Source organism: Pseudorasbora parva, chromosome 20, assembly GCF_024679245.1.
Source record: "Pseudorasbora parva isolate DD20220531a chromosome 20, ASM2467924v1, whole genome shotgun sequence".
Taxonomy (NCBI): Eukaryota; Metazoa; Chordata; class Actinopteri; order Cypriniformes; family Gobionidae; genus Pseudorasbora; species Pseudorasbora parva.
The window spans coordinates 36,613,138-36,680,637 of record NC_090191.1 but is presented as its reverse complement, the minus strand read 5'-3'; the positions used below and the strand labels follow the sequence as shown (position 1 = coordinate 36,680,637).

Sequence of the window (67,500 nt, the reverse complement as noted above, 5' to 3'; positions counted from 1 at the left end):
CCGTGGCATTTCAGGATGCGACATTGTGAACTCATATTCAGCTCTGGCTCCATTCTGGTAAGGAACACTTTTCACATTGAATATTCTGTTTCACTCTGAAATATGACACATAACGGAAGTAAAATGGGTTGCAAATGTCATTTCTGACTTTAACTGTGTTCCAAAACACAGTTTGACCACCTTAAGTTAGTGTAACTTAGTTATTCCAACAGGAAGTGCACACACAAAGAAACAGAGAAAAAATATGAAAAGAGCTTGGGGAGAAAAAAAGAAAGATCACCGAGCAGGTGACTAATAAAAATCAAACTGTACGCATGCAGGTGCGGGTGGCAGAGTATTTCATCCACTTTGGGACAGCTGTCTTTTGATGGCCCTGGGAATGGAGCCATTTTAGTAGTTGATGTGTCCATCCGTCGCCGATATCTAATACGCGGTTACGCCGCGTGCCGAACATGACAGAAAATCATTAGCCACCATTGGCTGCTAACTGTCACATGAATGATTGAAGAAGCAGCGAAGCGTTCAGTTTTGCGTGGCAGTTAAACGTCTGCCTGAAAGAGCGAGAGCCCAGCGAGACCCATGATGAAGCATCTTGGAGGAAGGCCACAGTCACCCTCCTACACGACGGCAGAGAGAACGCGAGCGGGAGGGGAAAGAGCACCTGTGTTACAGCCAGCTAAGATCTGACACCGGGGTCAGCCGAGCCATATGGAGCCTGTTCTATACCAAAGAACTCTAAATGCCACAGCTTTGCACAGCTAGCCGGACACAAAGAGGAAGTCAACACTTCGAGGGCACAGAGGGGAACTGTACCTTCATAAAATCTCAGTAATCCTAGTCCCACGATGGTTTGAAGGGAGAGGATTTGCCTAGCAGACCGGTGGACGGATGCGCTGCCCACAAACTCGAGGAAAGAATCGCTCTGACATAGTTCCCCCATGTCTGAGCCTCTATACTGTAATGAAAGGCTGTTTCCTGTCTTCTCCCCATACTGGGCCATGTAGAGATTCTCCAGAGTTCCCCTGAGCCCTATCAGCTCCTCCTGAGAGAGAGAGAGACACACACACACACACTGAGACGGAGAACTCCTCAAGGGATTGACCAGTCCTGTCTGTGCTCACTGACTACAGACGGTGTTATTCCGGCTCCCTCTCGTCTCAGCAATCCCTGTTCATTAAGGTCATTACTGTAAAATGTTTTTCCTTCATTTCAAAGTGGGAAACACATGAATTAAAATGGTAGAAAATCGTCAAATTACAAATTGAGCCAGCACCTCAATTATTTGCTTCATTTGATAATAACGTGTGGTTAATTATTCAAAGAGGTTAATTAAAACGAGGTTGATGAAACTGGAATAGTGCAATGGCTGCTAATATTTTCCCGTTTGTGTCCAACTTGCAGGTCTGAGCTAAATATTTTTGACAATTAAATCCTAATTAATATAAACATCAAGAAATATTAAATCAACGCTCATCCGTTCACTCAATCATGGGTTTACCATGAAATGTACAGGGATATTATTTTACGCTTATTCATTTTACTCTACCTCTGACTATATCAGGAATAGCTCAAGACCTTGTTCTTTCTATGCATTTTTTATATTTTAAAACATTACCATGCTCACCAACTAAACTCTACAATTGTTTTTTTTTTAGCAAAGACAGGCAGGGTATTGCAGTGATTTTGCCATGGTTAAAGGGTGTAGCCAAAACCCCTCTTAACCTGGTAAAATCACTGCAATAATGAGTGACAATGACAAAATGATAATAAATGATAAATGATATGATAAATAAATCTTTAATAAATGATAATGATAATATAATTATAATTATAAAATGTAATTAAATATGGGATCTTTTGGGGTCTTTTATTATTACAATTAGATTGCATAACAATAAATAATAATAATAATTCCAGAAAAAAAGTGAATCGGCGTAAATGTACTTTGTTTACTTGTTCATAGCTAATTGTATTGAATTAAATTAAAATAACTAATGGGCAGTCACTAGTGTGGTTCTATCGGTTATTAAAAAAAAATGGCTCATCCAATCCAGATGAATCCAGAATTATGCATTTTATAAATGTGTATTTTTTCTCATCCAAGCATGCAGTACTGAAGCACCATCAGTGCACTGAAGCACTGCAGTACTGTTAAAGTAAATACAATTTGATTGATGTGTGAAAATACTGGTTTAGTTGGTGAGTGCCAAACAAGGAGGTAAAAGCAGTTGCTCAGTCCCAATGGAGCATCTTGACGCGAGCCCTACGGGGCATTATTATGGGACCCGAAGCGATCCTTCAGCTCCCAGCCTAACCGCCTCGCCAGTCAGCTTGTTTTATTTACTCCGAGCGCTGTGTCCGTCTCGCTGATGTGTCTGCAAGGACTGGGGAAATAAAGCTGTTCGTCTTTTTATGGCTGCCGGTACTGTTTACGGCTGATGTGTCCTAACCGCCAGCCGACACTATTTATCTGCCTCCAGACGTCCAGCTCACTCGGTACGATTCCCTAGTGCAATATTTCACCTCGAAAGTCCATTCCTCAACTGGAGTGTGCACGCACGCGTATGTTAAGGGTTTTCAGGGTGAATATCTACACTTGTACATTTGGTTAATCACTGGTGTTACAAAGGTTAATAGCTTACAAAATGGTTGGTAAAAAAAAAGGGCTTGTACGGACCTTAAGTATAAAACTTTGACATGTAACTAATTCACGTTACCAAGATTAACAGTACCTTATGATTCACAAATTACCATTTTTGACTGGCAGACGATAAGTTTGGTCAAGATAAAAAAAAAAAATAAAGAAAAATTTGGTCTCTTATGGTCGCATCGAAAAAGAATCCGAGCCATATTTAGGGAGGAGAATGTCATAGAAAAGTCTTTTGACTTGGGGCATCTAACAACCACTTTTAAACCAACCTAGCAACGCCTTCATAATAATCTAGAACACCCTAGCAACGACATGGCAACACCCTCCCAGACAAGCCCATTTAAAAAACAAAAACAAATTCTAGTTACATTTATATTGTAAAATAATGCTATAAAATATTCTTCATAATAAAATAAAATAAACATTTCCCTATCATTTTTTTCATGATCTCTCACTATATGAAAATAAACTTGTTTCCAACAAGCGCATCATGAAAGAGTGTGCTGTTTTTCCATTTCCCCTCCCGTATGCAGTCAGTAGGAACTGACCGGGTTTTTAAAATATTTTCATCATGGGCTGGCAGCACCCTTTCATGCTTTCTCCTGCGGAGTTCATATAGACATGCTTGGTTTAAACCACCTTATTAAAGAAAATAAAAAATAAATAAAAAAAAGGATTGCAAGCGGAGGGTGTGCGTGCGGGAGAGAGAAAAGGAGGGGAAAAAAGAAAAAGATGCTGGGGCCTGTAGTAAATCCTGACACTTCCACGCACACTTGAATTTCGTTTCCAACACTTGTCTTTCCGTACCATAATAGATGTCAGCTCCTCTGATGTCGCACTAGCAGGAGGCAGAATAAGGTCTCACTCTTGTGCGTTTTGAAGCTATCAGTCGACGCGACTCTGTGTTGTGCCACATCAAAAAAGGGAGACACCGCGTCACCTGCCGCGCTCTGAGCAAAGTATCTTCAAATCAGTTGTCCAAGACATTTCCCCCTATTAGTGCTCCACTCCCACACAGGCTTAAAGACACAGACGGCCCCTTTTGGATGTGCTAAGCGGGCCTCTATGTTACAGCTGATAGATCATACAGCCTAGCTGCTTTTATTACGCCGTGTGATGACATGTCCGTCAAAGCTCTGCGTGAAGGAGCAAGAAAAGAGGCTGGGGATGTAACGCAGGGATGGAGACGCAAGCTGGTACGCAACTAATAAACAAAAGCGCACTTGTGTTCTCTCAGCCGCTGCTGAGTGTTTGAAAATGCTGTGTTTACTGCAGAGCTGCTAAAAGGGCAGAAGAACAAGAATTACAAAAGTAAAGAACAAGATAACAAAGCATTATCATTATTATGTTTATATATATACATATAGGGGAATCAAAGATAAAGGACCAAAAAGATTAAACGTTTCATAACCGTAACAAATGTAAAATAATATAAAAAATAGAGTTTTAGTCACAAAGTAGCACAACCTATTGAAACCTATTTGTTTTTTTCGTGTATTTAAATATGATGAATTTGTGGTTTCACTGTTCAGAAAGACAACATATGTCAGAGCCATGGCACAGGTAACATGAATGCTTATGAAATGTCTGGTACTCAAATGGGTGACACGGGTTCAAGAAGCCTAGGTTTTCTGATCCATTTCCTTACAGTATCCCTCCAAAATAGTATCAAAAAGGCCCCAAAAGAAATTGTATTAAATGTAATTAAAATGTAAAAAGACAAAAAAATAAACGAATAAATAAATTACAGAATTAAATAAAACTAAAAACTTATAATAAATAATAAATAACTTATTTTAAGAAAGTTAATAAAAAGAAATACAAATAATACTAATAATAATAATAATAAAACAAATACAATGATTATATATATATATATATATATATATATATATATATATATATATATATATATATATATATATATATATATATATATATATATATATATATATATTTATTTTTTTTTTAATTTTTTTTTTAATAAAATTAAATCGGTTTTAGCGCATGTTCTTGATTTCAGGAAAGCCTAACATTCATGAATAAATAAAAAATTAAACATTAGAAAAACATTATTATTATTGGGATTAAAAACAACAGTATTAATGCAATAATAATAATAATCCTTAAGTAAGTGTTTTTCTGCACTGGAAGTGGTGTGAGGCATCTACGGACATACACTACAGGTATGTATACAGATGCGAGACTCAGGGGTGTCTGTTTGCCTGTGTGCGCGCGCTTGTGTATTTCCTGAAAGCACGTGGGTACTGGAGCTGTGTGTTTTGGGGGTGAGTGTAATCTGAGTAGATCATGTTTTCCAGACCTCAGATGAAGAAAAACAGCTCTGGCAGTCTGCCGTTTCATCTCCTGCACTGGGGTCCAAAACAAAGAGAAGATGATTGATTGGATGATGAATAATTTAGGGGCAGAGAGCTGTGGGACGAGCAGCACAAGCGTGAGGCTGCCCCGTTCCTGGTCTCTCCTTAAAGATCGCATTACAAGAAAAAGTTGCCCCTGATTATGCTAATGCATGTCACTGTTCATTTGCTAAACTGATATATGGAAAGAGAAGGAAGCCAAAACAGAGTGGCACTCTGGGAGAAAAGGAAACGGAGGATCCCTGTGCAGCCCAACATGAACTTCCAGTTGATGTAGCGCAGAGAGGATTCAGCGTACCTGCTCATACTCAAACAGAATCCGCTCCTACAGATCTTTAGGCTGAGGTGGCCTGCTCATTACATTATCTCTGTAATGTTTGAACATATTTAATGAACATGCACTACAGCACACGGAAGGAGCACAGATGTAAATTAGCACTTCCTTAAAATACAGCAGCTCTCGGTTAGGAACAGTTACTGAGACTGGTTCAACACCATCCCCCATTGCAGCTACACCACTGACCACAGGGGGCGCTGATGTGATGCATTTGCAGCCACACAAAATGAAGAGGAGATACACACAGGGCTTTTTTTTCTTCAATATCAACTCTCATGAAATTTCATTTGGATTGTAAATGTACAGTAATTTACAGCCATAAATGTGTAATGGGCCCCTGAATCCACTGACATTGTGCTGGCTAATCAACTCATTTAAAAAATGAATAGAGATCTATTAAGAAAGAACTCAGCGTTTCGCATGGCTAAAAACTGACTTTTCGGTGAAGAGCAAGAAACTTTTTTGGGGAGCGTTTTTGGTGCTGTTCTCATTTCGTACAATTTCATCTAACAGCCTAAACTTAGATCATAATGATCACAGCCTTTTTTTAAATGTCATATTCTGATGTGATTTGAAGATTTAAATTGAACAAATTCTTACATGTAAAAAAAAACAAATTTGTTTGCAGTGTTATTTGAATAAGATACGATTTGTTTTTTAATTTGGTTTATATTTTTATACTTTTATTAATAACATATTTAGGTCTATATACATATTTCCAATCTGCACTTCTTTAATTTATATAAATAATTTAAAAACGAAAAAACATTTCTTAAAGTCTTAAACATTTTTTTTTTTTAAGGGGGAAACGATATAACTTCACAACACATTGATGAAAAACCACTATGCTAATATCCCAAGAGGCAATCCACTGTAAAAACATGTAATCAAATTGAATTTCAATTTTGTGACCAAGTGGTGTGTAATGGAAAGATTGCTGGATGCAAATCACCTGCGCTTCTAGTCAGAAATCAAGTGGCGTGTGCATGCGTGAGTGTGTGTGAGAGCGAGAGTATAATTCACCCCCCGGTAAGAGTAAATTCAGAACGATGAGGGTGAATCAGTGTCGAGGCGAATGATTGAGCCCCTCTTCCTCAGATCCCGCCATCAATGTACAAATGAACAGCTTGAAGGTGAGATACCCGGTGAGGAAGAGGCGCTATCACACCAGTCGTCATTATTCGTCTCCTGTAGTCCCTGAGAATACAGACAGCGAGGGTCCGGGAGGGGGTGGGTCCAGATGGTGTCCTGTTCGAGACTTATAATGGCCTCCAGGACAGAGAGAGATGGAGAACTGTCAGGCTGAGGCAGTGTGACAGGGCGCTGCTGCACTCTTTTAATTCTATCTCTGTCTCTACTCCATCGCTCCTGTGCGAGGTACGGCGGACGGCACTGGGAGGGCAGAGGTGTGTGTTATGAACTGGACGAGCATCCACACACACACACACATACATGCAAAAAAAAATGACTGAAGGCTCAACTATCACAAAAAAGTGCTTTTTCTGGTTGTGGGGCAGTAAGAGTTGTAAGGTCATGGTAATTAAGAAAAACCTGCCTTCAAGGTTAGGATATCTCTACACACCTTCAAAAGTCCTTTCAAACTACATTCTCTGTGCATTTTGCCCTAAAGTATACTTTAGCCATCTGCGTCCCGCTGCGGCCCGCGCATTGTCCATGTGCAGTACTTACACGTTCACGGCCAAGAAAACACACGATAATGAAAGGCTGAGCGGAACGCAGAAAGTGAAACAAACCCAGGGCTTTCTTTGAAAATAGGCTTTTTCATAGGCATTTTCCAAGTCCCTTAGAGTTAAGCAGTTGAGTTTTACCCTTTTTTTATCCATTCAGCAGATCTCTGTATCTGGTGGTAGCACTTTCAATAATTTTCCTATTTAAAACTTGACTCTTCATCACACACGTTCCGAAGCCTTGGCACAGAAAGTAACATCACTAGTATTTTGTACCATAGAAACTGTAGATAAACAATACAGACAATTCCACAAGTTTATTTTAATTAAACTATACACTACCTCACCAGAACACTACAACAAAACTACTGACGTTATATACTGTATAAACCAAAAATTAAATACTATAGAAATCTGATCGTTCAATCTAACTAAAATTTTTTTAAATAATAATGTTATACTGACAGCCATGGGTGATGATACACTTCCGTGATTATTACGCAGGAATGAGAGTATAGTTCCAAGCCATATCGGTCAAAGAAAATCTCAGCTTTTTATTTTCGGTTGGTCTTAGTACACGATGTAACTACAGAAGAGTCAAGTTTTAAATAGGAAAAATATTGAAAGTCTTTGGTCATTGTTGAGCACAATGCTAATGGTCTAATCCGATTCAATTATGTATGCTAAACAATGCTAAAAGTGCTACCACCGGATACAGAGATCGGCTAAATGGATTCAAAAACTGTAAAACTGTTTAACACTAAGGGTTTTGGAAAATAAGCCTATTTTCAAAAATAGTGGATGCAATTTTTCACTACTAGAGGTCGCTAAATTCAAAACAAAGACAGCTTAATGGGGGTGAAACACTCAGTTTCAGTCAATCTCATGTCAATCTTGAGTAACAATAGAATAGTATTGCATCCTTCACATCTCCAGTGTTGGGCATGCGCAGCTAGTCCGTTGAGAATGTCTGAAAGCTCTGACATCCTCAATCGTGGAGAAATAATCCTAAATAAACCATTGAGATCAATCAGATTTAGCCATACATATGACCCAGAATCAGATCTAGAGGCTGAAATGGAACCGGAGACGCAGCAACGGCGACTACAGCAGGACGTCTCAGTGGTATGTAACGTTACTGTAACATATGCTTAGGGGCTTGCCATGCTCATGAGTTTTACACCGCTCTACAGTCATTTAAAAGTGATTGCAGTACCAGTTTTGGCCACAATCTTACATACACTTCCTTTAAGCAGAACGGTTTTACACGTCAGACTAGTGGAATAGTAGCGCATTTGAATAAATGGGTCGATAACTAACAACACAAAGACATTTGAAACAGTTTTACTCACTGAGTTTTACTCAGTTTTACTTCCAACATATACAACCATGAACCTTAATCATTGGAACATCTCCATCTTTCAGTATTAGACGGGCTACGAATCCAGAGTTAAACTGTATCGTGTTTATAAACCATCGTCACCGAAATGCAGGGAACAAAAAAAAACACTTGCACAACTCCATTGCTGCTCCGGAAAAACAAACTCCATCCACTCTCCCATTTACGCTGGGTTATTTGGGGAGCCGTACAGAGTTGTTTTGCCCTGACAGTCAAAAACACACTTCTTTGGTGACATTGTTGATTTGGTGAAGTCCTGTGACTGCAGCGCAGCCGACGGCTGCTCTAAAGCCTTTTGCTCTCTCGCTCTAGTCGCTCTACCCCAGACAGTCAGACAGACCCATACTTGACAAAAACGATACGGAAATTATGAGAAACTGGAAGGAGTATTTTTGGCGCAGAAATGTTTAGGTCCATGTTTACGATGAGATTCCAAGTCTTTAACAGTGTAAAAAGCTCAGTATGCATCTTAATGTCAGATAAGTGAAACCTTGTCTAAAGTCAATAAGGCAATGTTGTTGTTTTTTGGTTATTTAAAGTGCCCGTTAGTAATATGCGCCTTTAGGCGGTGCTGTTTAACTTTGGAATTTGGAATTTAAAATTTGGATATTACACACACAGTGATGGACAGCAGCACAAAAACATTTTTAAATATGTATTAAAATTAAATTAAATAAAAATTAAAAGATTTCTATGGTGTACATAAATATAAAACTGCCTACATGTCATAATTGATTTTCATTACATGTATCAGAATTAGCCTACCTATTTGCAGTAATGATGAGCAAACAGGCGTCAATGGACGAGTAGATCTGTTTCCAGATCTGAATTCACAAATTCAGGATTTGGAATTCAAAGAATTCACAAATTTTGCCGTGTAAATAGCGTATCTGCCATGGCACGAGTGCAACTGGCTTTTAAAGGGAATGGGAGATGAGACTCTGATTGGTTCATTACACATTATGCCCAATACACACCCATGAATTATTTAGAGACTTGGTACAACCCTTTTAGACTTTTACGTCATTAAACTAGCAAAAGTGGATTCGGACATGCTCTAAGGCCTTGCACTTAGATTGTTCAAATAGGGCCCTAACTGTTTTGAGCTATATAACAATGATTCGTTTTCTGTCTATACATGTCTCCAGTTGCTAACCTGTCTAATAAAACCCATGTATTAAATGTATTAAAATGTCTTTTTTTTTTTTCGGAAATCGAAGATAATGCGATGCGGTATGATGTCATTGATAGGCAACACACTGTGTCCTGGTTAAAATTGCTTATTTCTCTAGATTTAAACATCCTTGGAAACATTTGGGATAATTCAAGTGCACAAGATAACTAAATATATAACATTGTTCTAGGGGTTTTTGGATATTTGAATCAAACATATTGTCCCTTTTAAGTGAGCTTGTATTCATTATTAAAATGTTTAGATTCTGTTGAATTTAGCTAATGAAGCTAAGAATTAAAAAAAAAAGTTCACCTATGAATTCAAATTTGTGAGCATTTACTCGCCTTCATGTCATTCCAAATTGTTCTGCAATACACAAAACAGAACGTTTCATTATTTGCTAAATTAAAATGTTGAACCTTTCTATGGATTGGCTATAAAACCCTTGAAAAAAAACCATTTAATTTACATCAAACCTGTCATTACGTCTCTACTCATGCATGATTTCCACAAACACAAGTGAGATTTGAATGGAAGAATTGAGGCGATAATTACTGTGAATAAAAAGGGTATGGCTTTAGAAGGCTCAGAATGTAGTGTACATAAATATGCACTTGGAAAGCCATGAAGCTCAGTACACGATGAAGAACTTTAATTTTTAGGTGATATAACACCTGTTTCTATTTCTTGTTTAGTATCTCACATCTCACTGTGCCATCAAACGCATGTTACCGTTAAAATGATGCCACACAGTTCAAGCCAACGAAATGAAGTTTCCAGCGCAGCACACTCTCAGCAATCCCAGCTGCTGCTCTGTGTCACTCAGGTAATTTTGAGGTGAGGTCATTTTAACCTCTGAACACACACAGGTTACAGCTGGAAAAGGAAAAGAGGATGATGTAGGCAGTAAATACCAGTGCCAGTGAGGTATAATATTCTCTTGACAGGAACGAGACTGACATCATTCAAAGAAAAGAATGAGAAGCACACTACACGCTGAAAACAGAGTAAAAAAAGACGTCATTAGTCCATTTACATCATAAATTGAGCATGCTAAAATTGGCTTAGATGTATTACCATATCTCATTTAATTAAAAATACAGGTTGTCTGTTGAATTAAGCATTCAATTTTGTGATAAAAACGGACAACTATTTTTTAGTAATTGATTCTATAATGAGATTTATTTGATGAAAGAACTGTCTGCATTTTATTATCTATGTGTTATTGTATTTTCATGCAGCTAGTGAGTTTACTCTAAATAAAAAAAGTAGTTATCTAAAAACAATTTCACACAATTCCTTGTAAACACATGTAATTCACTGCAATTATACTTTTCGAAACTGTGTATTTCAATAATTCTTCACCTCCAGACATTAATTGTGAATCTATCACTGTAAATAGAATGTTTTGCTTGTATTTTAAAACTTAGAATAGACAAGAATATTTTCCTAGGGAAATAATGACAGCATGCTACAGAAATAAAAAACTTCTCATCTTTCTTGCAGAATGTTTTTTTAAATAATTTTTTTAAATAATGCCCAGAAAGTAAAATCATAATGGAAAGAACTCAAACGTGCAGAGCATGCTGGGAAACCAAAGAGAGTATAGGAATCATGTAAGCCTTCTCTGTTCAGGACAAACCAAGGACTTGTTCACAATCAACACAAAAATACAGAGCAAGAGTTCGGAAAATGATGATTTTTCATCAGGACAGCATTGTTTTAGCTCTTAAAAAACACTTTAAAGTGTATAATCCCCAAAGTCACACCTATAATGTATGAAATCCCAAAAAATATTTAGAATAAAATAATGCAGACATAATATTAAGACACATAAATACATACTTCAAATGACTTGTGCACAACACACCCAGAGACTCCAAATGCCTTTAGAGCGGCGCGGCTGAAATACTTTAACTGTCTTCTCCTCAGTTCTTCACATGCCAGTCAAATCACCTCAGAGGCATGGGATACGTTTGGAGCCTGTTTAAAAGGCCAGACACATAACTGTGGTTTACAACAGTGTACGAGTAGGCAGAGAGAGAGAAAGAGACAAAAACACTGCCGATATTTTTGAAGCCGGCAGACGCTCCACATGGGGATTGCGAGCGCTCATCATCTTGTTTAGAGTGCATTAGCAGGCAGTGCCTCAGCCTCCTTTGCTCTAGTTTTCTTGTTGTCGGGGTGGAGTGTCCTGAGGCGATAACAGGAGCTATCCCTCCCTCTCTTTTCATTTGCCAATACGCAGGGGCCTAATTTTCCATCAGCAAAGCATGAAATCAGCAGAGAATGCCACACAACAAGAGTCGCTGCAGCTTCACCATGTGAATTTGGCCTCTAAATAAAGTTGAACTCCTGGGTGGAGGTAAAGTGGTCGTGTCTGCCGTTTGCACACTTGGTTCTGGGTGGGTAAACCATGGTGAGCAACATTATAACCGACACCACTGTTCTTGAAAAAGCCTTGCACATATTAGGGATTTGAACAAACCTCAAGCTATTGTATGAACATGACTGAAAAATCACGCTATTACCGTTCTAAGTGATCCCTACTCGCAACTTTCACCTGGCAGATAATAAACTTAATGATAAAAAGCTATATCTAGAGACCAAAATATTGCAAAGAGTTGCGAGCTCCACCTAAAAACACCTAGAACACCCTAGAAACCCTAATAGCACAGCAACATCTTGCAACCAACTCACAATAATCACTGAATGCTTGGGTCTGATTTTTTTTTAAACCTTTTTGAAATAAGTCACATATGCTCACCAAGACTGGATTAATTTGATCAAAAATACAGTAAAAACTGTTACTGTTAACTATTATTACAATTTAAAGGGGTCTTATTATGCTTTTTCACTTTAGTTAGTTTGTAATGTTGCTGTTTGAGCATAAAAAACATCTGCAAGCTTACAAAGCTCAAAGTCAGCTCCAAAGGGAGTTATTTTACTTAAGAGAATTCACTTTCCAAGAAATACAACAGTTTTTTTATGGACTTTGTGAAGTCACAATGTTACTCATTTAAATATATGCCCACTGAATACACAAAAAAGGGGGGCGAGGGCGAGCTAGCTATGTACCAAAATGCAGCAGTTTTCACTTTGTCGGGACAATCTGTTGTTTGTGGATCACAACTTGTAAGTATGTCTTATTATTTGTAGTTGTGTTCTTTATTAACAGTTCCAATTATACGTTTTATGTTGTTGCTATGATGTAAACAAAGGTTTTCGTTTGCTCGCCTGCTAGCCAACATTAGTGTTGATATAGTGTTTACTGTAGCTTTTGTAAGGCGGTACACCGCCATTTAAATAATCATAGTTTTGTGATTGATTACTGTTTGCATAACATTGTATCTAAAATGTCTAAAAAAATAAATAAATAAAAAACAAACAAACAAACATAAAACTCTGAAATGTCCGGTGAAATCAGTGCTAGCAAAATCTGTGCATGAAATCCGTTCTGCATGATCTTTACTGTTAACATTAAGTTTAAATCAGGCTTGAACTGGTTTGGAAATTGGTGCCATCCTTTATATTTACATCTGAGAGGAGCTTGCAGTTATGGTAAGGGGTGTGACAAGCGAACCAATCACAGCACATTTTGTATTTAAGAAGGAGGGGCTTTATCGAAACAGGAACTAATGATGCTGTAAAAACAAAATATTTGAACAATCAAGCAGGAAAGTATATTCTACACCATTATACATCCCAAAAACTAAATCAAGACTTTGTAAAGGGGCATAAAATCTCTTTAAAATATTGTTAGTTTCTATTTTCACATATTTTAAAATACATTTTTTTCCCATGACAGCAAAGATGAATTTTAAACAGTCATTACTCCAGTTTTTCAGTCACAAACATTTAATTTTAAGTGTTCTTGTGTTCATAGATGTTTCATAACAATAAAAGAATCATAAAAAAACATTTTGCCCATAGATGAGTTTGAGGAATGTTTAAGTTTCGAAGTTGCACAGAAAGTGAAAACTCAGAACAGAACTTTTCCAACTCAAAATCCAACTCATTTCTTTTCATTTAAACTTGCAGATGTGGTACTTGTGCCACTTTGCACTCCAGCATCCCAGACTCCAATCACAACTTCTTTCTCTCATTCTGTCACACAAAACAACTTCCTTCATCAGAGGACAGTTACTCTAACAAACACGCACCCTAAGAGAGCTAGAACACAAGAGCTATTTCTCTGTACTGATTGACAAAAAAAAACATGCAAAATAGATGACAAGAACACAAAAAAGGGCACATAACAAACCGAAGCTCAGCCACGATGGTTTTCCCTCTCAATAATGAATCGCCATCAGCATAGCATCAACATGCAGAGAAGAGGAAAATAAAGCTTGGCTCTCTAAGAGCACAAAACTTCTATATTTAATCTGTGCAGAGCGCGCCTTGTGTGCAAAGTACAAAAAAAACAAAATGGATCACAAGTTCTGTGGCATGCAAATTGCATCCCAGATACACTCTGAGCTTAGCTGGCCTTGTCTTTGTGATTGACAGGATTTTTTTTTTTTAAATGTGCAGATTATAAATATTTATAATTGGGTTGATATCAGCGCCGCTGAGTTGCCAACTGCATCTATTGAACTAAGGGAGGCAAGGAGACAGCGCTGTAAATCTTAGAGCACAATATGGCATGCAGATGGCATGGCACGCTGATAAATAAGCCTAGCTTTTGAGCGCTGCCACTTTTTTCCGCGAGTTAATGAGTGGAGCTATTTCAGTTTGGAGCTGTCAGCGTTGACGTGCGGTGCGGTCCTCTGCGGACTGTGCACGGATCCTTGGGTTCAGGGTGAAGTCAACAGGAGCTCTCCAGTTCTAGTGTAATGGGAGGTGACAGTGAATCGAAAGGAGAGATGGCAAGGGGAAAAATAGGAACCAAGCGCAAAAGAACCTGATCCAGAACCCGGGAACGTCCCCCCAAAAGCAATTGAGAGTGCAGGAAGCGGCACTGTGTCCGTTTCTGCACGGCTGTCGTGCACGTTTTAGCCCAGACTGCATCTGTCTTACATAAGATGTATGCTATATATATATTGCCTGACAGGGGCGGCTCCCTAATTTTCCCCGCCGTACACCCTCGACAGAGCCATCCAACATCAACATCCCCACTCCATATAGGAGCTCTGAGCCTCCTCTGGTCCTCAGAGTATTGCGGCGGAGTAAATCTCCACACACTGGGCACTATTCTTCTAGAAAGGGCTTCAGGGTGAGGAATTTGGACACAGCCACAATGGCTTCATTATTCTTCTGTTGCCTGGCCCGCTGAGAGTCTAAAACAGATCTCTCCGGACCGCTGTCAGCCTTCCCCGTCTGCCTCGACAGACAGAACGAGCGAGAGAGAGAAAAGGGAGGGAAAGAGCAAGCAAACTGATATGACGGCATGTCCGAGACAAACATTTTTCCTTGAGAAAAAAAAACGAGAATCAAACTAGGGCTAGTGTTTGACAACTAGGTCTTCTATAGGTTCGCTAGTATACCTCTGCTTAGTGTTTTCCAGTAATAAAACCACAGAATATTAAAGATTAGACTGAAAACTACAGCATGAACCATCTTGGAGTTTTTAGATGCTATGAGAATTGCTTCGGTTGAGGAGCTGCGATTGTGATTTCAGCGATACGGTCATGGCCTCTGTGGTCGTATTGAACTCGAATCTACTGAACCTCGGCGAATCTAAAATAGCCGTCCGTCTTTGATTGCTTTGTGGCGTGTGGGCTCATATCTCACCGTATCATGAGCTCCTTCAGCCTAGGATCAAACGTGAAACACAAGGCTAGGCCACAAACTGAGCACTGCATAAACTCGTCTTTGTTTAAGGTAGACATGCACACCTTTTCTTTTCTTGTGCAGTATTTCAGTGTGTAAACACTCAGAAAATGTAATACTTTTTAGTGGTACAACAGCTTATCACTGGGGAAGCACCCTTAAAAGGGGCATCTTTGAACCTTTTCACCCTTATAAGGTGCATATCAGTGCATTAGAGTCGCAACATGTATTTTGAGAACCTTACTTAAAGGGGGGGTGAAATGCTGTTTCATGCATACTGAGCTTTTTACACTGTTAAAGACTTGGATTCCCATCCTAAACATAGACAAAGATTCAAAAACTAATGTTGGATGTTTGATGGAGTATTTCTGTGTTAAAAATACTCCTTCCGGTTTCTCACAAGTTTCGGAGAGTTTTTTTTAGAGTATGACGTTAATAGATCGGAAGGTCCTTGTATGGGCCGTACGGGCTCTTCTCCCGGTAGGGTGCGTTACACTAGTCTGACGTGCAAAACCGTTTTGCTTGCTACTGCTAAGGTTTAGTCACATACAATAGTCCATAAACCGAATCATGTCCTCATAAAATGCGAGTAAAGACACACAAATGTTGACAGGCCACTAAATACAGTACATACCACAGAGGCGGACGTCCTGTGTTGCTGTTTCTCCTGTTCAATTTATTTCAGCCTCCGAATGATTCTGGATCATTATCTGTATTAGCTGAGCTCGATAGCCATGAGTTTCTCCACGCTTGAGGACGTCACAGCTTTGTTCGCGATCGTCATGCTTTAGCTCCGCCCACACGATACGCCTGCAGGCGCTCGTTTTTTTCCGGAAAGACTCGGTACAGCCCATATTTCTTTTATAAATATAATAAAACTAAAGACTTTTCGGAGATATGAAGGACGCAATACTACTCTATAGGTACTCAAGATTGACATGAGATTGACTGAAACTGAGTGTTTCACCCCCCCTTTAAGAACCTTTTAGGTGTAGAAAAGGTGCAAAGATGTCCTTTTAAAGATACTGCCCCAGTGACAACATGTTCTTGTACCCCTAAACTTTTTTTCTGAGAATGAAAAGGAGGAAAACAAAAATGGAGCTACTGCTGGCCAACTTTGACAATAAGCAAGTGATCCGATACATGAGCGCACAAGCTGCACATAAATGTAAATGTGCCACCAAATTGCAAACAAACAAAACTAATCACATTTTTTCCCCTCGTCCTCTCATTCTATGCTATATTAAGTCCCACAGGGTGTTTGAATTTAAAGCAAGCATGAAATCCAAACCCTTCAAGGAGATTAAATTCAGAATCAAGCAGCCCATGTAAATGCTGTGACAACAGGGGTCTCCGTGCAATTAGTATGCCGGCTACCGCTAGTGCAATTAGGCCAACCAGACAGCAAGAGCTGGGGGCCGGGGACATTGAGGAAGGGCCATATTTCCATTTTTATTCAAGATGACGAGGTTGTGTATCCGAACGAGTTGAATAAATGTTCCCATACTAACTTTACACAATTTCTGTGTGTTTGTGTGTTTGTGTGTGGGGGGGTGGGGGTCTTGGTTTATTTTCAGTTGCTATGAGGACAACATTTGTCAGTAAATAAGCCCAGAGCAGAGACTGTTGGGAGAAAGACCCATTTAGATGAATCTCTCAGGTGGATCCATCAAAGTGGCAAGCTGTTGCATGAGGAATACAATGGAAGGACCACCTAGAGGAATAAAACACTCATTTGAGGGTACATTACATAAGCATGACAGGCAAATTCTCAGAGTGTCCTCTTTGAAATGCATGCAAACACTTTAGACCTAAGCAAGAGGTAAAAAAACGCAAACTGAAAAACATTTAGAGTACTTGAAATACTAAGATACTAAGATTTTCAAATGTGACAGAATATAAACATTTAGTTATATATAATAATTCCATGCATGTTACACTGATGCTTTGCCATTTTCAGCTCAGCATTATATTATATTATATTATATTATATATATATATATATATATATATATATATATATATATATATATATATATGCAGACTTTGTGAGCATGAGACTTCTTTAAAAAACATTTAAAAATGATAGACCTTAAACTTCTGAAAGTTAGTGCACAACGTGATCATTCTGTTAAACATCTGCAGAATAAAAAAAAGAATGCTAAACAGGTTTGATGCGACATGAAGGTGAGGTGAAAAGTTTCCTTTTTAGGGTGAACGAACACTTTAAAAACACACTATTGCGTAGAGATTCGCATCTGGAACTGAAAACAAGACATTCCCACCCCCTGGGTTGTCGGCTGATTGATCCGATAGGTCAAAACTCTTGGCTCCATTTTGTTATCACATTCATGCATCTTGCCAGTGTGTTTACGTGTCATATTGATGTGGACAGCTGCCATGAGCGATAGTTCCAGTACGATGTGCCAAACCCAGACTGCTGATTTTGGAGAGCTGTGTGATCTCCCATTGGGTTGAGTGTCTTTAGCCCAAGGGCTTAAACTCATCTCACACTCCCAAAGCCCAACTCTGGACACATGACTACCTGTCAGGGGAGAGGCAATTGGGCTGCTCGACTGCAGCTGGGGTCCAGTACACACACACACACACACACACACACACACACACACACACACACACACACACACACACACACACACAGTCATTTAATGGAGCATGCCAAGGTGATGGCAGACTTCTCCTGCATGTCTAACCCTTGCTGCTCATTTTTTCCCTCAGTCAGTCTGGTGGGTCTTATTTGACATCTATTATAATGTGGTATAGGCTCCATAGTACTCACAGCATAGCGAGACCGGAGATTCAAGCTATTCAAGTGGTGAATATTCTTTATTCACAGACTTTAGTCAGAACAGATGCCATACTCAATTCAACAAATGAAAACGAGACTTTAGGATAAAAGTACAGCCTGTTCAATATGACGTACAGTTCACTGAAAACATCCTTCCACAAATTTCCAGTGGTTATAAACTCTGGAAAATAGGCTGTGAGAATTAAACAGGATCTAAGACCTTAAGGCAGTATGACATAATGAACAGACCATGCCATCAGTCCATCACAACCTTATTTTCATTCATAAATAGATATGACATCTACTTGAGCGAAAAGTATTTATATGTATAGTTTGATCCAGATAAAGGATGACAACTTTCAAGAAACTGAAATAAGTCTAATGTTTATGTCAAATATATTTACTACTATCCACTTTACTATTATTTCAAACATGGACAATAGAAACAGTGTGTAGAATAGATGATGTGATGGTGAAAGAGAGAATGTAAAATGGCTCAATTCCAATATTTTTCCAATTACAGTCAATTACAGCGCATTACTCATCCACAGTTCCTCTACAAACAGCCGTTACAGGGAGAAAAAGAAAAGCTGTTTTTTTTTTTTATGTAAGAGAAGCACAGAAAGAGGATGAGCGCAGGTTTTCTTTCCTGTTGCATGTGGTTCTCTCTTCCCCTTTGGGCTATTGGTACTTCCTCCAGTTTAAGAGCACATGGGCGGCAGAAGAGAAAAACTTCTGCTGACTGAAATAACCACAAAACGACATCTGGGCAGCAAACTGCAAGAACCTACTGTATATAGGCATGTAAATAACATGCTTTAGTAATGGTATCAGACACTTTTGCTTTTATGGTAATACCATGGTACATATTAGTCAGGGTAGTACATACATTAAACTACAATCATTTCGGCAATAACAGAGCTATTTTCTGTTCAAACTATGCTCAATGACTCATGTGTCTCATAATCATGTTTTTCTTGCCAGTTATTCTAGGTTTCTCCAAATGCACTGATCACAATAGGAAAAATACAGGAAGCGCTGGAATGAGTCCAATTTGCACATATGCGGTTGCAAAGAATGAATCACAGAGTCAGTCTATAGACGTTTTAAAGTGAAAAGTCACTGACCTTCACAGGACGTACTTCTGATTCCTGATCATACAGAGCTAAGTAAGGCGTTTAATGCAGCATGTGTCCTGAAGAGCTGAGTTATGCTATTGTTCTCATGTGGTGGTTTGACAGACATAGGGCTTCATTTCTGTATAATAATAATAATGCTTCACTTAAGAACAAGTGACATTAAAGACATGATTATTGTGAGGTGAATCATTCGCAGCGCAGATGGGAGCCACTGAAGCTGAAGACACGTTACAATCTAGAAATGTTTCAGAATAATAATGGACAATGGACCATATTCTGAAACTTTCACACAGATTAGCTTGAAAAATATACAAATAAATAATATAAAAAATGTATATTTCACAACAAAATCATAAAAATATACATTTAACAATACATTTTTTTATTTTAATTAATTTTAAATATTTATTGTTATACATACTTATCAATGATCATTTCTCAGTACTGTAATACAGTAATTGAATATATATATATATATATATATATATATATATATATATATATATATATATATATATATATATATATATATATATATATATATATATATATATATATATATATATATATACACACAACCACACAGACACACACACACAGTTCAGGCATAACATTATGACCACTGATAGCTTAAGTGATTAACACTGATTATCTCGTCATCAAAGCACCTGTTAGTGGGTGGGATATATTAGACAATAAGTGAACGTTTTGTCCTCAAAGTTGATGTGTTAGAAGGAGGAAAAATGGGCAAGTGTAAGGATTTGAGCGAGTTTGACAAGGGCCAAATTGTGATGGCTAGACATCTGGGTCAGAGCATCTCCAAAACTGCAGCTCTTGGGGTGTTCCCGGTCTGCAGTGGTCAGTATCTATCAAAAGTGCTCCAGAAGGAGCAGTGGTGGACCGACGACAGGGTCACGGGTGGCCAAGGCTCATTGATGTACATGGGGTATGTGTGGTCCGATCAAACAGATGAGCTATTGCAAGCTCAAATTGCTCAAGAAGTTAATGCTGGTTCTGATAGAAAGGTGTCAGAATACACAGTGCATCTCAGTTTGTTGTGTATGGGGCTGCATAGCCAAAGACCAGTCAGGGTGCCCATGCTGACCCCTGTCAACAGCTGAAAGCACCAACAGTGGAGCAATGGAAGAAGGTGGGCTGGTATGATGAATAACGTTTTCTTTTACATCACGTGGATGGCCGGGTGTGTGTGCGTCACTTACCTGAGGAACACATGGCACCAGGATGCACTATGAGAAGGAGGAAAGCTGGCAGAGGCAGTGTGATGCTTTGGGCAATGTTCTGCTGGGAAACCAAACGAACAAGTCAGATCCATGGAGGCCTTACCTCACAACTTAAGGGACTTAAAGGATCTGCTGCTAACATCTTGGTGACAAATACCACAGCACACCTTCAGGGGTATAGTGGAGTCTATGGCTCGATGGGTCAGGGCTGTTTTGGCAGCAAAAGGGTGACCAACACAATATTAGGAAGGTGGTTATAATATTATGCCTGATCGACATCACTGTACATAATATATGATATATATATAATATATATATTATATATATAATATTATATTATATTATATTTTATATACATATATATATATAATGTATATAATATAAAAATAATGACCTGGACATCTAAGAGAATCAATATTTGTTCAGTTCCTTGGACCTATATAATATTGCATTCATATAGACGGTTTCATCGAACGCACGCGCGTTGCTACGGTTACGCGCCTGGCCCGAAGTTAACTTCCGGTCTGTGTCTGTTTGTATGGCGCACTACTCAGTAGAAATACATTTTAAAGTACTATTCTTGGTTAACATGATATAAATATTAAAAATCAAGCAGAGAGCACATGACACAAGTTTCCCAACATTATTCTTATATTATGAAACAAAGAAACATGTTATGCCGACGCATTGCATAATTGAAAGGCGAGTGCGCATGCATTTATATAGGCTACTGTGAACCCACCGGTAAAATGATGTTCGTTCAAATCCAGCTCAGGCATGACATAAATCTGTAGCTTACTATACTTGTTGTAGCCATTAAACAATGTTTTTTTTTTTCTTCATATTTATGTTTAAATATTATAATATTATTTTTAGATCTCATCTGATTATGATAGGCTATAAGTGCAAAGATGCGAGTGGGTCAGAAATGATTTTGGTGGTTATATTTAGTTTAATATTAAGTTTTGTTTTGTAAAAAGCCTTTCTTTCGTTTTGTACAAATTGTCTCTTAATTTTAATAAAGGGTTCTTCGGTTAATTGCATGTATTTAATTAATAAGAAATAAATAAGTAGACTAGGTCGCGGAAGCCATCGCTTTCATCATGAACTGAAGCGCGTCTCAAACTGAAACTCGGCAGGCTTGCCTCACAGACATGAGGAATATGTAGCCTAATATGTGTAGAAACAAAAGATTTAAATAAGCACATGGTGCAGTGTTCAGAACTCACATGGTAAACAACCAGCGTTATACAGATGATCACGGCGATGGGCATGAGCGGGATGTTAAAGTTTAAGGGATTTTTTTTTTTTTTTTTACCTTCTACTGAATATGATCGGGTTTAAGCACATTTTAAACAGGTGGCACTTATTCACACACGTAATTTTGTGAATAAGTAATTTTGTCGTTTTCTCTAATGATTTCAAAAACATCTTGTAGTGCTTACCTGCTTGTAGTTATCAGTATACTGTTATATTCTATTATATGATTTTGTCATTTCACACTGTGGCCAATTTAAATGTTACCAACTAAATGAGACATACTGAGTTTATAATTAAATTTATTAATTGCGTTTAATTATTGCATCTAAAGATTTTTCACGTGAATAAAGGCAAATAGATTTGCACACTTTGCTTAATCACTAGTCTGTTAAACTTGTCAGAAGTTCTCGTTTCTAATCTGCCCTCGTGGTCTATTTTTTTCTCTCATCAAAACCGAATACCATCAGTGGTTGTACATCAAGAGCATGAACAGTTTTTGTGCATTTTGTTTCGCGATCTGACCGGAACAAACAGAAAGTCTCTGCAACGGCGTTAAGCGTTAGATTAAAGCGCTCGTCTGTGTTAAGACTGCATGAGCCGCGTTTGCTGCATTGAACTGCATTTTGTTTGTATTAGTTAGGTTAATCCGTGAAGCAAGATGTTTTAAAAAAGTGGTAGGGACATGTCCCACCTGTCCCACCCGCAAAATACGCCTATAAGTTAAAAAAATTGGTTGATTGACGCCAATCGGACGTTCATGTTTTTTTTCCCGTCTATTTGAAAGTTCGGCTAATAAACATGGTCATTTTTTTAATAAGTTACATAAACTGCTTTCAGGAGTTTTTGACCGGCATATATCATCAAAATGTCCGGAAAACGAAACCTCTGCCGGTCACTTTGACCGGCTCCATTTTTTTCTAGCGGAAACTCTGGGATCAACGTGACGGTGAGTAATGACAGGATTTTCAGTTTTGGGTGACCTACCCTTTAAGTGGGGCGTTTTCCCACTCTATATTAAAGACATAAATGGGAGATTATTTATAATAAACATGCTGAAACAAAAAAAAATCTATACATTAAGATAATGGTGCACAATCAAAATTAAAGATGCTAACGCATAAGAAAGATAACGCATCCTCTGGTGTTATTGATGTCTACCGGAAGTTAAGTTTGGGCCACAAAAGCGCGCATGCGCAGTAGCGTTTGTTTATGTTGTTACCGTTGAAACCGTCTATAATAATGCATTATATTAACATCTGATCATTGTTCAAACAACCGCTTAATTAAAAGTCACTGGACTACATAAAAACAAGTTAGCAAGACAAATATACACCTACTATAGTCACATGATTAGCCCACAAGCAGAAGTCCCATTTTATTAACTGGATGTTTTAGACGTCATGAATCTACATAAACATTTGACACCATTCACAGTACCTCTGTGACATCCTTCTCGACTGCAATTTTTCAGTTTCAAAAACTACATAACAGATCTAGAAAAAAAACCCAGATGAATGAAGAGAGCGAGAGAAAGAGAGAGGAAGGTAGAGATGGAGCTTAAGCCATGAAACTCTCATGTGGGTACATAAACATTAAGGCCATGGAATGGAAAAGAGCATATTTGAGTGTAAACTGATGATCAAATTAAAGCTCTGTGGGCTCACACTGCGGCCCGTTACTACTTTAAAACACGGACTTCCACGTTTTACGGAGGGTTTTTCTACTCAAGGTTTGGCTGCACACAGTGGTCTTTGGACAACAGCCCCTCACTGGCACGGACAGACACTCGGCACGGACCAGAATGTTTCAATTACAGTCCACGTGAGCGAGGGAATTCAGTTCCACTGCCAAAAATGACAGAACAGACGCAAAAGCTAGGCAAAGAACATGGCAAACTGCAAAACCGGTTGCCCGAAAAACATATTGCTCGAAAGCAATGAGGCAAAAACTATTTTCATCTGCAATATCACAGAAAGCAGTGAAACAAAAGGTTTCACTAACAAAGCTTTCCATAGAGACTTGACACTGGTGTTAGTATCTATTTACATACTGAGAATGCGCTTGCAGCAATTTGCATAATGTTTTTCTGTAGCCGCGTGCTCTGGGGAGCTGCATTGTAACATATTGCTGCTTAATGAACTCTGAAAAAATTGATTTTCCACAGAGTAAATTAAGAAATGCATTATAGCTGTTAAAGCAATCTTGGGGGAAATCTGAGACTTCCACGGCAAAAGTATGCTTAGAAAGTAATAAATTACACGTTACACTTATTTGCTTTAATTCATGCTAATTTCACCCAATTAATGTATCAGAGAAGCTTTGTGCGCTGTCACAGGAGATTTAATTATTTATCCAGGGATTTTGTTTTTCTTCTTGTATGTTTGGTGCATGTGTGTGAAAGCGTCTACCTCATAGCACGGATATTCGTTGGAGTGTTTATGCTAATAAACGTCTGATGTATTTGCCCTGCTGTCTTAATGACTGTGCCTGTTTACTTTATACCCTGATATATATTTATGTATCTATATATATATTTATTCCAGCTAATGAGCGTGGCTGTGTTCCAAATCACAGTGTAATTCTGAATACCTAGTAAGACAATGCACCAGTAGTAAGAGATAATGCCACACAAACTCCCTCGCCACATTACATTTTAGCTTATCCAAGTCATTTAAACTGTAGGCTTATAAGTCAACACTAAAGCAGCTTTCCTTAAAACAAAATAAAAATTAAAAATCGAATCTTTATCAGAAACCGTGGGTTTTTCTTCATTCATCTGAAAGAGTCAAAACAGAACAATTACGCTACAAACTCCTCTTTTATAGCTGTGGGTAAAGTATGAATCTGGTTATCTTTGACACAATGATTTTGAGATTATTTTGCGTATAATGGTTAGTGTGAACTGGGATGCATTGTGCAATACAGAAAATGTCTCTGTGCCATGAAAAAAATTTGAGTAGGGAAACCCCTTTTGCAAATTACACGAAACAGCGTGGTTGGCCAATGGATGGCTTCTGAATTTCACTGCGATTTTCAGAGTGCGAGACTAAAACAGAGGCCTTATTGTGTCTGTGTCCAGGCAACAGTGCACTTCCTGTAAACGACATGAACAGGAGATCTGCCTTCCTTCCTTTTCACTCTGGCGCATGCCGATGAGTCATTGTCTTTTCAGAACTGCTGCCCTCAAAGCAACCTTCCTGACAGGACTTTTCCATTCACTCACAATCCGTGCATGTCCAAGCCTGACACTGTGAAGCTGAACACACCCTTTTTATAATCTAAGGTTAAACTCATCTTCTTCTGAGGCATGTCACCATGAAATCAAAGCTAGCAGTCCATAAACACACTCACACACACAACTTGCTTGTGACATCTGGGACAGTTTCAAACATTTGAACTCCATGAAACACCGTTACAGTCATTCACTATACAAGGTTTTGATGTCCTTAAGGCATTGATACACATGATTAAATACCACAGATTCTTTTGGAAAAGTCTGGAAAACATTTCTTATACTTAATACTTGAATTAGAGCTTTGTTTACCGGCTATAGTGAACGAAATACTCTAGCTACTTTTTATCTGCACTATTTAGGAATCTTATATTGCATGTAAACCAAAACATTCTTGTATCTGAAATCGTCTACCATGTACTACATTTGCTTTGAAACATAACTTGCGACTGTAAAAAAAAACAGAAGTACTATATAGTAGAATATAGTAGTATAGTATGTAATCATGGTCATGTGATCTAATGCGTCAGCTGCGTTGCTTTATTTCCATACACAAATCCTCTCCTGTGGCTTAGTGGCTCTTTTGGTCTTTACTTTTTTTTTTTTTTATAATTCACAAAAATTCAACCTTTCATTGAAGTAAAAGAATTGAAAATGGGGCGTAAATATAAATCAAGTAATCAATATACTTTTTTTTTTTTTGTAATGGCATATCCTTACTTCCCTCTGATTTGTCCCATTTTGGAAGTAAAATGGGCTACTAAAGCAGTTAAATTAGGACAAACAAAGAAATCGGCCCACATTTGACACACGGTGGCACTGTCAAAGAGTTTTTTCATTCACAGACTAAATGAAGGATGAAAAGACGCCCTGCCCAACATCCCCCTTCCCTAGCGACACCTTCAATTTCTGTGGCGGCTGTGACTGTCCCTTTCTCCTAGTATTGATATTAAAAAGCTTATGTGCTGCTGGTTTTTCCAGTAAATTAGAGAAAACAAAATCTCCTGATTAGTCAATTAAGTGCTACATTAGTCTGGGACTTAATTAAAAGATAGGGCAGCCTCTTTAAGGATATGCTACAATGTGTACGGAATGTTTAAACAGGAGATTGAACAAATGGAGCTAGTTAAAACTCGCTGTGAGTCACTTGACATCTTACATGACTGCAACTAGGGCTTCACAAATAGAATGTCAGGCTGCGGCGCTCCCCAGATCTATGCTATGCTAATCTGGGACAGGGCGAGAATAAGTGCCAGGCAACACCAGCTGGCACAACAGGATGTAAACACTCATGAAATCACAGGCTTAGTGGCCCGAAGAGCTGATGCAAGCACATGTGGGCAGATGCACACAGATACACTCCCGCATGGTCAGGCACATAGGTAAATATGCTGCAATTACAGTTTGAAAGACTAAGGGAACCTAAAGAGATAATATAGGGAAATGAGATTGTTTGATAGAGAAGTGCTCATCTTAGACAGCAATGAGATTAAATGGAAATTGAATTTTTGTGGTGCTCATGCCTCAGATGGTTCTTCCTTATGGCCTAAAGGTTAGAGAGTCGGACTTGTAACCCAAGATCATGTGTTTGATTCTCAATACCGGCAGGAAATGACTGAGGTGCCCTTGAACAAGGCACCTAACCCCCAATCGCTCCCTGGGTGCCGCTGTGTTCACTACTCACTGTTCTTAAAGGGGTGATGAATTAAGAAAGCAACTTTACCTTGAGCTTTTGATATATAAAAGGTCATGGTGATATAAGAATATCCTGCAAGTTTCAGAGCTGTAAACGTCCTCGTTAGTCAAAGAAAAGCTTTTATAGACACCAGGCCCAGAAAACGAACGTGTACGCATCTGGACGTCATCTTTGGCGAAACACGCCTCTACAGTATAATAAGCATGCCTAATTCCCGCCCACCGACTCATGGAGCTGTTCGGATCACGCTAGCCAGCAGCAATAAACCTGCTAAAGAAGATAGCAAGATATTGCACTATTCCTGGTTGTGGAAGAACACATTCGCTGAATAATCCTTTGGATTCCAATATTAGGAATGTGTGATGCTTCTTTTATTTTAAATGAAGTTCCAGCTCACATGGGTAAGACATTGTACGTGTGTTCGCAATCGCTTCATTTAATTGCGGAGTCCTTTGTAAACAACTCTCAGGTTGCGCTGGATCTGCAGACACAATGGTGGGCCTTCTATATTGGATCAGACAGGAATGCTGCAACACACTTATGTGAGTAAAACGTCTTTTTTATGTTATAGTAGTCCTGGGGCTATGTGTTTTCCAGACGGGCTACCAAAACGTAAGCCTGTCGGCAGGGCGCTGGATCTCAAATAGAGAAATAATATTGCTTTCTTGATCTGGGCGCGGGCACGGGCAGTTCATTCTTATATCCACCAATCAGGCGGGCCAAGTAATACAAAAATAATATTCCAATCAATTGCGGATGGATAAGAAATGAATCATTGTGTTTGTTTGATAAATAATTGTGTCGTTTACGAGCCCTATGGTCGAGAGAATCATTCCGGTTGCCGCTTTCAAAACAATCCCTCCCTCATGTGAACTGAATTGACAGGGGAGATTAAGCTCATTAAATATGCAAATCTTATCCAATCTTAGCCGTGGGTGTTTACTTCCGAGTCTCCAGTGCGGCACGCCCATCAAATCCAGCGTTCAGAAGACAGCCTCAAAACCAGTGTAGAAAATCACTTATTAATTATGATGTTTTTGAATGTAAAAACCACACAAACGTCACTAGTTGACCTCAGACAACAGTATTTTTTTAAAGCCAGTTCATGACACCTTTAAAGGGTTAGTTCACCAAAAATGAAAATTCTGTCATTAATAACTCACCCTCATGTTGTTCCAGACCCATAAGACATTAATTTATCTTCTAAACACAAATACACAAAGAACACTTTTATTTTAATCCTTTAAAAGATTTCGGAACCATCCAAAGGAAGCAACATCATTGCAACTTTTTAGTACCAGAAACGTAGTAAAGACATTGTTAAAATAGTACATGATATGAAGTGCCGAGAATACTTTATCATCGTTGGCCGACGCCGTTCACGTGAGAGTGTGATGCTGACGCAGGAGCTGGCCAATAATGAGCTGCCATACTGACGTAGAACCTGGAAGCTGCATTGAGTTTACTACGCGAACAACATAAGAGACTGCAATTGAAGAGATAGTTGAATAATGTCGTTATTTTTTGTTGAGCACAAAAAAGTAATCTTGTCACTTCGCAACATTAAGGTTGAAATGCATGTGTCACGTGGACTATTTTAATGATGTTTCAACACCTTTCTGGGCCTTGAAAGATGCAATGAAGTCGCTGTCTGGCTCAGAAATGTCTCAGGGTTCACCAAAAATATCTTAATTTGTGTTCCAAAGATGAACGAAGGTCTTAAGGATTTGGAACAACACAAGGGTAAGTAATTAATGACAGAACTTTCAATTTCGGGTGAACTAACCCTTTAATATGCACTAGCTTGGATGGGTTAAATTCAGAAGACAAATTCCGAGCATGGAATAACTTTTCAACAATGACTTAAACTGTACTCAGATTTGCTAAGACACAAAATGGTGCAATTAAAAGTCAAAGATCTCAATTTAAACAAACATCCACAATAAATGTTACAGGTATTTCTATAATAGTTTATAAATGTCAATAATTGACTAATTTCATCTCATCTCTTCTCAGAAACATGTGAGAAGCGGGAGACTAACAGTAAGTAAAAGTCTAAATTTTCTGTGTATTTACACTCAAATCTCGCCAGGAGAAACAATATTGAAGTTGTTATTAAAAAACTGATAACTCCATTAAATTTCATGTAAGCAATACCAATTTAGCTTTTAATTCTGATTGTATGTCAAATGCATTTTCCTCCAAAAAGAAACTTAAAGAAAAATCTAAGAAACATCTTAGACCAATTGGATATTAAAACATAACTAAAATCCTATGACAAAGCATCCTCTGAATAATAAAATTTCCCTCTGGGTAGACGGTATAAGCGCTCATTGACTTCCTCAGCAGTTGCGAAAATAATAATAGTGATCAGGTATATCGTGTCATTTTCAGGAAACGGCAACTGTAAATTCACAGAAGATGGACCAGTCATGGTGCTACCAAATTCATATCCGTAATTTAGGAGATGAGAAAAAGGCGGATATTTCCTTTTGAGGTGGAATAAATTATGCATCATTTCATTCCAAAGAGAGGTAATATTATACTGGCTTTGTCTGTCCTACTTCATAAATCCTGAGCTTTAAAACACTCACGAATGCACGCACACCAACACGATCCCTTTCACGCTAACACACACACACACACACAAAAGACGCAATTTTTGCCAGTGCCCTGAGATTTAGGAGCCGGTACACTAAAACATCACAGTTCACTGGCTGTGTTGCGGTCTCAGCGTCACATTCTATCCAGAACAATGCGACAGCTGACAGCTTGCACAGAGATTCATCCCGCTAAGCAGAATTATTTCTGCCACGTGCTAATTTATTAACAACCTGTGCATGCTCTAATGTAGTAAATTTGCATATACATTTTTAACCTGGAAGCAAGATCATGAATATTCCTCAGGCAGTGGAGTATTTCTCTTTGTTAGTCACTTTCGATTCTTAGAAGAGGGGAAAGAGAAGCCACAATCGTTCCGATCTTGTGCAAGGCACGTATTCTTCCAGGGCAGTATTCCAGTCCTTCCTTAACCTTTTGCTCAGAACACAGCTGAATCTGACATTAAACCTTTTCGTTGCAATTTACTGCATCCACATGCATTTGACCTGAAATAACATAATAATGCAAGAAATAGATCATATTCAGTAATGCAGAAGTCCTGAGAGCATAGTGGAATGAAGATGGAGATTGTTTAACATGAACGAATGAATAAGTCTAGGAGGTCAGGGTGGCAAATTTACAAGACAGACCACAGAATGTGCAGCTATTATAAGGGGCGGTTATCCCCGCGAGAGAAGGCTGCAGGTGCACATTTCACACACCTGTGATGTTTCCCTGTATTCCCTTGCGTTACCCAGGGATGCAACGATCAGATCCAGACATAAACACCACGCTGCTGTTGCAATGCAACAAATCGTACCTGTCAGCCTGACAGGTTGCCTCTGTATTGTGAATAAACAAGTATAATAGAGACATAAATAGGTGTAGCTATTGTCTGGAGAGCCTGACAAACAAATCAAGAGAATCCAGAAAGGTGTAATTACACTAGCAAGCAGATTTAATCTACTATCTAACCTTGTTCTGACTGGTGATCTATACCCCATCCGGGAAAAGAAGAGAAAATTTGATTCATTTGTTTTGGTGCTTTGGTTGCTCGTAACGGATGTTTAAACGGTTAGGCTGACCAAAGAGTGGAAGTCATTTTGTTGGTTTATTTAAAGAACAGTATTCAAACATACATCTGTTGGCTGTTCTATTCATTCTAAGTCATTCATACAAACTCAGAAGTGAAAAGGCTTCTAATATCACGTAAAAAAAAAAAAAAAAAAAAAAACATATCCAGGCCCCTTGGAGAAAGTCATGATGAAAATAATTATCACAATGTAAAAGTCTTTTCTTAGTTGATTTGGGGTTTTTGTAAGATTCATACTTGCATTCTCTATAATAATATTTTGATGCCAGCGCCAAGATTGCATCAGATCTTCACACTGAAAGGCTTCAGTAAATAAGCTAGCCAGATTTGACACGCCACTGACTCCACCACAAGATATCAGACAGAAAAAACAAAGTGATTAAACTGTTTATCTTTCATAAACCATGCCTGCCACAGCTGATTGACAAAACCATAAATAGCAACATGTGCCGCAAGCTCAGACACGTCTTTAAAGGCCAGAAGAAAAGTGATAGCATGTTTTTTTTCTTAACATAATTACCGTCAAACCCTGTGGATTGTGGCTGCGGTTGGATCACGGTACACAAGCTCAAAGCATCACGGCAAACAAAACCGCCAATCATTGAGAATGACTACGGGCTATTGAGGCCTTTCATTTAAGTGACGTTAAGAGCAAAACAAATCAACTCCCCTGTTTTGGTTCCCACAACACATCCATATCAAAGAATGACAAGTAGCAAAGGTGACATCCAATTTATAGCTCAAGGACTGCGGACAAGCAAATAAACAGGCATTTCCGAACCATGCGTCCAATTCAATTTGCCTCTCCCATGGTTCAATGCATTTAGGGGGCGCAGAAAAAAAGTTGAAGGTGCTGAACTTTAATGCCTTACTAATAGGCTAGACAAGCCCAGTCATTTACATTCACAGCTAGCCCACAGGCAAGCTGGTAGTCGATGCGCAGTTGAAAAAGTCGCAAAAATGCATATGAAAAGTTAAGACATATGTTCAAAATTCATCTCAATGTGTCTCTTTCATTTTAAATCCAAAGCCGGTGTTGTCAGCATTCGACTTCAAAAAGGCGAACCGTAGAAACTTTGAACCACTCTGTGCCCCGTCTGTGGCTGTGGGCTTGTTTTCCTGATCTCGCTAACTACCGCTTGCTGTCGTTACATTGCTGTTGCTTCGCCTGCAGGTAAAGAGAGATTAAACAGCATGCGGTGCCCTTGTAAAGCAGCAAAGGTTTTATGGAGGGGGTCTTTAAATATTTAAGGTGTGAGCACAATGAGGCAGAGCTGAAATACAAAATACAAACCTGCAAATCATTTACATTTCATTCTCAGTGTCTATTTTACACTTAATACAATTTTTAGGAACAAAATTCCAAAAAGGAAGATAAACGCACAACGTGACAAGCTGTTTGCCGTGAGGTGATTGTCATAAGCTAGAAAACAGATGCTTTTTTTCATCATCCTCACAATCACACACAAAAGAATTCAAATAAAACATCTCCTGCTACATAAAAAAGTAGTTTTTCCCCCATGTTGCCACTCCTCAACTGTATTTTAGTAAACAATTTGAGATTTAAACCTTCAGCAAAATAAGAAAACAAAAATATCGAATGCAAAACATCCTCATCCATTGTCACAGTCAATTAATTGTGGCTAGGTAATGAGGCCATTTGCATTGTAAAGCATCCCCCACGTGTGAAGGTTTCAATGGGGACAGGACCAGAGGAGATTAATTGAGAGTGACATTTCTTGAACTCTATTTTTCCACCCTCCGTGTCTTCCACATCTTGCCTTTGCTTACCTGACTGACAGATCTACCTTTCAAACTCAAATATCTGAAAGACTATCCACTCAAACCCCCTCACTGACTCTGATGTTTAAAAAGTGCAGGATGGTACATTATGCATATGGCTCTGGAAATGAACAGAAGTGCTTGACTTCAAGACAAGGGATGGATTTGGTCCAAAAAGTGCCTGTGAACATTAAGAAAATGGAAGTGAAAATGGAAACCATCAGAAGAATGATGCATTGCTGTAGATCTACAGTACTTATGTCATTATTAGCACATTATTAGCAGCCATAACATTGGGTTAGCTGAGGGCCAGGTGCTGGTAATTATCATCTTCAAAGGGGACCTATTATCCTTTTGTAGATTTTCAAATTTCTTTAGTGTATGTTTGGGCATGACAAATTTCTGCAAAGTTATTCTCTATATAATATATTGCACTGTTTCTGAACTCGATTGTAGTCTTGGGAACACGTGTCACCGTATTACACATTTCAATAATTCCCGCACATGGCACACACGGAAAATAAGGGACGAGGCATGGTTTAGTTAATAGTGTGTTGAAACTCACGGTTATGTGTGACTTTCCGAAACATGCTCGAAATGGTTGACCAATCACAAAACACTGGTCCAGCCGACCAATCAAAGCACAATGTTCTTTTCGCAAAGAGGGGCTTCACAGAGACTCAAACAAAACTGCTACTGAAAGACTGGGAAGAGAGGGGCTGCAACAATGTCAAATATATAAAAAAAAAAAAAAAAGTTTTTTTAACATTCAAGCATGAATTGTATTCTAGTTAACATTAAAAACGAAATAATCTGTATCACAATTCTCATAATATCCATCCTAAATAGTATTCGAAAATAGAATGAATCGTAGTCCCAAATCGTAGTATGTTGAAAAGAGTATTTCAAATATACCCGGATGGTTTACTACTTCTGGTCTAGATTGACGCACACTCTGATATTGCCCACAACCCATTGTGAGTTGGACAAAGGTTTGATTAGAACTACCGGTATAAATGCGGATAAAAAGAGTTAAACTACAAACATGACGGATGAGCAAATTCAAGGTTAAGTACAGAGGTTTATGTAAAGGGGCTTGAGTGATTAATTATCAGTATTTAACCTAAAAATATATTTATTCAATGTTGTGAACTTTTGTAATGATAAGTTTGGCCATTAAAGTTTAAATGCATCATTATAAAACTGCAAACACATGAGGAGTCTCTGCATTAAAGACACACAAATAGCAGATAAACGTGCTACCAACTCATTTCTCTCTGATACGGTAGGAAATTAAAATATAGTTGCAAGCAGCCATTACCAGGGCCAAGCGCAAAAAACATGGTTGGGAGTGTCAGACCAACTGCAAAAATAAGCCATTAAAGACCTATTTTAGGCAAAATAGCGGTAACATTATAAATACAGTCAATAATGTTTGAATGTTTATCACTTTTGACCAATAGATGGCACAGTTGTGAAATTGATGTGGTGTGGACAGAGTAAGGGAACAATGAGATGCAAAGTTTGGTGTCAATATGTCAAAGCATTGTAGAGATGCAGCCTCATGAGTCATTTTGACATCATGGCTCAACCTCGTCACAAGGCTATACGAAAACGGTTTCGTCTATCGACACAAAATCCATAACATTTTGTTGGCACGTTCTGAAGACGACAATTCGATTTTGGTGAAAATTGGACAAACGGTCTGCAACAAGTTTGAAAAAGTAGGTTTTTAACAAATAACAGATTGGCAAGAAGATTAGTCAAATATGGCAAAATTGGTATATTTGTTTTCTGCATGAGTCAAGGAATGTATTATGATAATAGGCTAATATAATAAAAAGTTATTAGCATTTAGCTAAATCTAGCTACATTTACATGACACTAGAGCGACGGTTTAGGAGGAGTTTGAAAAAGTGATTAAAAATGGCGGGAACATTTTCACAATGGAAAATTACATCATAGGGTGCAATCGAATCGTCTTGACCCAAGGAATCAGAGGAAAAATTATTTTGTTTCTCTGAGCACAAACTTAAGTCAAACTTTGGACAGGTGCTAGAGGGATTGAGTAAAAGACATTTGGTATGGTGACAGTTCATACTGTTCTCTATGAGTGTGCCAAATGTCACAACTTTTTACTGAACGGTTCCTATGGGCAGCCAAAGACTTTCAGAGCAGAAGAAACGGAAGAATAAGAATAATAGGAACGCTACCGATTTCAATAGGTGCGTGGCCCCTAATTTAATGTGGAGAATTTTAACTGTGATTATTGACAGGGCAGTTTAAACGGCGACGGGATGCACATAACCAAGCGTCACATAACTAATGAGTCCATTAAAGATGACAAAGTATGTCTCAAAGCTTGCATACTCTTCTGCTACACACTCAAAATGATGTACTTTTTCTTCGCAAAAAGAATGCATACTTTTAAGTTATTGTATAGGCAACTTGGGAAGCAGTGCAAGACTGCAAAAAGGGCATAATGTTTCTTTAAAGGGATATTTCACCCTAAAATGAAAATTATCCAATGATTTACTCACCCCCAAGCCATCGTATAGATGTATGTGACATTCTTCTTTCAGACAAATACAATCAGAGTTATATTTAAAGAATGTCCTGGCTCTTCCAAGCTTTATAATGGCAGTGAAAGAAAGCCCAAAAAAGTGCTCTGGGGGGGTTAATAAAGGCCTTCTGAAGTGAATCGATGGGAGAAAAATATTCATATTTATAACTTTCTAAAGTAAATGATCTAGCTTCCACCAGACTGCCTTCTGTATTCTATTTGCGAAGAAAGCATAACTGTCATGTCGTATGATGTTGGTAAGTGTTTTCAAATGCAAGAGGCGTTACACTTTCTTCATAAGTTGAATACAGAAGGCATTCTGGTGGAAGCTAGATAATTTACTTTATAAAGTTATAATTATGAATATTTTTCTTACACAAACCCATCAATTCACTTCAGAAGGCCTTTATTAACCCCCCAGAGCTGGATTACTTTTATAATGGATGGATGCACTTTTTTGGGCTTCAAATATTGGGCTCATATTGACTTCATAAAGCTTAGATTAGCCAGGACATTTTTTATATATAACTCTGATTGTATTCGTCTGAAAGAAGAACGTCATATACACCTAGGATGGCTTGAGGGTAAAATGTGGTAATTAAAATGTTTTGTTGAATTTTCCCTTTAAGTTTATCATTCAATATCATAATACACACTCGCACAAATCAAAAAGCATATTTGTATGTCCTCTTATGATGCAAGCACAGTGCAACTAGAACTTTGAATATGCGCTACAAAAGGTGGCGGGTAACAGCAGATAATCAATTTCTAAGGTGGGGGTGGTGGTCACAGTTCTCTAATGACTTATTTAATGTTGTAAGAGAAAAGACCCAGGGTCCAAAGAGCGGTACATCTCTCCAGCCTGAAAACAGAAACAATGGAGCCACCTTAATTGTGACATTACAAGCAGTGGCACAGAGAGGAACAGAGGGGGTTTGATTAAAAGGAGAAGAGGTGGGTGACTTTGTGAAAAGGTCACTGCACACTTACCTGGACTTCTCAACTCCCCCTCTTTCTGAACAAGAAAAAAAGTGGAAGAATATGGAGAAAAAGAAAGGAAAAAAATCTCCCATGTGATTAGAGACGACTTCCAATATTTCCAGCAATGCCATTAGTGAAATAAGATGGTAATTTTCTGGCAGGCGTATCTGGGCAGAAAATGACAGAAGGAAGTGAGGGGGGAGGCAGCAGGTTGTGGGTGGGAACAGAAGGCAGCACAGGTGGGGTGGTGTCGAGGTTAATTGAGAGGTTAACAGGGACAAAGGCTTGTCATAGGTCAGGGAAGACCACCATCCAGTGGGAAAGGCTCCGCTTCCTCCTGACTTATGCATGTTCCTAATGTAGCGGCACAGCCGATGTAAGAGTTTTTAAAGAATGAGTTTTATCACAGGCAGATTTCAGTACTTAAATCAAAGTGGTTGAAGGCTAATATAATAATAAAATGTCCAGTATACACATTGCGGTTAAGAATTTGGGGTCAGATAAATTAAGACTTTCATTCAGCAAGGACAAATTAAAATGATCTTGTATAAAATCAATGCTGTTGTTTTGAACTTTCTATTCATTATTAATCCTAACAAAAAAATGTTAAGCAGCACAACTGTTCTTAACACTGATAAGAAATAATGTTGACCACCAAATCAGCACTAAAATGATTTCTGAATGATCATGTGACAATTAAAACTAGAGTAATGGCTGCTGAGAATTCAGCTGTGTCATTCCAGGAATAAATTACATTTAAAAAAATATTTAAAAGCAGAAAACAGTTTGACCTGTAATATTTCACAATATTACACTTTACCTGTATTTTTAATCCAAATAGAGAGCTAGATACTTCTTTCAAAAAACATTTCAAAAATCTTACCATCCCTAAATTTAACAGAATGAACTGCAACATAAACATAAATGCGCAAACAAATTAAGTGGTAGCAAATGGGGCCGTTATTCTAAACAATTCTTACCCATACTTACTCAATAATAACTTAGAACAAAAATGTGCATTGCAAATAATGATGTATATGAAATAGCTCACAGAAGGGTAAGACATCTGATAATTGACAAAAGGGCACAAAGTCACATCTTTTGGAAGCATTATCAGCCGCCTTCCAAAACTCCTCAACCAATTTAATAGACTGTACAACTCCTCTAACCTTTAATTCAGTGTGACGTACCGTCCTGAATCTATCACAAACCTTTAAAATCTCTCCGGAAACATTACAATTTGATATGCCGAATATGATGCTAACGGTATACATTATAACCATCTCTGAACCTTGTACAGGTGAGTCAATTACCGCATGCCTGAACGCGCTGGGAAACAGCCCAGCTGCACTGATGCATGACATGCACCTGATAAACATTCAGACCACGGGCGGATTTCTAAGATGAAGAAAGAAAAAAAGTGTAACCGATTTTCAGTGAATAATCACACAATTCTGCATCACAAAGCAGGTACAGATGTCTTAGTCTCCAGTTAAACATTTTATTTTTAGAAAATTGTAATGTTGATGGTCCATTAACAAAACAACGCTTGGTACATAATGCAGATATATTTAAAAAGAGAAAACGTTAAAACATCAAACTGTGCTGAATACAGTATGCTGGACAGATTAAAATGCTAAGCTCTATTCACATTCTTAAAAAAAAAAAAAACTTATGGAACCTGAATTTTATTATGTGGAAAGTATGATTTTTGCATCTTTGTCTGGTCATCTGAAATTGCAATTAACTACAGATTTGAAATTAAAACAACCGTCACTAAAAGTTTTTTTTTTTTTGGTCTCTGAGAAAGGAGATTTTACATCAATGCATCCATGTCAATGTATACAGTTTGCATGTAAATTTTCATTAAAAAATGTATTTGGAAATTAAATTCTCAATATGACTTCAGTTTTAGTTTGCTTACTATTAAAATGCATTTGAAAAGTCTTTACAGTAACAACAAACTATACTTTTTGCATATTTTCAGTGTTAAAGAGCCAGTCTTAGTCAGTTTGGTCATAAGTAGGTCTCGTCAAAAGACACACAAGAACTAGAGTCTGATTCTGGAGAGGTAAAGTCTGTAGAGGTAAAGTTGTTTGTCTTGAATCGGTTTCAGTTGAATGTTTTACGTCAGTTCAGTCACACGGTGTTCTGAAGTGCAGTTTGGCAAGTATGTCGTAAGCAGTTTTGACGAGATGAGTCAGACGAATCACAAACACACGGCGTACCGAAGGCTTTACGCACTATGAACAAAAAACAACTGTGTTAATGTTATGATGCTAACATAAGCTTATGTAATGCTGACAAATGCCAGCTTTGTACAATTCACAAGAAGGTCTCAGGCAATGCAATCTGAACTGCATGTATGAGTTTACAGTCAAGAAAAAAGTACTAAAGCAAAAAGGTGCTTTTATAACGTATCTTTAGCAGAGGCTTCATAAAAGAAAAACAAAGTCAAGTTTACGTGCAACTCTCAAGATGCATAAAGTGGATTTCGGCAGCTGCATTAGACACTATTCCATGTATCCAGTTCTTTTGTGTGTATCTTTAAAGCAAGCTAACTGCTAATGTCGTTTCAAGAACTTAGGGACATTTAATTAAATGAACTACAGTAGACACAGTTTAAATAAAGACTTACAAAATTGGCTATCATTTAAACAGCCTTCTCTGTTTTTCAGAAACAGTTCAAAATAAAAATCCCACTTAACACCCACAAAGGCTTGACCTCTGACAGTGTGAAAGCGCTATGTTTCCACTCAAATTACAGTGATGTGCAGAGCGACCTCAAGTCACGTGATGTCTACTGTTTTAATTTCAACATCTGCAAGATTTTAAAATGATGAAGTGTGAAAATGTCTTTGAAATAAAATAACTATTTTATAACCTTCTGCAAAGAGATGAAAAACAGTAAATAGGACAAGCTTTGATACATAAAAGCATTGAATATAGAGCGCTGAATATCTATGCTTTTGTGCACTTTTAGTCTACTAGGATATGTGAAGTACATAATGCATTTTTGTCCTTTTGTATGACCTTTATAGTCATTTTGAGCTCAGGAACAGATTTTTCACTAGTGTGAAAATAACACACTCAGTAACTCTCATTCACACGCACACGCGTACACACACACACACACACACGCACACAAACGCTCAACATCTGTCCTGGCTGTCGCCTGCATGCATCTGGGCTTTTATGTTGGGAAACAGATTCCGCAGCACTCCATGCAGATCTCCAGGCAGTCCGAGGACTCACAGCACGCATCCATAATGCCACAGTCCATGTCACAGGGGCAGTTGCAGTCGTCTCCCAGGTCGTCTGCGCAGCAGCAGCAGCAACAGGCTTCTGACGTGCAGGTGCCACAAGAGGCCTGTGCCACCACCATATTGCACAGAGTAAGAAATTCACAAAACAGGCAGGCCAGGATGCAGTGGACACAGCAGTCTGCTCTCAGGTATTGCAGCAGGCAGAACAAAACAAAAAGCATTGAATAAACATACAGAAAAAGGTCACTTTTTTATGTGTGATCATTTTTGCTATTTTGTTTGATGTCACTAGTGGCTCAAACATTACACACTTCAACTTTAAAATCAAATTTACACTTAAAAAATAAATTTGGTTTAATATGAATTTTAAAAAATATATATAATAATAGAACAAACATTATATCTATAGAAAAAAATATTTCTATAGTATAGATATACACTCACCTAAAGGATTATTAGGAACACCTGTTCAATTTCTTATTGAAGGGTTAGTTCACCCAAAAATGATATTTCACCCTAATGTTGTTCCACACCAGTAAGACCTCCGTTCATCTTCGGAACACAGTTTAAGATATTTTATATTTAGTCCGAGAGCGTATTCAAGTATATGTACACTATACTGTCCATGTCCAGAAAGGGAATAAAAACATCATCATAGTAGTCCATATGTGACACCAGTTAGTTAAATAGAATCTCTTGAAGCATCATTTACATTTTGATCCAAAAAAAACTAAAACTACGACTTTATTCAGAATTATCTTCTCTTCTGGATTTGTTTTCAATCCTCAAACAAAGATTCAAACGGTTATGAATCAGCGTATTGATTCATTATTCGTTTGGCAGTTTGACATACCGAATCTTGAATCGATTTACTGATTCATAACCGTTTGAATCTTTATTTGAGGATTGAAAACAAATCCGGAAGAGAGGACAATGCTGAATAAAGTCGTAGTTTTTGTTATTTTTTGACCAAAGTGTATTTTCAATGCTTCAAGAAATTCTAATTTATCTATTAATCTAATTTATCTACTAATCTAACTGATGTCACATACTTTGATGATGTTTTTATCTTTCTGGACATGGACAGTATAGTGTGCATACACAGATACGCTGTCGGACTAAATATAAAATATCTTAAACTGTGTTCTGAAGAAGACCTCCGTTCTTCAGAACACAGTTTAAGAAATGTTATTGCGGTGTGGAACGACATTTGGGTGAGTCATTAATGACATCAATTTAATTTTTGGGTGAACTAACCCTTTAATGCAATTATCTAATCAACCAATCACATGGCAGTTGCTTTAATGCATTTAGGGGTGTGGTCCTGGTCAAGACAATCTCCTGAACTCCAAACTGAATGTTAGAATGGAAAAGAAAGGTGATTTTAGCAATTTTGAGCATGGCATGGTTGTTGGTGGCAGACGGGCCGGTCTGAGTATTTCACAATCGGCTCAGTTACTGGGATTTTCATGCCCAACCATTTCTAGGGTTTACAAAAAATGGTGTGAAAAGGGAAAAACATCCAGTATGCAGCAGTCCTGTGGGCAAAAATGCCTTGCTGATGTCAGAGGAGAATGGGTCGACTGATTCATGCTGATAGAAGAGCAACTTTGACTGAAATAACCACTCCTTACAACCAAGGTATGCAGCAAAGCATTTGTGAAGCCGCAACACGCACAACCTTGAGGCGGATGGGCTACAACAGCAGAAGACCTCTCTGTGTACCACTCATCTCCACTACAAATAGGAAAAAGAAGCTACAATTTGCACAAGCTCACCAAAATTGGACAGTTGAAGACTGGAAAAATGTTGCCTGGTCTGATGAGTCTCGATTTCTGTTGAGACATTCAGATGGTAGAGTCAGAATTTGGCGTAAACAGAATGAGAACATGGATCCATCATGCCTTGTTACCACTGTGCAGGCTTCTGGTGGTGGTGTAATGGTGTGGGGGATGTTTTCTTGGCACACTTTAGGCCCCTTGGTGCCAATTGGGCATTGTTTAAATGCCACAGCCTACCTGAGCATTGTTTCTGACCATGTCCATACTTTTATGACCACCATGTACCCATCCTCTGATGGCTACTTCCAGCAGGATAAACACACAAAGCTTGAATCATTTCAAATTGGTTTCTTGAACTTGACAATAAGTTCACTTTACTAAAATGGCCCCCACACTCACCAGATCTCAACCCAATAGAGCATCTTTGGGATGTGGTGGAACGGGAGCTCCGTGCCCTGGATGTGCATTCCACAAATCTCCATCAACAGCAAGATACTATCCTATCAATATGGGCCAACATTTCTAAAGAATGCTTTCAGCACCTTGTTGAATCAATGCCACGTAGAATTAAGGCAGTTCTGAAGGCGAAAGGGGTCAAACACAGTATTAGTATGGTGTTCCTAATAATCCTTTAGAAGAGTATACCTATATATATAAAACATTTTTTAATGCAAAATTGTATTTGTTTGTTTTGATTATACGGGTTGACAAGAAAACTACCAGTATACATTTGTCAAGTGTAACTGCGTGTGTGTGTGTGTGTGTGTGTGTGTGTGTATATTTGTGTGAGAGGGTAAGGCGGCGGTTCAGCAGCGGTGTGAGCAAAAGAGAAATCAAAGAAATTCAAAAGGAACGAATTCCACTTTTGGGTTGATTAGTAGCTTCGTGAATAATAGGGTTATTATCATGCAAAAGCACAGGGTTGGTCATGTAAAGCTGATTAACAGTGTCCAACATTTTCACCAGCAAATTGGCGCGTTAATGCTGTCGTTTCTTTTATCTCTGATTAACATTTAACCTTCCTCTCACAGGGCCGCCACATATGATGCCAAATTACAGTTGTTTAAGACAACATGGATACACAGTTTTACAGGAGCACATATGTTGGTAAATTTGTAAAAAATAAAAAAATAAAAAATATAAATATTTATTTATTATATCGATTCCATTCATCCATCCATCCATGCAAATAAATAAATAAAATCAACAAAATGCATTTATTAATTAACATTAGCATAACCAAACAAAAAGTTACCCGTTTGTGCATACAACTCAACAAAATGTGTAGTAGATAATTGACTAATGAAGAGTTTGCGTTTGCAATGCGATGCATACATCATTACTGGTATACAACCAGACTGCAGTGTGAGATTAGGTACAAGTGCATTACAGAGCGACAAAAAAAATATGCAACTACAACAAACAAAGCACTAACGTAAAATGGGAACATCTTTCACTCAAGCTAAGCTTCAATACTAAATCGTAGAGAATAACTGAACCCCTACTAGCCAGGACATGCCGCTCGGACCTCTAATCAACTGTAGAACCCAAACCGCGGAGCATTGAAAAAAAAATAAAAAAAATCACAGCAATATGTGTATCGTTATCAGTCTAAAACGTGAATTTGCATGGCTTTCATCAGTCCGTGGTGAGCTGTCAGAGAGATCGCTGGGTTTGATTGGGGCTCTGGTGAGGTGGGGGTGTGGGGGGGCAAGGACGAGGCCTGAAGACCACTGGATGTTCATGTTTGTTTGATCAAAGTGATTTTTTTTGTAGGCGGTGGAGCTGACCAGCGGTGGTGCTGTGCAGCCTGGACAGTGTTTGAACATGAAACAAGTTAGCATGCAGGCCCACCAAAGGCTTAAAACATCAGCTTTCTGAAAGGTCAAACAGGCATACTTTTAGATTTCGCCTGAACCGACTACATCAGCTACATCAACTGTTTGCTTAATTCATCTGCTTAAAGTACATATATACAATACACGTTAATCAAAAACACATATTTGCCGTTTGATTAGCACTTCATTTAATAATCATATGATTTGGGGCATCCTATTAAACAAGTATGAAAAATGACACGTGTTCACAATGAATCTTTCACTCTATTTTTCTTTTTTTTAACTAACAATTTCTTTCTAGAAATGGATTTAAAAGCAACAGTACATAATGAATTCCCTTGGATGTATAATTTATCAGCAGCGATTAGTGTGAATCTTAAGGAATGAGAGTCTGTGTAACGTACACAGGAGACAGGCTGCCTTATCTCAGCTGCAAAACCGGCATCGCCCCAATGAGAGGGTTCATGTTTAATGTCAGCCCGGGCGGAGGATGCCCAGATTCCACGAGGCCAAAAACAGCCCCAGCGCCTCGGAGGAAATACTTTGAGACATCTGGAAAACTCCAAAGGCTAACATCAAAAAGAAAGGCAGCGTGACATAAAACAAGTCAGCGGCGCAGGAACATTCAAATGAGGAAAGACTGACTGGTGCATGGGTTGTACATGGCGGCTTTAGAGACCAAATGAGAGGGGGATAAAATAAAAATAAAAGTGGGCATCGAGCAGTTAATTTGCAGTCAATAAGGAAGTGAGCGCTGTAAACTTTCAGAAAGAGAACTCCGGATACGCTGGGGAAGCTGCAAAGATGGGAAAAACATGGCATTACGATGCGCCGCTAATGACCGTGCTAGCTTTCTGCGTACATCCCGCAGCCTTAATTGAATTTGTCAGAGGGATTTTAGACGACTGCGTACTTACAACACAACACAATCACAAACACACCATCACTCAAGGTCCTAACCCACCCGCAACGGAACAAAAGATCTCTCAATTAGTTGATTTTCTGCTGGGGTTGCTGTTATCGCAGTCGGCGACGGCAGCCAAGAACACGAGGAATCGCAATCCCCTGAGCAGAGATCTTGTAAAGCTTTATTCTTCAGCTTCCCAGGCTGTTTAGAGGCTAATTTCACAGGCAAACAGATTATGGTAATCCGTGTAAACATTAAAACACAACAGCTTGCTGTTTTCCAGGGGGAAATTACTACTTGAGAGAACATATTGATTCAAAACACAGTTCTACAAATAACGCACGCACACAAGCTGTAATGAGACAGACTTATTGAACTGTTCACTCACCCCCCCCTCTCCAATTAAGATGTGAAAACTATGACGCCTTTTAAGATACACATTTCCGTTAAATCCACAGGGAGACGATAGTGTTTGTGACATGCACCTCGTAGTAGGCTTCTACTCGCAAATCACACGAGTGATAAAATTCAAACTGGAAAATGTGTTGGAAAATGTTCACATACTTTCCTGACTGTTTACATAAAGGATCAAGTGTCCCTAATAACTGTATGTGCATATATGGTTACCTTTGTGCAAAATAATCTTAATCTTAAAACTAAAATTAACAAACAAGGGTTGGGCCAATGTTGAGCCGGCATCGTGATTCCCCAACGCAAATAAGGAAGTTGTTCCCGATCACAATACAAATTACATTCAAAACAGTTCAGTTCATTAAACACAATTTAAACACTAGAGATTTTATCGTGCAAAAAACAAATTCTAGGCTACTAGATGTTTTACACAAACTAAACCAATGATATTCAAATGGTGGATAGTGGACACAGGCATGTTTTTTCATCCGGACCGCAGACGGTCCAGAGCGGTAGCACCGTTTTCCTGTTTCTAGTTAAAGTGAGCAGACAGAGCATCAAAACAGCGGTGCGGATCACACCACAAGCACCCAGGATCATGCGTGGTAATGATATTTCAGCATTTCCTCCTCTAATAGTTTTATCTAAAGCCAAACGCGCTTCATTCAAGCTCTTTCCTCTCCATGAATATTGTCTCTTTTTCCAGACGCGCGCCACATTAACAGAGCTTAACTTAATTGTCAATTGTGATGTTTCATTGTAGAAATTATCTAATGATAATTTGGTAGACATCGCATGACCCTAAAACCAAACAAATAAATAAATCCTGCATGCAAGGCTGTATTATTAAAATTATTTTTTATAAATGCATAAAAATGTGTCCAATAAATATAGGAACTACTAAACTTACTAAAACCAACAATTGTAGTAACGGAAAATACCAATGATGAAAATCATTGGTTTCAAATTTAGATCAACATCAAATAAAATTTAGATCAACATCAGCACAAAAGAAATCAAACTCATCAAGCAAGTTCATGATAATACATTTGGGCCAAGTACAGTCAACTTGTGTAATCCCAAGAAGTTGAAAATGATAATTCCCAAATTATCGCTTCTTGTACTGCTAAATGCCAGGGCACGATTAATGAAACATATAAACTGCTTTACGGAGAATCTTAAGTTCTCAGCGGGTGCAAGACTTTGCTTGATTTAAAAGGGTTATGGTATCAGACAAGCACGAATGAACATCACACAGTAAAGAAAACGCAATACATGAGCCAGAAAAGTGGCGCTGGTACACAGAAGCAAGGAAGAGAGCCCCTCTTTAATGAGAGGACACTGTGAGAGAGGCTAGCGACGGCCCCTGCTGAGGTGGGGTTGACACATGGCAGACCTCCTGTTCTCCGCAGTCTTGTTAAAAGGTCACACCTTGGTGACCAATACTAATGCACCAGCAATCTCTTTCATTACGGCCCTCTCCTTACCATCACACCTGACAATGTGCAAGCTGCTTTTTCAGATCGGCCTTCTGTTTTTCCTTCCCATTTGCGAGACAATACAACACCACAGAAATAAAGAGATCAATCTAGTTGGGAGTTATGAAAGATGAAATAAAGCAGTGCATTTTCGGGAAACAGAACAGAAAAGTCAAAGATTAGTTGCGGTTAAGTGAAGGGAGGGGAAGACCACAGATGAACAAGAACAGAGGAAATCTGCAAGCACATACGAATGTGTGCGCGAGTGTATGTTTGCGTGTGTGATGTCATTTACCCTCTGGAGTAGAGCCGGGTTTATGGGAACCCGTCGAGCTGCTTTTGCTCCTTCTGCTGCTGTCGCTGTTGACAGACAGGCTAGAACGAAGCTTTCTCTGCACGCGGTGTGAGACGGGCGATGGGTGCTTCCTGGGTTCGGATGTTTGGCCGGCGGAAGGCGGTTGTGTGACCCCACGGGGTGTGCCATGGCCATTAGTTAGCACTTTGTGTAGACCGTTCTGCTGTCTGGCACCCTCTCCATCAATGGCATGCTGCACGGATGTTGTTGGCTGAGGCAGAGGCTGAGGTTGAGCTACAGAGATAGAGAGATAGAGAGATAGAGAGATAGAGAGATAGAGAGAGAGAGAGAGAGAGAGAGAGAGAGAGAGAGAGAGAGAGAGAGAGAGAGAGAGAGAGAGAGAGAGAGAGAGAGAGACTTTTTGTAATCATCTGTTTGGTTGAGACAACTGTTCCCTGGATCAACCTTATTACTAACCCAAACAAACCTTATAGCATTTATTTAAATATAAAAATAAATCACTTTATGGCAAGATGTGAATGACTAATTTACTCCAGTAAATTTCAAGTAAGAAACAAACCAGAAATTATTTACTAAATTATAAACACCAAGTTTCCGCAAAAGTCACATCATGCCCTGTATACAGTCCCTGACAAAAGTCTTGTCGCTTGTGTACAAATTGACCTAAAGTGCCGCTGAAATATATTTCTAATCAAGATTTTTTTACTAGAAATGGCTCATTTTAATCCCACCAGCTTTTGTGATAATGTTTCAGTGAAAAACTAAACTTTCAAAAAGTATTCTAATATTCACAGCTTGGTAAAGCCCATTGAGTCCATTTTTGCAAAGACATAAGTGTTGTCACCTTGTCATATGAGCTTCACCTGTGGCTAATAATGGATCAATTAGGTCTCAAGTGTTTATAAAAAAAAACCCAGTACGCTAGTACTGGGGGTTTTTTTATACACACTTGAGACCTAATTGACCTTCACATCAACTGCAACTAGACCTCTGCAAACATGCCTAAGATTCACCCAGAGACTAAAGTTTTGATTATCAAGAGGCTGAAGACCAGATCCACTGCTGATGTGGCAGACACCTTCAATGTGTCTCACTGTCAAGTACAGAGGATAAAAAAAAAGATTTGAAGAGACTGGAGACGATTTTGACAAGCCCAGGTCAGGCAGACCCCGCAAGACAACTGCTCGAGAGTACCGTTTGTTGGCTCGAAAATCCAAGGCCAGCCCATTTTCCACTGCAGTGGTCACCTGAAGTCCCTGTGTCAACCAGAACAGTTTGTCGGATTCTGTCTCGAAATGGCCTCCATGGTCGAATCAGTGCCCAGAAGCCAGCACTAAACAAAAGACAATTGAAAAACCGTGTGGCATTTGCCAAGGCCCACAGCCTGCTAAAAGGATGGACGCTGGAAAAGTGGCAGAAGGTGGATTTTTCAGATGAATCTTCTGTTGAATTACACCAGTCGCCGCAAATATTGCAGGAGACCTACTGGAGCCAGAATGGATCCGAGATTCACCCAGAAAACAGTGAAGTTTGGTGGCGGAAAAATCATGGTCTGGGGTTACATCCAGGATGGGGGTGTGCGAGAGATCTGCAGGGTGGAAGGCAACATCAATAGTCTAAAATACCAAGAAATCTTAGCTACCTCTTATTCCCAACCATAAAAGAGGCCAATTTCTGCAGCAGGACAGTGCTCCGTCGCATACTTCCATCTCCACATCAAAGTTCCTCAAGGCGAAGAAGATCAAGATGCTCCAGGATTGGCCAGCCCAGTCACCAGACATGAACATCATTGAGCATATGTGGGGTAGGATGAAAGAGGACGCATGGAAGACGAAACCAAAGAATATTGATGAACTCTGGGAGGCATGCAAGACTGCTTTCTTAGCTATTCCTAATGACTTCATCAATAAATTGTATGAATCCTTGCCAAACTGCATGGATGCAGTCCTTCAAGCTCATGGAAGTCATACAAGATATTTAATTTGGATCTCACAGCACCACAACTTAATTTGCTGACATATTTTTGTATTTGCAGTAAATTTGTTCAATTTCTGTATAGGCGACAAAACTTTTGTCTTGCCAAAATTTGACCTTTCTGTCTTGATTAAATGATAAATATTTTTTCTGTGAAAATTATTTATTTCAGTGCATTATAACATCATTTGGTAGGGTTTTAGCTTTTCATATGAGCTACTTCTAACACCAATTAATTAATTAAAAGTCAGGTTAATATCAGGTCTTTCTAGAAAATAGATAAGCGACAAGACTTTTGTCAGGGACTGTAGATAGAAATAAAGATTCGCTCTTTAAAGTCGCTCCACTAATATCAAGCGTGTTTCATATTTAGGACTTATGATCATGTCTTTCGCAATAGCCAATTAAACCGTACACAGTACTCCCTGTGTAACGTGTTTTCTATGAAGAAAGAGAAGAGCTGTGGAGAAATCAGTTTCGCCTCAGTTCAGCATACCAGGTGAGTGAGGAAAGCTGCTAGCGCCATAAGCTAACATGCTGACGGTGTTGCCAAACAACAGTAAATATTTTATCCCTTGAGGATGTGCGTGATGCAAACAGATTTCATAATCGGTTAAAACTCGTTGTTTGGGCCCAGTTTTAGTGTATCGAACCACAGCGCTGTCTTTGTTGTGTTGTTTTTTTAAGGAACTGGTTTTGAACATAAAACACTTCTCAATTCCCAACCCTAACACCCTGTGAACCATACTCTGAATCTGCCTCAAACCTAGGCCCGCGTGAGACAGAAACCCAGTTCTTGCAGTCATTATAAACGTCACACATATGAGGAGGAGGTCTGAACCGAGAGGATCTGTATGATGCAACAGTAGTGATGGCAATTTGAGTAAGTGACACTAGTGTGTGTTCAGCTCTGCTGGGAGTCTTTTTGTACTCTCTTTCAGGATACGCACCTCATGTTTATTGGGCTCCTTTGAATTATTCATCATCCTGCATTTCTGGGGAAAAATTATGGACTGTCTTTATATTAGGTGGCCTTAAGTACTATGTACTAAGATTTTAATGAATCATTTGATACAATGCACTTATTGTGTACATACATGTTTTCACATTGTACTTACATTTAGAAAAATACCTGCATGTAATTACATCTGCAATTAATTTCTGTAGTTACATTTGTATTTAGACAGTTGACACTTCCCTTACACCTAACCCTATCCTTAAACTGAACCACACCACCACACCTGTCCTTAACTCTACCCGTATCCCACCTCAATATCAGAAAATGTGTTTTACAATACAATTTGAACACAGTTAGTACATTGTACTTATTTTTTGATGTAAGTAATATAAAGGGGGGCCAAAATTATCTTATTCTTTCATTTATGCAATAATAATTTCTGCATTTTGGCTGGTTTGTTGTAAGGTAGAGACACCTGAATTTCTCAAGGAAATCTCAGGGAAACTATTTTTCTCTTAATTACTTTGTTCTTTTAGTGGGAGGTCCACACTGACTGTGTTAACAATTATTGTTAACAAGAGAAGAAATCCATCCCACCTCTTTATAACAACATATCACCCTGGGAGGATGGTGATGGGAACGTAAAATTACAATTAAAAACAGGACATGGAAGCCTCATCAGCCAGCTGTCCATCTGCATGTACACTAAAGCTCGTAAACAGGAGCGCTCCTATTGCCAAACACATGTAGGGAGTCAACAGGATACTCTATTGGCTATCAAGGTGCTTCATTTGTTTAATTATGATGATTCAATTACTTTGAGCAAATTTTACAAACTGTATATCTGATAAATTGTGTGGTAGTTGTCAGCAAAACTCAGTGCTGTTGATTAGAAGGTTGCTGGTCAGTGTTGTTATTGTTAAGTAAAATTATTATTTGAACTATATTTGAAACCATAAAAAACATATTTGTAAATTAAAATTAAGTTAAAATAAAGTGAATATAAATATTAGATGAAAAACTTAAAGAACTTAGTTGCCATTCTTACAAAGGGAACATTTCTAGTTTTGCATATAGGATTAAGTACTAAAATAACTTATGAATAAAGTAAAGAAATAGTTAAATGAATGAATAAATAACTTATATAAAAATGAATATAATCTAAACAGAAATATATAAAAAATGTAATGACAAAAGCACATGAAATGACTAAAACCCACAAAAAAATATATATACAAATAAAAAAAGAAAGTATAGAATGTTGCAATAATCTAAGTGACACTACAGGAAGTTCAAAATGAATAGTTTTTGCAGCTCAGTTTCAATTATGTTACTCCAGAAGTCCATGAATTTACTGTAGGAATAAATGATTACTGAATAAAATGATTCTCCTTTATACATTTTTTCACATGAACAGCCTTCAAGGGCACAAAATCCTAAGCTTTCCATTGTCACTGCCTTCTTGGTAACTACCTTACATCCAAGGAAAGCTGAGCTTTTAAAATGTATAAAAGAAACAGCAGTTATAAGAAAGCAATAATTTATTAACCGATGTTTGTACATCAGGATGGTCCACCCAGAGCAGCCTGTTGTTAAGTGTCTTGCTCTAGGGCACAACAGTGATGGTTTATGGATCCCCCCTTGCAGTGTTTTGAACCAGACCTGATCTTTAACCACTTCACTACACTACATTAGCTTCTGCTTCGCCAGACAGCCTCACCAGCTGCCCAGTCAAGGAACACGCTGCACATGCATCTTGCAATACATTGCTAGAACAACAGGACAGAGAATGTTGCGGGCATCTGGTGAACACTGATAGGATCGCACGGGCCCAACGACAGTCCAAAGCAATCCAAAAGAAATTTTACCCCTCGATAAAATATAAATGTTGCCTTCAACCCAAGGAATGATAGGTGATAAAAATTGAATAGCTGCACTAAGCGTAAAAACAAGCATTGTCTTGCAAACGGTGATTGTACACAAGCTGACAGGTTGCATTAAAACACCATGTTATTGTGAGAAATGGTGGGGGGGATACTCCAAATTGGTCTTCTAACCGCTCTGCTTCCAACATATCAACAACTGTTGAGAGTGTACATTTGTAGTTGAATAATACATGGTATTCCTCTACACACGCTGTCAAAACACATCACAGGCAAACAGGGGGTGAGTGCTTCTTGACTGTCTAAGCAGCATCCCAATTTGGTCCCCTGGATCTGACAGCCTCAAATATCCTGGGAGCATTTTTAAAAGGCCAGTGTTTGATGGATTCATGAAGAACACACAAATATAATTGCCATTTGTCACCGCACGTTCGCCGCACGCCCCGCACGGGGACGGCGGGCCAGGACGCCCAGGAGAGACGCCGCGCCACCGAGGCGTCGCTCTCTATGTAAAACTGTGGATAAACACCCCTTTGCCTCGGTGTCACAGAAAATAGCTCCGCTGGAAGAATTCAAAATTGTACCCCAAAGACATGGAAGCAAAGCATGGCGGACCTCCCAAGAAGGAATATGTATGAACGTCAATGGCATGGAGCGGCATAAACAAGACGGCGAAAATTCGGTCAAGCAGGAGAGATGTCGGAAAGGAGGTGAGACGGGGCAGGATGTTCTCTCATTTGCGCTGCTCTCTATGGAGACTGAAAGGTAAAGAGAGAGAGAGAGAGAGAGAGAGAGAGAGAGAGAGAGAGAGAGAGAGAGAGAGAGAGAGAGAGAGAGAGAGAGAGAGAGAGAGAGAGAGAGAGAGAGAGAGAGACAGAAAAAAAGGAAAAGTAGGTCCCTGTATTTTTGCGGCTTGAGGCCTTTTAATATTTCATCCTGAGAGTGGAGCTGTTTGCTGTGCCCCATTAGGATGCCCATCAAACGGAACATACATTAATTCACTTGTCAACTCATGTCATCCAGCTAAACAGCCCCCATCCATTTCTTATCATCATCTGCTAATGGCCAACAATCATTACCTGTACAAAAGAGTTGGCCAGTGAAAATATGCAAAGTACAGTAATGGTGAACTGCTGTCTGAAGTGAAAATGGTCAAGTTAGTCGAAATGTATTTTTAAACAGCTTGATCTTTTATAGGGTGAAGTATAACTTATAACAATATTAATATTTGATTCTCTAGGTATACTTGACATTGTAGTGTAAAAGTTACCTAGATTTTATCTTATTACATATGATAAAATCTGTGGACAGCTAATATTAAGGACATCTTTCAAAATGACCATTTTTAAAGTGACAAAAATAAAAAAATATTTTAATATGAAATGAAACTGACTATATTAAAAATATATTATAATAAAAGATAAATTCTTCAATAATCAAAAAAAAAAAAACATTCTTAGAAAAATCCTAATAAAAAGAGTGAAAAATAATCCACACTAGGGTTGCTGCTGAAGAATTTGTTTAGCTGTATATATAATATGAATGCAACACAAATAGCTGTTTAATGCTCCATGGGCCCATCTCTCTGATTGAAATGCTAATTTGCAAATATGCACTGACCTACCAGGAGACTTCCCACCATCTCCCAAAACAGCCCGGGGTGGCATTTCTCCTAACAAACACCTATGGCAAGCTTACACCTTTCAATCCAAAGTAATATACTCTTTCAGTTGAAATGATGTCCCCGTATTTATAGAAACAAAACCATGGGAATTTGGTTGGAGGGAAGGGAAGTAGAATGAATATTATAAAATAAAAAAAGCTGAGACAGAGCTGTGACAGAAAAAAAAAAAATCCTTCAGCATTTTAAAAATCGTTTATGGCTTGACCTTCCGACTCTGTGGCAAGGTCTTACTTCCTGAGAAGAGAAGTAAAGAATAAAATTTTTCACTTAGGTGATCTATTGCCCAAGATGGATCCATTTTGTACATAAGATGAATCCGAACCTACCAAATAAGGTGTAAAACGAAAAGTGCAAATTGCACAAAGGTGTCTGGAACACTCGTTCTTGATATCGTCTCATGCACAACAGCTATGTATATTTTTTAATTGGGTTATTTAAACTTTTGTCCAATTGTGTTTTTAATACATTTATTTGAGACTACTGTGTGTCTTGATCACAGTAATTGCCCTGTTCTTTGAAGCCGCCCCAAATGTCACATGCCAGAACTATTTTAACTCCATTACAGCACCTCCTCCGTTTTGCTGGCACCCTACAATATCTAATTTCTGAGAGACACCGTAGCTCACATCTTATTTTATACTCATTTCTAGCAGAAGATGAATAGGTAGTCACTATTACTCAGCTTTTTTTATGCTACAGCACACTTTTAATTCTTTCTGACAATCATTTAAATTTGGCTGTTCGAATGAAACCTGCCGTAGAGATGTGACACCTGAGAAGGTGTTTAATATTCCTACCTACCTTCTTTCGCAGTCATTCACTGCCTGTCCTGCTCTCACTCGCCTATTCTTTCACTCCATCTCTCTGTAACAATGACAAGCCGAGCCAGGCGTCTGGGATTTACTAATTTCAAATTTAGTAATTTGCCTGCTGATTGAGTAGGAAAAAAATAACCCCTTCGGACCTTGTTCTGCTTAATTACATTTTATAAAGCAGCCAGCAACTCAAAGACAAGGAGCGAGATTGTGAAGGCTTGAGCTTTTCATCTATTATACTACCATTTCAAATCTGCATTTGCAGTATGTGGCATGCTAGCTATCAAAATCATTAAAACCTTATGATAGTGTGGAGCAGACGCAATCCATCAGAAGTGGGGATATGCAAAACTACATATTTTTAAATTGATCCTAATTGATGAAATAAGGATGGATGTTTTGCATTAAGCTGGTTCTGGATTACCCTGACTCTGATTAAACACGTTTCACCACACACTTCAAATGGATTTCCTAGGCAGGAGCATTTTTGTGCTCGAACAACATAGAACCAGAATGCAAGTTATCAAGTATCAAGATGCAATTTTTCAAAGTTTGATCTACTAGTCAACCACTGTGACCATCGTTATATTGAAGACTTTTATTGTTTAACTTAAGAGGTATGATTTTAGCAGACACTTCTATCCAAAACAACTTGCATCGTAATCAAGGGGAAATCTTTTAAATCTCTGAACCCATGATGTTGCCGTTGCTTGCGCAATACTCTACTGATTTAAATAAAGGAGCTTGTAGTAGGCCGAAACCACAGTTTTCATACTTTCACCTTTGAAATTTCAATTTTCACTGTTTCAAAACCTGAAACAACATCCACGCGATATCTTTCCTATCCCTACTATCCGTTTCCATCACGGTGGACTGGAAGAATCCCATAAATGCAGAAGTTCTACACAAACGTGGTTATAAAAAGCACATCTTGCACAGATTTAGCTGTTTTACACAGCTACCACATTTTCTCGAAAGATCAATTATGACATGACTCAGACCGAGCCTGAGGGAGCTGCCAGACTTCATACGTCGAGTGCTCCACCCTCCCTCCTGACGACTGCAAACAAAAAACACCAGCAACACAGATGTGAGGAGGCTGGGGGTGTATTTTCAGTTTCAGTTACATCGATGACTCAAAGATTCCACCAATCACCCCCCCAAAAAAAAACACCATGCAAAGAAAAAGAAAAAAAATTGCATAAGAAACAAGAGGCAGCAAGCATCTCTTGGAGGCGTACAGAACGAGGCCTTACAGAGGGACTCCAGGGGCAACTAAAGCCAGCCAGGAGAGTTTATTAAAAATATATATATCTATGGACAAGGTTCCTTTATTTGCTCCGTTTCAATCTCAGCATTAACTGCACTAATGTGACAGCTGTGGGTCACTGGACTCTGTCTTCGGGGTGCCAATCAAGACCTTAAGCCCAGGAATCAGGCTAAAGGACAGGGGTGCTCGTCTGTTTCTGAGAGGCTTTTTAACGTGAGATGGCCATATTGATTTTTAGCTGTGGCAGGGAGGACTTACTGAATGGAGTCAGTCGGTGGCTCCCCCGTCACCCCCCAGTGATCAGAGGGCTGACGGAATGACCTAGCAGAGGTGCAGTGAACCTGCAAACATGCAGGGCAGGATGGGAGCACATCATGAGAGATCACTGTAATAGAAAAGGGGTTTAACCTTAATGTTGAAGCCAAAACCCTGTTAGAGGGCCAGTAATCCCTCCCGCTCAACTCTCATTTCAAGTGCTTTTCTGGCTGGAAAAGGCAGCGTTGTGTTCGGGTGGCTGCAGCGGGAGCGTTCACGCTCTCGAAGATGCATCGCTGTGCTGTTAATCAAAGCGTGGGCCTCAAATCTACATCTTATTAGCAGACAGACTCCACTTTCCAATCTATTATTCCTTGCATAGTTCAAAGCACAGCGTCGTTTCCCATAATGCCCACCCTGCGAAAGAAATAACACCGAGCTGATGGTCAATGAGAACAATCAGAAATGCTAATGGTGTGTTAAACCTATAGCTCACAGATGTGTAGATCACCTCTTATCTGAGGTAATTTAAATAAATGTTACACTCATAAATCTGCAGAGCTCCAAAAGGGCTTCGGCACTTTGCGAGGACGCTAATTGAAATGCTGGGAATTTTTACATACGAAATATGTCTACACCAAGACAATGAGGAAATAATTAGCACAGAGGTAGAATCACAATGGCCATTTTAATCAACCCCTGCACTAGCATTTCACCCTATTTATTCCAGTTTTGATTCCATGACCCACGGCTAAGTAATCACTTGAAAATTACTCCTCTGTTCTAATGGGCTCTTGCTTCGGAGGAACACGTGGTCTGAAAAATTAGCATCTTGAATCAATCAACTCTTTCTGCCCCAAATTATTTGAAATAAAAGCACTCCTCAAAAGTGAATACAGGTGAAAAGCATGTCTCCTTTCTTAGAAACAAGGATTTGATTTTGAGGTTTATAGGAAAGCCAAATTATGAACGTCAACAATTAATACCTGATCCTGAACCTGATGTAAGAGTACAAAATTCCAGACATAATGCAGAGGGCGTTGTCATCGTACAGAATGATTTGCATCTTAAAAATGACTGACACTCAAGTGAATAATTCGGTGATTAAACACCTCTTGATCATTACATCATTACCCTGAAATTCTTACAGGCCAGAACAAGTTTTCCTGTCCTTCAGCTGTGAGGCTCACCATATCCCACATATATGAGACTCTGGATGTGTAATGCGTTTGTTCTTTTGTGTCTTTCTGCAGCCTAATAGAGAAGTACGCAATTAAAAACGACACAGATAGCTCAAGCGGAGTATGTTCAACCATAGTCCATTTTTATCTGCCCATGGAAGTCAACGGACAGTGCTGAATAAGTGTGATTCATCTTTAGACAGTGAATTCTGCTAGCAAATTAAAATGGAAATATGATAAAACAAGATAAACACTAAAGTGGCCAGTCAAGTTGATTTCCTATCAATTTCCTGCTCTAGGCTCTAAATATCACATACTTCCCAATCTAATTAGTGCCCAGCCTTACCGCCCTTTTCTATCCATATGTGGCCAGATAGCCCCTTATACATGGATATAGTCACATGTTCTAGAGCCTTATGCAGATATCCAGTCATTTATAATTATTTGAGATTCAAAACAAGTCAAACGTGCACCGTGTACTGGTGTCTGGTAATATATATATATTTTTAAAGTGCCTGCATTTAGGGTTTTAGTATATTATATATATTACACATGCAGTGTAATATAGCTGTTTGTGAATGTAAAGGTTCTGCAAAGTTGTAAAGTCGAAAATGCACAATAAATAAAGATATTGTCTCCCAAAAGATGACAGCATTTATGAGTCGTTTTTTGTTCGAAATTCGAATCTTAGGCACCCTCCTTAGTTCACACTAGCACTTTTGGTGCGCACTCGGGTTCAATTGACATCAGACACGAACCACGAACCTCACTCGAGTCCGCTTAAAAAGGTGGTCTGGGGGTTGGTTCATGTGAAGTCTGGTACGGTTCGCTTCTGATGTGAACACAACCGTACTAAATCGTGGAAGTGAACTATTATTAATAATGTATTAATTCTGTGTGTGTTTCACTCATTTACCTGACAAGAGCAATGCTATGCATTTCGCCGCCTTCACTCTCGCTGTTGTTACCAAGCAACTCGGCAAACACCTGCTGCTATGATAAAGCAAACGAAACTCAGTTCGGACCCAAATAATATAATATAAACACAGTCCAGCAGGTGCAGGGGGAGGGGGGAGCAATCGAACTCGGGTTCGGTCCAGGCATTCAAACCAAGAGTGAAAGCACTCTTAAGCCTAGTTCAGACTGCACGATTTTTAAACTCGTTGGGTCACTGCCCTTTTTTACACTGCGTAACTATGTGAGGTAGCATTCAGTCACTGCTGTGTTCACACTGCACGATGGATCGGGGAAGAGGAAGAATCCTACAAGAGGAAGAATTGTAGACAACTCTCTCTCTCTCTAGTGCACAAACTACGTTTCTTAACACACATTTCATGTGCGATGGGAAGTTCAAGAAAGAATGAAATTTGCATAATGCCAGCCTATGTTGTGCATTGTCTGCCCGCAAACAGCCCGTCCCGCCCTCAAACACTTTTGTTTTACTGCCTTCAAATTCGCTTGCTCTTGAAAGATGGGAAATACATCTGCAACATCAACTTAAAATGATTAGTGTATTACTGAGAAAAATCCTGCTCAAGTCGTACTTAAGTCTTTACAATTGTGTACGTTTCCGCACAGCTCCAGTAATGGCTGTTTGTTTCCGAAGTTCCGAAGACCAATCACAACAGACGGGGCCATCTGACAAATCTGACAAATCAGAGCAGAGTAGCTCACGGAAAGGAAGGATTTAGAAAAGTATTAATTCAATGAGTCCTTTGAGAATCATTGAACAATGTGGTGATGTGCAATGTATATTATGAGAAATTGTAAATGTTTTTTGTACTTTGATATTTAGTTGGAGACCTAAATAGCATAATAGGGGCACTTTAAGTCTCTTACTCACCAAGGTTGCATTTATTTGAACAAAAAGTCAGTAAAAATAAACGGTTGTGAATGAATCGTTTAAAAGAACTGCTTTCTATTTTAATATATTTTAAAATATAACACTCCCGTACTGGTGAGTTTTCAGCAGCAAGCCATTACTGCAGTCTTCAGTGTCACATTATCCTTCATAAATCATTCTAATGTGCTGATTTGTTGCTCAAACATTTTATTATATTATTATCAATGTTGAAAACACAGCTGTGCTTCTTAATGTTTGTGTGGAAATCTTTTCTTCAAAATCTTCAAAGAATAAATGTACATTATAAATAATGGGGATCTAGTTATTTTTGGTTTGCATGAATTCCAAGTATATATAAATCTATACTTTTCTTAAAGAAATATGCATTCATTTTAAATAGAAGAGAAATATAATTTTAAACAGGTTTCTTGCACGGCCCACCAGATTTATACACAACGAGACTGTGGGGAAGTGGGTGTGTCAGGACTTTTCCCCCCTTCCAAAAACAAGTGGTGAGAATTTTCCAAACACATCCTTTGTTTCAAATCTTTGTTTCCCTAATTCTTTCCAACCGACCCAAGTAGTGATGAGTGAGATTTTCCATCACTCCTCATCATTTGCATAAAACAATGCCCCGACTTAGTTCAGCAACTGAGCTGATCCACCCTTGATTTCACATGCAGAGCAACAACCTCTAAGATGTTCTCAAGCTCAACATTTTTAGAGTATACAAACCCATATGAGCAGAACAAGAAAAATCTCTATGATGCAACTCCATGCTTTACCAGGTAAGAGAGCTACTATTTCAGTACATTCAAGTGCTCAGCCGTGATTTCCAGATCCAGGCCAACCAAGGCCAAACCTCAATGGGATATCCTTGCTCACTAAGCTTTCAAGACTTTGGCAGGAGAACAACTGAGAGTAACAACTTCACTGCAATAGAAAGACGCTGGTTCAGATCCAGTACATTTTTCTTTTAATCAACACCCACCCCTTCACTCAAACTAATGCTACAGCACCTATAGCATTATCTTACCAACGAAAATAACTGAGCAAAGCACTTACATATAGATTATGCATTATCATAATCTCAAATCAAAGCTACTCCCAAAGGCAAAGAATATCAGTGCAGCAGTAAATAATGAAATCAATTATCATCACAGTAAACGTTTTAAAATCACATCAGTGTTTTCCAGATGTAAGCTGCAGTTTTCACTAGCTAGAACTGTAGAAAATGCTGACAAAGGTTGATGTCAGTTGATAATCCAAATGAGATTGGATCACAAACTCTTTGAAGTTTATGGTAAAGTACAGACTGGTAACAAATGAAATAAGTTTCACATATACAACACTGACTGATAAAAAAAAAGAAGAAAAAAAAAGGTCCAAGACAAGATATTTCAAATTCGATAAAACCGTTAAGAGAACCGTTTCTTCTGAAGTCATCTGCTACACTGCATCGGTTATAGAAAGTGAAACCTATGAATCATTCTCAGTCGAGCGAAGACGAAATTTGTGGGCAACATTTGCCAAAAATATGCATAAACAAAGAGTTATTGGAGTCTAGCCAATGATGCTAAGTTTGGATTTCATGACTCACACATTTCTTAGCACTTACTTCTAACAAGACCATCATGGGTGTGGTTGTCCTCGATCATGTGACCCTGCGCGTCTGAAGTGTGATCTCCTGGTATCGGAGTTTGGGATGTTTTTGTAGCATCTGAGGATTCATCTGTGCAGCTGTTAAATTTATCTGGACAAAAAAAAGAGAGAACAAAACAAGTATTTTAAATCTCTGAGTTTCATAGCTGCCAGGAAGCCAAGCATGCAAAAGGCCAATATTGACTCGTCTAAGCCTCGAGAATAGAAAGACAAGCTCTAATTTGCCAGATAAAGCAGATTCCTTTGGTGAACAGTTGCACAAGCGCGTGGGCGGAATCAGGAAGGCCCGGGCCAGAACTCTGGATCTCATTTTCTCGATTCTGCTCCCGGGTGCACAATACTTGCCAAGGTTTTTACAGCTATAAAGAGCGCATTCATCTAAATTGGAAAATGGATATGGGCAAAACCTGCCTGATAGGCATACAAAAAGATAGGCAACCTTTAAACGCTGCACTTAAACTTATTCAGCTCCAATTCCATAGAGTAAACTAGACGACGGTGCGCTTCTCCGATTCGTTCTATTTGTGGCGGCCTTCGATGTGGCCGCATGTATACAAAGGCAGCAGGCAACCGCTCATTTATTTTGTATTGTCAAAGTAGTTCTGTGGCACAAACCTGTGCTTTTCCATTACTCAAGTGCATGCTGGGAAAAAAGCATGTGACTCAGCAAACAGAAGCTTGTTTTTCACTTTTGCCGAGCATAGAGTGTTTAGTTTAGGTTTTTTTCCTTCCCTTTCTACAGCCCTCGTTACAGCGCATTATGGGACAAGATCAATACAATACAGTAGCTCTAGATACAGAGATTGATATCACTTCATCTGGGCTTGAGGCTGATGAATGGAAACCCTTTATTCCAGCCATGACTCCTCAAATGCACATACAGTACCAGCAGCCTTGTGATGCATCGCTGTATTTAGTGATTACAGTTTGAAATAAATTGCTCTATTCTCCAAGCATACACAGTCCCCAGGGAGGGAAATCCAGTCTTAACGGAGAGACTTTGAAGGCCCTACAAAAATCCATTTGTCACCAGAGCCTGTGATTGCTTACTTTGTCCTACTTTGCCATTTTTTGACAGTGCTATAATGATGCTTGGTATAAATAGGATGGTTAACGGTTCAGTGCCTAAGAAAAAAAGAAGAAGAGGGGGGCCAAGCTTATTTTACATGTGATAATCTCACAAGCAACTAGAAAGTTAATTAAAAACTATAATTGGCAGTGGTTCCTGCTAATAGTTACCAAGGCGCTCCTTCAATCTTTATTGGAAAATAATGAAAACATTATCATGCCTACTGGCGCAACATACATATGGGGAATCTGTTTGCTAGTTGCTATTTATGCAAGTCAGTTACTGGTGGGTTCAGCAAGACGCCAGGAGTGGGACGCCAGGTAAAGTGGGACATGTCGATTTTATGATTGATTACCTTTAAAAACAGGAGATAAATCAAATAAGTCATCATTATTGTCAATAAAATCATTCAGCAAATATTTTCATTTGCCCGAAATGATCACAGTGGATTCGATCAAGATTTGAAAATGTGCATATGCATGAAAACTGCTCTAAATATTTTAAATGATCAGTGTCACATTTGCCAAATGTGTCCTTTGTCACGTTAAATCAAGTGCACTGACTAAGACCCAAAATTATTCCACCGAAGCTTTATTATTAATGGTGAGACACTTACAAGCAATACATGACATCGATGGGAAAAAAGCCTAAAACTTCTATGAGTTAACGTCCACTTTTTTCTAGTTTCTCCATAATCTCCATGTATGCTACAAAATAGGCATTAAACAATAATGAATCCGTGCATCCGGGATATACAGCTAAATCAGAATCTCACAGATGGAAAATCAATATCTTACCTGTTGATTTTGACAGAAGTTGGGTTGTCTCCTCTTGAAGCTGCTTTTTTGGCCCTTCAGGCCCCTCCGGAGGTAAAATAGTCTCCGAGGACATGAGCCAGATGTTTAGATACTAAACACACCCAAAAACAACAATGCCCCGCGCAATTAGCCCTCAGACCTGGAAGACAACAACAAACTGAAAATATTATAAATCTTTGACTCTATGCGTCAAAGTAAACAAATGGAGTGACGTCATCCGGCTAAATGTCGTTAAACTTAGTGGAAAGTTTTCCTTGTTTTTTTTCTTCACTAACGAAACTTAAAATGTCACAAACGCACTCCTAAACATCTTATCAACGTGTTAAGTCAATAGTATGTGTTTGTCAAACATGTAACGTATCATTTCAAACGTTGGCTGATTACCTTTCAAACATGTCAACTGCTAAACTCCTTTATTCCCATCCTTTCTTCAGTCAAAATCGGCGTACCGTTAGAAAAATGTTCCTTACTACCCTGCTTAGGATCAAAACTCCGTAAAAACGATCAGATTCCTCCCAAAAATAGTGCAAAAATCCCTGTCAGGCAGACGTTGGATAATGAGTTTGTGCGCGAGAGTCCCGCGCGCTCGAGCTGCTGCTCCTGGAGAAACTTTGAGCTGAAACATTTTCATCACATCCGGATTCCGATGATCACAACCAGCTGCATTCAGAAGCTCCAGCCGAGACTGCGAACTGTTCGGGAAGTGAAACTGTTTGTGAGTATGTCTGTCTCTCAGACATGCAGGTATTGTTGTTTACCTAGCGATCTGAAGGAGGAGGTCAGATTGACTTCTGATGTTTCCAAAAATTAGCTTTTGAAAGCGTCAGTTGATGTAACCACAAATAATATGTTGAGACTTCTTTGTTTCATAGATGCACACATTTTTTGTTTGCTACTAAATATGTTACCAGCCCCGATAATTGATGGCTTGATAATATTAAATAAATAAATAGCATAACTTCTTTTATCGTAAGGTTTTCTATTGGTTGACTGAACAATTTCTGAACTTTTGCAGTTGTGAAAATGATTCCTTATTTATTACAAATATGGTAAATATTAACAGTCTTAAATCTACATTAAATAAATATAGTGTGCCAGGGTTTTTTTTTTCCTTTTAATTATGCATTGCATTGCATTTTATGGTTGATGGAAATGTCTGTAAACTTAATGGAAAATATGGACATTAACAGTTTTTCTACTGGTCCTTCGGAGTTTGATCCCTCAACCTTTCAGTCACCAGCCTATATGTGAAAATTAAGTTTATATAGTCTGTGTGTGTTTTGATTTGTTCAGTTTAAAAAACATTACATTATGGAGAGCCCCCGCAAAGACAGCGAACCAGACACCAGTGTGTGTGTGTGTGTGTGTGTGTGTGTGTGTGTGTGTGTGTGTGTGTGTGTGTGTGTGTGTGTGTGTGTGTGTGTGTTTGTGTGTGTGTGTGTGTGTGTGTGTGTGTGTGCGCCGCGTGGGTATATATATTTCCGCAATTAGTGATCCCTAAATTCATTTACAAGCAAGGCACTTTCTATTGCGATTGCATCAATGCTTACTCAGTGTCTTTAAAACCTTTACATTCTCAGCTGTCTGAAATCTGCACGCATACATACACAAAGAGCCCTCAACTGATTCAGTCCATTCTCGTGGTGGCCTTGCTGGTGGATAAAGCCTATGAGCATGGAAGTGATTGATGTGAAATATGCCCTCCTCATTGACTGGGTGAACTCCATTTTCTGCTCCTAATACAGAAATCACTCCAGGTCTGTGGCATAATGATTTACGATGAATCTGTGTCAATGTTGAACTCACAAACCCCACCTAATCCATCTTGCAAAGACCCTCCTCGCTGCGGAGAAATGCTGCATTCTCCATTTATAAGTGTTGAATCTATTACCTCACTGATTGGTAATAACTTTCGGCCTTTGCGGCCCTTAGACAGTAATTACTCGGAAACTGATGCTCTTCGAGACCCGGCACCAAAGGTAAAACTAAGCATCAGCAGGGCTTAGTTGACCCACCTTGCTTTCAAAGTTATTACTTTAAAAGTTGAACTATTTTTAAGGAATATTGGATTGCAAAAATACAATTCTGTCATCATTTAAACCAATAAAGTATTCCATTTGACCTATAAGCCATATAATCGTGTGAGAAACACATTGTTATTTAATCGTTATTTCCTTACAATATTATCCAAATCTAAGTCATATGGACTACAGTTTCATGAGCTGTTAAACGGAAAGGATCAGAAGTCACTCTTCCGCTGGAACGCGACTCACACACGACGGACGTTACTGGAAGCCAGTGATTATTGTTTATTTAACGTGTTTATTTCCCATATAATCTTAAGATCTTAGGTTCAATTTATTTGGCTTGCTGTCCACTGATGAGGGGCTCGATGAAAGAGCTTCAGCTCAAGCTCTGATATAACCCCAACAGTGTCTAAATATAGGATATGATTATGTAGGGCAAGGTGCCTAAGATGAAGGGGTGAGTTTGGGGAGGTGGTGGGATGCTGGAACAGCTGAGCCTGAGGAGAGGTAAGCAGCTGCTTATATGCTCTTGTTTTTGGCTGTTGATTGGAAGATTAGATGGGCTCACTCCTCCCTAAATTACGTTAAGGAATTTCACAAAGTTATAAATGTGGATATTTTTCTTCAGAAGGTCTTTATGAACCATCTGGAGCTGATTACTTTTATGGTGGATGGATGCACTTTTTTTGGCCTCCAAAATCTAAGGTACCATTCACTCCCATTATAAAGCTTGGAAGAGCCAGGAAATTTTATAATATAACTCCTAATTGTGTTTGGATTAAAGAAGAAAGTCATATACCTACACCTACGATGGCTTGAGGGTAATTATGGGTACATTTTCATTCTGGGGTCAACTAAAATGGGAGATTTCCATCGCACAAAAAGGTTCTTTATATTGGAAAAGGTTCTTTAGATTATTACAATTTTTTTCACTGTGAAAGCTCCCCTTTGGAATTTTTCTTTTTTTTAAAGTGTCGTTCCTAAAAGCCAAAACCAGACATTCCCATTTGAATATTTCATTGTGTTTTGTTCACACGGGACAGCAGTTCTATGATTTTCTGTGTATTCCGTGGTGACGCCGCTGACAAACATTTATCTTGTGTTAAATCATGCGCTACTGAGACCGAATAAGGAACTGAAGTCACAGAGTGCGTGAAGCCGTCATGTCGTGTCACTGTTGTGTCAGCAAAGCATCTGTCAGAGTCACATTTCAGAGGAAAGGAGAAACGTCTCTATTGGCTTCATCTGTTTGTGTGGCAGGATGCCTGATTGCTGAAACACTGCCAAATCACCCTGGGTAATCCCGCTCGATGGAGTCCCACCGAACGCTGGGGTTCACAGTGCATGCATGCAAGAAAACCGCCTGTCACCACGACAACATCCCTGACAAAAAGCCACCTACCGTGATTTAGTAAATATTTGAGCTATCACAGCAGGCATGGAGGAGAAACAATCGGCAAGGAAAAAAACAAAGCGGTATTCAAAACTTGACCATTTTTTAGGAAGCTACACTGACCCAAGCCACTTAAAATTGTTCTTTGAGCGACTCTCACACTGCAAAGTAATTAGCATATGAATAACGGATACGCAGAGATCCTATGAGTACGAGAAGTGATATGCATATGCTCAGAGATCCGCCTACTCAAGTAGCTGCAGTGTTTTGTGCGAGCTCAATGTAAGGTACCCACTTTGAAGTTGGCGATTTCCTCAACTTCTTGATTGGCTTTGCAGAGAAACTGTGCCACTCAATTATACCTGTTATTCATCAAGGAGAACAAATTGCTCCAAGCAGGCAGGCAGGCAGGGAGGGTTACCTGTAGCTAACAAAAAAGCGCAGGAGGCCCCTTGTGGAGCGGCGCGACTCGGCTCTCTGTGTTCTTACCATTTGGTTTTTGTTATGGAATTAAAATTTCACACCAAATGGGTAGAAGAAAATGTGGTGGAATAGGAAACCTGTAATTAGCACTAATGAGCTTATTCTTGGGGTCTGTGATTGGAATAAAAATGGGAGACTTACTGATTCTTTTCCTATCTCGACTTTAATGGCCAGCAAAAGAAAGGTGTCACTTTGAACCACGGCCCAGCCACAATGCACATCAGTAACTGATCAAATCTTCAAAGAAAGCTCGCAGAAGTCTCAGCTGAATGAAAAAAACCCGTAATAAGTCCCGCTTTGAAGCAGAAAGAAAGCCCCCCTACTTCTCAAGCGGACCGTGAAAACTGGACGAACCCTGGCGACCTGGATGATTAATGGAGTTTGGGTTATTTTTGACAATTTTTTTCAGAATTATACATTTTTCTGCTCGCGCTCTGATCAACATACTAACGGCACTTGTCGTCCGTTTTATCAGCAGGGATATGTTGTTTCAGTCGTGCTAAGTCAGGGACATTATCAGGGTAGCGCGAAGGTGGCACGGATAAATAAACTCATTAAAACAACAGGCCTCGTGATTAACGATGTGTAATTGCTTTGATAGAAATGAAAACAAACATCATTTATAGCACGGCGAGAAAGAGAGTCAGAGGCCGAGAACAGTGGGGCAGCTTGTATACACTAACGCACATCTGGAAAGAACTGTTCAACCGCTGAAATATGCAGGTATAATCAGTAGCAAATGTCCACACTGACATGTTTCAAGTTCATAAATATGTATCTCTCAAATAAAAGGAATGTTGTTTTCTCTGGGCCTGGGAGTTATTAGGTAACCAATAACATATTTGAAAGTAAAAGGGAAGCGCAGACTGGAGCGTGCAGTCGTGCAGCCGTACACGTGAACAGCTGCGAAATGGCTAGCAGGTTATGATCAAAGTACTGAGCCATATGCAGCCAATCTGACCCAGTTGACATTTCACTAACAACCTAAAATATATGTCAAATTATCCAGTCTGTCGCAATACCGCAGGTTTGCTTTTAAGGACGTGGGTGTTCATGTATACTGAAAGAGAGAGGTCTTGGAAAGGAACATGGAGTGGAAAGACTACTTTTTGTCAGTCTAGAAGTCAACAAGAAATCAAAAACCATCCTATTAACTTTCTTAATACACATTCCATATCTGACTGTACCATATTTATCGGTACACATTATCCCATTTAACATTAACACTTTATTTAAAGGTGCCATGTGTAAAAATTGAGGTAAAAATATCCCAAAAATGACCTACACGCATCAAAAGAATGAGAAGAAATAAGGGCGATGATGTCATTAAAAAAAATGTCAAGTTATAGTGCTGCAGAGACATCAACCCTTAATTAGCAGCAGCATTACTAGCCGCGGCCCGACAGGTGTCGTAATACCAGTCTCGGCCATGGGAGGCGGTATGCGGGCAACATAACCACCAGCCAACCTGGCGTACTTGAACCTGATGTCAATCGTGTGGAAAGTACAGCCCACTACTTCATTTCAGTTCAGGGAAGAGAGTGGACGGATGGCCAAAGCCCTTGGCCCCTTAAATGTATCTGATATGATAAAAATAGCTGTTTTTACCTGATTACCTGTATTTCAATTCATCATAAAATAACCCTGATATATCACTAGACATTAAGATATCATGTTAATTTCAAATACTTATATCACTGACAACAGTAGTCCGGCCAGGATATTGTCATTTAAAAGTTGTTATTGATGCCCTAAACTGATGTTGATGTTGACATGTTGTGTTTTGGCCTGAAGCTCCTCCCTCCACCTATCTACCAATCATAAAGTCATTAGTGTTTCGGCATCCGGGTTGCCAGATTTGCTCTAGTTACCACAGCTGCAGATCTACAAACGTTCCATCTGGCAACCTCGAGTCAGGGGGAGGGGAGGGGGAGGGGGATACAGCACTCTACAGACATTTGAAAGTGATTGCAGTACCAGTTTTGGCCACAATCTTATACATTTCCTTTAAGTCATTTATTTGAGCAAGTTCATGCATTCTGGGAATCGAACCCATGACCTTCGACACTATGCTTCAAAATGTTCATCAAAAACTCTCTCAACTTGCATACATGCAGCTTTATATTTCACAATGACTTTATAGTGATATTTTGCACTGCTTTTCATAGGTGTGTTGACCATTGTGTTCGTCCAATTTCGAGCTGATTTGTAACTCGTGCGACTTTGTTCGGGCCGATTTTCAGCTTTGTCGTGTGTTTTTTGACGTGAGGTTTTCATGCACTGTACCGTGATGGTGACAAAGGGATGACGAGACCTCGGCGGCGATGATGATGGACGGCCGACGGCACAGACCCAGGGCGTCACAGTGCCGACAGCCCATGGTGGAGTCGAGG

General features: G+C 38.9%; 1 protein-coding gene across 3 annotated transcripts; it reads right to left on the bottom strand.

Annotated features, from left to right (window-relative positions):
• Positions 1-37,282: 37,282 nt before the first annotated feature.
• On the bottom strand, positions 37,283-61,862 carry mdfic (MyoD family inhibitor domain containing). Of its 3 annotated transcripts, none has more exons than XM_067428181.1 (5): positions 61,589-61,862; positions 61,184-61,295; positions 59,274-59,408; positions 45,772-46,065; positions 37,283-39,239 (listed from the first exon to the last, which is right to left on the bottom strand). In XM_067428181.1, the coding sequence occupies exons 2-5, from the start codon at positions 61,275-61,277 to the stop codon at positions 38,989-38,991; spliced, it is 774 nt and encodes a 257-aa protein (XP_067284282.1). In that variant the 5' UTR covers positions 61,278-61,295; positions 61,589-61,862; the 3' UTR covers positions 37,283-38,988. The 3 variants fall into 3 exon arrangements, with proteins under 3 accessions (XP_067284282.1, XP_067284281.1, XP_067284280.1); XM_067428180.1 differs by having other exon boundaries at positions 61,184-61,361; positions 61,589-61,861; XM_067428179.1 differs by having other exon boundaries at positions 61,184-61,343; positions 61,589-61,860.
• Between the last annotated feature and the right edge of the window lie 5,638 nt (positions 61,863-67,500).

Bases quoted from the DNA above. Each gene is read 5' to 3' on its own strand.
- mdfic (XM_067428181.1), bottom strand. From the start codon at position 61,277: ATGTCCTCGGAGACTATTTTACCTCCGGAGGGGCCTGAAGGGCCAAAA. The intron at 46,066-59,273 runs GTAAGTGCTAAG...CTATCTCTGTAG, and splicing joins CCATGATGGTCTTGTTAGAA to CTCAACCTCAGCCTCTGCCT. The intron at 39,240-45,771 runs GTAAATGACATC...ACCTGAGAGCAG, and splicing joins ACCCGGCTCTACTCCAGAGG to ACTGCTGTGTCCACTGCATC.